The sequence below is a fragment of the Pelecanus crispus genome, chromosome 1 (genome assembly GCF_030463565.1).
Source record: "Pelecanus crispus isolate bPelCri1 chromosome 1, bPelCri1.pri, whole genome shotgun sequence".
Taxonomy (NCBI): domain Eukaryota; kingdom Metazoa; phylum Chordata; class Aves; order Pelecaniformes; family Pelecanidae; genus Pelecanus; species Pelecanus crispus.
Genome location: NC_134643.1, coordinates 63,706,080 through 63,778,168, shown reverse-complemented (window position 1 = coordinate 63,778,168; position 72,089 = coordinate 63,706,080). Strand labels below are relative to the sequence as shown.

The 72,089-nt window shown below is 41.3% G+C and overlaps 1 protein-coding gene across 1 annotated transcript; it reads right to left on the bottom strand.

Moving 5' to 3' along the window:
* Positions 1-36,290: 36,290 nt before the first annotated feature.
* LOC104027349 (tyrosine 3-monooxygenase) lies at positions 36,291-69,840 on the bottom strand. Its single transcript, XM_009478073.2, has 12 exons — positions 69,643-69,840; positions 68,553-68,727; positions 64,889-64,977; positions 62,026-62,093; positions 60,776-60,826; positions 56,937-57,082; positions 48,981-49,116; positions 48,264-48,333; positions 46,509-46,565; positions 43,282-43,377; positions 38,053-38,186; positions 36,291-36,450 (listed from the first exon to the last, which is right to left on the bottom strand). Exons 1-12 carry the CDS (start codon positions 69,838-69,840, stop codon positions 36,291-36,293), a joined length of 1,380 nt encoding a protein of 459 aa, XP_009476348.1.
* Positions 69,841-72,089: the final 2,249 nt, after the last annotated feature.

The following is a 72,089-nucleotide window of genomic DNA, read 5'->3' as shown; positions in this document are numbered from 1 at the left end:
TTTCTGTATTAAATTGTTATCGTGGATGCTGGCAACACTCTGACCCAGGTCAGATAGCACTCTCCTAGACAATTCCCAAGTATGGCTCGGGAGTTACTGCATGCCAAGGGCAGTTCCCAGTAGGCAGTTTGGATGCACTCGCCCCAGTTTGGCGGGTAAGGGAAGTGAATGGGATTGAGGCAGCCTGTTCTGTGCCAGATGTGCTGTGGGCCAGGGAACATTCCTTAGCACATTTAGTTTACTGGCATGGATGCAGCCAAAGAGTGCATTGTTTCCTCTCTTTGAAAGAGAGGATGCAGTTACTCCTTAGCTTAGAACAAGGTCAGCTTCCTTTAGATAGGAAAAGGTAGCATTAGAAAGCTGCTGGAGGAACAACCCGAGTCTCTGAAGGGGAAGAGGCAAGATACATACAGAACAGCAGAAGCACCTCCTGGCAATGGAAGAATGGGCAACTGTGAAATTAGAAGTGCCTGTATAAAACTTGGGAGGCAGGGAGTGGGGAACTAAACAGAAGACAGAGCTGTATCTGGATGTGCTGAAACCATTGCCTGCCATGCTGAAAAGTATTAGTTCTGCATTTGTACAGGTGATAACATATGGGGTCTTGTACGTGCCCATGCTCACAGGCACTAGGGTAGAATAGTATACATGGAAGTGGGCAGTGTTATTTATCATCATCTCTAATGGCTATAGTCACAAAAGTACATGTAGTGAATTGTGGTGCTGTAGGCAGGACATGCAGTCTAGAAGCAACATGAATCTAGTGTGAAATGTGCAAAAGCTGAACCTGCAAATTGGCAGATGATCTCATGGAAACACCTGGAGGTTAGGTACAACTAGACCTGGAAGTAAGCACACAGCTTTCAGGTCTCTCTTCACCTCCTGTTAGCATTAGTTAATGTCCATGTGTTGAAGATGAAATATGCTTTATAAACTTACAATTAATGCATTAAAAAAATTATTTTGTTTTACTGGCTTATGTCATTTATGCCTAGATCCAACCAGTCAGCTGAAATAAAATATTGAGTAAAAACAACTTTTAATGTGAATATTGTGTCAATGAATACCACAGAAATGTGCCAGAAGTGTAGCTCTGTGTTAGCAAGCGGAGTATAGAGGAACATTTTGCACTTATGCAGGACATTGGAGAGTTTAACAATGGAGCACAGTGCTGTGATCTTGTCAAATGAAATCCTCTGGACTTGTATTCTCCATCTGTTTCCATTCAGGTCAAGTGCACGTGCTTCTCATTTATTACTGTCTGTCACTTGCATGACAGGAACACCTAGAGGCCCCACCTGTGATCAGCTCCTGCCGATCCTAGATACTGCACAGAGACTTGTACTAAGACACAGCCTTTAACTCAGAGAGTTTATAGTCCAAATGGCTATGACAAAACAAGGATGAAGTAAAACAGCTTCAGGTGGAAGATCAAGAGCCACAATGCAAGCAGAATAAGACAAAATCCTGGCCTCATGTCAATGAGAGTTTTGTCATTCATTTCCATGTGACCTGGATTTCTTCCCTGGCTGACTTCTCCAAAACTACAGGGAAGTCTGCATCAGAGACAGGAATTGAACTCTGAGTCCCTGTCCAGTGACATCACCCTTCCTGCCAAAGGGTAGGATGATTTAGATGTGCTCCATGCACAGCACACTCAACAAAATTAATTGAAGTTGTGCACGTCGAGGGCCTATGGGCTTGGGCCATTTGTCCCTTGTACATCCTTTCCCTTCACATCTTGGTAGAACCTCCAAGTTCTGACTGTGAGAGATGAGTAAACTCAGCAGGTTCACAAAGAAGGCACATATGAACCTTCTGCAGCCTGAGTGTGAGCTTAAGGTTGGAAGGAATCCAAAACCTCAAAAGGAAATTCAGCTGAAATGACCAAGTTTTTGCCTGGTTTGGGGTCAAAACCTAGTGAAAACAACACTTCAGATGGTTTCTATATAAAAAAAAAAAAAAAAGAACATGAAGCCACCCAGGTTTATAGAAAACCACCTCAAATTTTCTTACTGTGCAGCCAGGTTCAGAAAGAAGGTATGGAAAATTGAGTAATACTGCTCAAGTTCCAGGCTGATGGCAAAGGTTCAAAATATTTTAAACCTGCACCACTCTAGGTTTATTTCACTTCTAAAGCTTGGCATAAATCCAGCAGCTACCTAAAATGGTACAGTACCAAGATACTTACCAGACATTTGTAGTCTCCTCTACCAAACTGTTTGCTAAGCTTTTTCTTTGGTTGTTTTTTTGGCATTTACATTTGAAACTCCTTCCTCGGGGACTCACATCGATCTTGTCAGATAACTCATGACTTCCAGTGTTCCTTGGAGTTTTATTCTCAAGAATTTTAATTCCAGCAAAGGAGATAAAATACTAAGGTCTAAATTAAATATAGTCCAAAAGTTCTCCTTAAGGACAGGCCACAGGCCGGTGCCTGTAAAAAGGCAAGGCTATAAAAATGCAGCAAACCAGTTATTCTGGTAGAGCTAGAGCTCATGAAGTCTTGTTCTTGCAACAGTTGACAGCTGTCAGCTTCAGCTTCGGTATTCTGTAAGGTCTTTATTTTCTTCGTGGAACATGAGACAATAATCCTTCCTATCAACTAAAAATGTGTTTGCTGATAAAGATCTGCAAACAATGATATATTGGCCATTTAAACACAGCAAGAGACCTGAAAAAGAACAAACTTACCTCTCAAGAGAAAAGGGTCCTGGTTCAAATCTCACTGAAAATATGTGCGCTACTTTCTTCATAGAATGCAAGTACTCTGCTTAAATCCAGGCTAGATAGTCACTAGCTTGTAATTAAGTCAAGTGAAAAAAATATCTATGATTTCTACAAAGTCTTTCTTCTTGGAAAACTCTACTAACGGTGACACTTCAATGAAGCATTCAAAAAAAATAAGAATTTGAATTCACTAAATATGACTGAAAGCTCTTTTCTGAATGAAAAGTTGTATGCACAGACATACTTGAAGAATTCTGGGTAGAATTTCTAGTACCTCTCATTCCTGTGTTGCCTGTTATCCACAATGAGCTAAGAAAAGCTACTCGTCATGGCATTTGAGCAATGTTCTTGTTACAAATGAGAATCAGGATAGCATCTTTAGTCCAGGAATAAAACACAAAAGCAGATAACACAGAGATGAAAAGTAACTTCTGCATAAGGCAAGACATTAGTTACTCTGTGTGTATTTTTAGTAGTTTTCTGGTTGTCTTTAATCTTCTCTGAACCAAGAACAAGGTTTTCCTAGGAAAATCAACAGTGTGTCTTCAGTTTTACTGAATTTAAAGCCTGTTAAAGTTAGCAGTAGCTGTTGCGTTATATGAATATCATTCCTTCAGCTAGTGTCTTTTATAGTGATGGGAAACAATATTAAGATGGAGGAGAAAGAAATAAGGAGGATATAAATTGCAAGTGAACTAGGTGACACATAAGTCATGAAAGAAGAGGGCCCATCTTAGATTGTTTTACTTACATTTGTATTGTGTTTGCTGTTAGATAATACAGTAGCTGGTAGGATACAGGTGACCTAGGGAATTACCTGCAATTAGATCCTACAAATATTACAAAGGAGGAATTTTGTCCAACCTAAGAGTGATAAGTGCTTTGATAAGAAAAACTTCTGATTTCATTTCAGTGCTACCATCTGGTGGGCAAAAGGCAGACAGCAAAAATCACATTGTTATAACACTGGAACATTCTGATACAGTTAGTTTTTGTTTTATTTTGTGAAGGAAACATAAGATATTATTAAAACAACTTGAACATCTGGTTTGGGGATAAAGTCATTTTGCAGTGTTGCTGCCAAGCCTCAGGGCCAAGCACAAAGAGAACAACCTTCCCTTCCAGCCTCTCCATAATGCATAACACCAAACTGTAAAATTTCAAGTCCAACACAAATGAAGAACAAAATATACTGGAGCTATAGCTGTACACATTTAGAGAAATTCACCTGATAGCTTGTAAGGCAGGGAACTGTATGAGACTAAAGCTGCAGAATTTTAATAGCCAACAGCAGGGAAGGGTAATCATGTTTATTTTAGTATGGGTAAGTTAAAGGCAAAGTTACATCAGGCTTTCTGAGGAAAAGAAGTGGAAAGGAAAATCACTAGGAAATCTTTATAATTAGTTATTGAAAGGGTCTGTTAAGATGCTGTAATGAAGAGCAGTGCTGTTTTCTTTGGTACACTTAGAACTTACAATGTGAAGGTGGAAACAAGGGTCAGATCTGTTCTTCTCCAACTACTGCCTCAACTTTTAGGATCTGGAAGAAAAGGGACTAATTGTTCCAATTTTGTATTACTTACTTTCAAATGAATCTGGCCCCAAACCTCAAACATTTATGCAAACTTCTTTCCTGTTAAAATGTACGTAACTGTTATAACCACATGACTTTAATTTTTACAAAACCTTGGGAGAGATTTTACTGAAAACACTTCTTCAGGGTTGAAGTTCTGGTGTCATTAACCTTAGTGTGGCTGAGATTTTACCCCTGGTATTTTTCATCTTTCCTATATTGTCATTTTCTCAGATGTAAATAAGATCTAGCCTCTGATGTTTCAAATGCTTCCAGTCCCTACTCGAATGCTCTCTTTGGCCATCTGCCTGCACCCAATAATGAACTGTCTTTTAAAATGTGATTGAAGTTGTATTATACCATCTGTGATCATTGTGACCTTTAACCTGGCATAAATTTATGAAAATGAAACCCAGCTTAGAAAAATTTAATCAATAATGGGTTTTTGTGGTTTTCTTTTTTTTTTTTTTTTGAGCAGGCGTGAATACACCATTACTGGTCTCCAAGACTGATACATTAAATCCTTTGATTTAATTCAGCAGACTTCATATAATAATCTTCTGTGTTTAAGTGCTGATATTGGTATTTTTTGAGTCTTGGGTAATGTAAATCTACTACTCCAGAAGGTCAGCCAGTAGGTGACTTAATGTCTCTAAGAACTTCCACTAATGAGTACAACAGTAATTCATGATAATTTCAACCTTGGTAATAAGGTTCACAGAGATCTGGTCAAGCATTCCAAAACTCCAGCTTCATTGGGAAATTTGTACTGCGGTTGAACGAGAATAAATAACCGTTTTCTGAGATTTGCCTCATATATTGCTCTTCTGAGTTCCTGCCAGCCTGTCGACTAGAACAAATATCCATTCTTCCAGTATAGATTAAAGTGACTTCTATTTTTCCTATTAGAGTCTTGGCCCTTGCCTTACAATTGATAGTGATCAGATGCAAGAAAGACCGAGATGAGTTACTGTGTTATATGTAAAGAAATTGAAACCATTTTTTGACTCTTGATAAAATATGTTCCTGAGGTTTCTAAGGTTTGAACCCCTCTACACATTTTATGTTGAAAATGTGAACAAATATTAGAAATTCTCAGATTTTAATGCCAGAAGAGCAGAAAGAACAATGGCTGCTCAATTAATCTGATTTTCTACAGCACATATTTTAAGGGCATATAGAAGTTTGGGGTGTGTTTTTGTTTGCTTTTTTTTTGGTTTTGTTTTTTTTGTTTTGTAATGCAATTATATTATCATTATTCGTGGAAAGATGGAAAGATCTCTTTTTGTAGTACCCCAGAAATTCAGCAATTGCTCCTGTTAAGACCTTCTATACATAGGAAATGACACATACTAGCTCAGAGGTGCTGCTTCTCCCATCTACAGTGTTCTGTATTTTTTGAGGGGCAATACTGATTGGAACAACTTTTGCCAAATGTTGAGCTTGACAGGACCTCAGCAACTACCTGAAAGTTTGATACTGTGTGCTTTGCCTGGGCTTAAATGGTTAACTAGACATCTCTTGTCAGAGACAGGCTACTGGGCTAGACAGAGCTTATCTGAGCCTGTACGGGTGTTCTTGTGTTTCTTAGCATGCTTATGTAAGACCCAGTTACCTAGGAGGCAATATTTTGCTTTCTTTTATGGCAAAATCACTTTAAAACCCTTGAGCCCAAAAGAGGAGCTGCTGCGACCCAGTATGGCATGGTTCTTCCACTTTGGGAAGCATGGCTTCCTGTGTCCCTGGACTGAGACCTCAGAGGAATCTGGGGCTGGGAGCAGCTGCCTCACACCAGAGGCCATGTCCTGACTCCGTGGTACTGGCTCTCGGTTCCAGCTGAATTCAAAGTTTACCATATGCCCTAACTTCCATATGGATGGAGTCTTCTCTGTGTGAGAGGCAAATGATTTTGGCTCCCCCTTATACTGAACTACACTGAATTCATATCTTTCCCCCTTCATTTCAAGCCCTTCCTGTATAACACCAGCCATAAATTATTCCCCAGGATTTTATTGAACGTATTTCTTCTTTTTGATTGCTATGGCATCTTTTAGAAGGAGATCTAGTTCTAATTTGAAGACTTGATCTGATAAATTTTTCTTCCCCTCCTCAACATTTAGTGACTCTACTACATATGTGTGTATGCAATTATTTATTCCTCGGGTTTGAGATAGGATAGTATGTGGCTAGGAAAAAGATGTAAATAACATGCCCAAAAGAAAAGGATGAAAAGGAAACTGTAAGGATTCCTTACTCAGGTTTTAGTGCCTTTTGAAGAAAAATTGGTTTTGACATTTTTCACAATTTTTGGCTTGCTCTTTGTGGTAGTTTACAATAACCATTTCGAGCTAAGTATTCCTTATAGAGCAGGACTGGAAACATCTCTGTGTCAGGATAAGGTGCTGGTAGTACTGTAGGAACAAGATTCCTTTGAGGTGATACAGGAGGTCTGCTAGGTTTTCCCTTCCATCATACCATTTTTTCTGATGACCCACACAGTTAGGTGCATGAAAGTTGTCTTGGGCTCTGGTCTTCCGTACACAGCATGATTATCACCATCGGAATGACCTGCTCCTTTATGAAGCTATTCTGACCTTCATAATTTTCTTCTTTGCAGACCACTGTAATATCAGTCTTGCTGCTAGTATCTGTGTCATTAAGCGTACTCACAGATATTCCAAAAATAAGCAGAGTCACTTGCTTCCTCTACAGGGGGTTCAAGTTGATTTTTAAACTGAGAGGAGCAAAGAAGGAGTCCTGCAAAGTCTGTATATTTTTTGATATGTCTAGCAATACTAGATTTGAGAGAGGCAATTTCCTGTATTTAATGTTTTAGCATGCTAAGTGGTGAAGTAATGACTATTTTCAATAACAGCAGTTTTTTCCAGTGGAAGCTCACTCCTTTTTCATACAGCAGCTGCTTCCTACAGGACAACTTTAAGACTGCACACATTACAAAGAGGTATTGAAAGCGACAATGGCTGGATGTGCTTCAAGTATGTCAGAAGAGAACCCTACTGGCCCTTAAAGTGGCTGGGATGGGTGGCATGGGATCAGAAGGTACAGAAAGGTACTCCTATTGGATCCAAAGCTGCAAAAGTCCATGTATCCTGGGCTTTTGTTATTAAGCTGTACATTAGCAATAATTTCACATATATTCAGCCAATTCCCTAGGCTGGTCTGGTTGTAGGGTTCCTTCAGCCAGATTTTTCAGCCTGTCTTCTGGAGCCCTTCTCTGGGAGATCACTCCCACCTCTTTTATGTCAGAATGGATATCAAGGCACTTACCTCAGTAAGCCAGCAGAGTTTATACAACATTTCCCAGCAGGCTTCACTTTGGATAACAAGGCAGGTTGTCTCTGTCAAGGACTACTGGCTTGTGATACAGTCCTTTTAAAAAAGCTATGGTAAAATAGGGTTTACAGTGATACTGGCTATTGAGAATTTTGTTTCTGTGGTGTTGTTAATAGAGGGGGTTTTTTCCTTCAACTTTTTATCTCTTAGCAATAGTATCCATTTACTTTATGAGCTTATGAATGCTCTTATGATCCTTTTGTGGCCAGCAGTGATGTCTGGCACTAGAATATTTGATTATGGCCAGCAGCAGAGAAAGTGAAAAGGTAACCTCCCTATAGAAATTGTAAAGATTTCAGGGGGGAAGATGTATTGACTATACAGATTACAGGAGAACTTCCTGTATAACTGGCTGGCTTCCCAGGCTTTTGCTGTTGGTGCAATATATAATAAATGGCACTGTATCACCATTTACCTTCTTTCTGATGATTGTTTTGAACAGTACCACAGCATAATGAGTGAAATTCTTGGATTCCTGCACTAGCTTTTTCAGGACCCAGTAGACTCTAGTGAAATTCCTTCTTTTTATTCTGTAGCATCAAACTATAGACACAAGCATTTCACCAGATCTATGGAACACATTCTAACAACTTTATTGACTTTTCCATTACACTTCAACTCTATAGATGAGGGGAAAAGGGGCATTTTTTGAAGTACTGTGTCCACTAATCCCAGTCTTGAGGCAAAACTGGTTACAACAGTTCACATTTTCAAATGTGGGGTTCCCCAGAGTCTAGGAGTTACTCCCTGCCCTGCTATCTGTGGTGAAGTGATGCAAACATGAGTTTAATGCTCATTTCATTAGAACATCATTCCCATGAGTCAGTGGTATACAGGATGAGTATATTCCGTGGAAGTAGATGATTATATTTGCATGTTGTCAGTAGGAACTAAACCATGGCATTTTACACACTTCTAGCTAGATCCTCTTTTACAGTAAGAGAAAAAGCTCAGGTCTTTGATTCATGGGAAAGGTAACAAATAGTCTGGGGCAAATCTTAAAAGAGTGCACTGAGATTAAGCTAATCCTGTGCTTTGGGAGACTTAAAATCTTATCTTCACTGATCAAATCTGTGTTTAAGGGGTGGCATGATAACAAATTTTCCCTGTACTACTTCCTGATAATGATCCCATCTTTTCTAACTTATTTAGAAGATGCAGATAATCTCATTGAAATCAGAGGGTCTCCTTGACTTCTTAACTGTGTATGCAGGAGCAGGGCCTTGTGCATTAAAATCCAGTTGAAACACAGAAGGATACATTATGTAAAGGACTAAAGAAGAGCAAATGATATCATGTCCAAAAAAAAAAAAAAAAGTTATTTTCACAGACCTCTCACAAAAAAAATTTCACTCAAGGATCCTGAGAGAGAACATTTGCATGTGTTGTATTTATACGGGCTTCTGTTAAGACTAATAATTACACAGAAGCCTCCTGGCACTACTTGCAATTACACATACCATTCCCTGTGCCTCTCTGTTTTGAAACTAGTTAAAGTCTGAATCTGGGACAGAACCATTGACTTTCTTTAAATGTCAACACAATGGTTTGATTATTCATTTTTACTAGTAGTAATTTATTCATAACAGCGGACATGTGATTTTTTCTTTGCAAGCTCCTAATCTGGAATAAAAAGAAGGAATTATGTAGTGTTACATATGATCTTGTATATTTGGCAGTTTTTCCTCAGTTGCAGCACCATTCTTTGCTCCATAGGTAGTGTCTGGCCTAAATGAAGCCTTCAAATCAGAGCGCCTACAGAAGATGAAATTCTGGTCTATTCTTCATGCTTCGGGCCAATCTCTTTTAGAAGGCTTAATTAAAAATAAATGGAGTCGGTAAAAGCTGCTTCTGACTTCACTGGACTTGGGATCAGGATGATGAGTATATAATATTTCCAGTGTAAATCCTGGTATATACCTATGTTTTAACCATGTTCGTAGATATAGTGTCTTCATTCGTAACATAGGAATACTCAACAAGTCACAGACATGTGTAACACAGACAGCAGACAAAACTACAAGCAAGCAACTAAACTAAAAAAAAAAAGAACCATAGACAATACATTTCCATAAAGGCAAGATAAAGTTCAAAGAGAAAGCTAGACTCAGACATTCAGTTATAAGAGAGATTTATGACTGTACTGGAGAAATATTTAAATATGACAGTTCCCATGTTTATGAGCAAAATAGCAAGTTCCCATGCAGATAAATAAAATGCATTTCAATATTCTTAAGCTAGTCTCTGTTTATATGAGTTTATGCCAGAATTCAAATGAATGATAAGGATTTGCTACTGCAAATAACTAAAGATTAATCCAGATGTTGGTGCTGGTTCTTAGAGGAGTAGAAAGCAGATGTATTGAGAGCAATGAAGCTGCTGCTGATGGTTTCTTATCTTTAGTATTACATTTTGTAATGTGTGGTAGGGATGAAAGCAGTGCACCAAATGGATGAATGATATTTCAGTAGTTGGTATGGAGCAGTTAGTAGGAAACAAATTTTCTACTGGATGGTGGATAATCTGAAAGCATCCAGCCTATCTTCAGTGCTTATGCAGAATTCTATGTCTTTATTAAAAATCTGATTCTCCTTATGTCTATTTTGTTGTTATAGGGGAAAACATAGTGGCTTTGCTCTTAAGACTTGCTTTTTTACCATATCTGCAAAAAAAAAAAGTGTTTTGTTTTGTGAACCTAAATGCTTTGTTACAGAATGGGATGGAATATGATCCTTTGACTCTACTACAGATTACAGGATAGTGTACGGCAAAAACTGCTCACTAGTAGTGCACAGAAGGACAGCTACTACTCATGGAGTGTCATTTCCTTGAAACCATGGAAGCTGGGAGCACCATTCAGTCCAATAACTAGTTTGTGCTGCTGGATCAGATTTGCATGGGAGAAATAGCAATAACAACTAGAGGACACCATGAAGGACAGAGAGTAGGGAATGCAGGGAGAGGAGCACCAAAGCTCCACTCATTCTTCCAAAAGTTTGAAACCTTCTAATTTCCAGCCTAAATTTAGTCCTAGCCAATTTACAACCAGTGACACTGTTATTGTATTTAGATTTTCCTATTTCTTCTCTCTGTCTACTTTTATACCTTCCCTTATGTCTGCCGAACTTAGAATCATTGGGACATCCAGCAGCCTTTGTTTTGCTAGGCTGAACAACCCATTGGTTTAGGTCCTCTTCTATGAGACAGGCTCCAATCAGCTGTGTGGCCATTCTTTGTACCTGCTTATTTTTCAATACATCTTTGTTGCACATGGGTGGTCAGAATTGTATTGTATTCATAATGGAGGCTTGCCAAAGCTTTTTGCAATGACGTTAATACTTCCCTTTCTTCAGCAAGACATGCTAGAGCCATAGCTGTCATCTTCTTTGTGGCTGCATCTCATTAACGACTAATCATCAATCCTTTCCTTCTTCTCCTGTCCTGTTAGAGCTGTCCTAAGAAAATCTGTAGCTGTGCACTGTAACTAATAAGACAGATTTTGTTGCAAGGCTATGCTTGGATATTGCCATAGAAGTTTCAAATGAGAATTTCCTTCTGTTTGCATTTTTCAGGCAAAATTCACTGCTCACTCTGACCTCAGTAGCCAAAAGATTATTTTAATAGGTGTGGTATTTATGGGTAAAGAGTCAAATAAGTGAGGTTGGTTTTGTGGTTTATTTTGCCCCATTTTTTGTCCTTTCCTGTGATTATGACAAAAGATCCAGTGAGTAAGATGAGCCTCTACTCATCAGCCTATGCCAGATGGTTCCACTTCCACTTGATCTGGAGAGCAGAAAGGATTCACCAGCTGAGTAGCAGGACCACATTATTTAGGTGGTTTACATTTTCCTCACAACTGCTTGACTCAGTAACCAGCAAACTACAGAATGCTCTGCTGGCAGGTGCTTACCTAGTGCCATGGTGCCACTTGGCAGCTGTGCACACAGTCACAGCTGGTGCCTGCTCAGCCGCACTTGCCTTCCCTTACACTTACCTGCAGGAGCTGCTTGGGCCAGCAGCATTATTTTTGAACAGGCATCAGTGCTGGTCTTAAGGAACACACAAAAACTCACAGGCATGGTGGAATAGAAAAACAGAACTGCAGTAGGGGTCTTCTCATTCTCTCATTAGCACACACCTTGATGTCCCCTGCTATCCCAAATCACCATTTGCTCCCTAATGTGTCTCAACATCCATCTCTCAAATTTACAGCTCCAGAATGCCTATGCAACTGCAGAGATGATAGAATCATAGTATGGCTTGGATTGGAAGGGACCTTTAAAGGTCATCTAGTCCAACTCCCCTGATGTGGACCACGTGTTGATTCATCTCATCTCTGGGAAACACTTTTAAATCACTCTGTGTTGTTCTGTATGTTGCAGTCATGATCATTTCATGATCATCACTGTAAGCCAGAGTTTGGGACATTTCAGTAATTGCTGCAAACTTTTACCAATAGTTCCATTAAGATGGTGGCACTGGTATCTGGTTCCTGGTTGATACCGTTTCCCTGTATTTTCAGGGAAGAACTGTCCATGTTACTTGCAAGGATTCTGGAGACACTGATCCTTCACAAGGAAACCAGAGTCTGTGGAGAGACAGACTGGATCTTTTGTTATTCTCTAAAGACACCCTCCTCTCTCCCTTAACCTCAGAACAACTGCAGGCATTTCTAGAGTGCATCCCAGTCTGCTTGTGTGTATTATTCTCCAATGAAAGTACAGGAAAGCAAGAGGAAACATTAGGCCAGAATATCTAACAGCACACTAAGCCAGCCCTGAGGGTAGCAGAGGACCAGCAACAACAGCACCTACTTCCCCCACCTTTGCCTAACTCTTCACTGGTTAGAGGATTTTAAGAAGCCTGGATAATCCTCTGCCCCTACTTCCAGTGTTAGGAGCTTAACGTCCAGACAAAATAAGCCATAGTTAATGTCCTCAGAATGGATTAGGTGGAATCCATTAGGATTCACTAGAACCCCATTAGGAATTCATTAAGAATAGTTTACCTCTTCAGAGCCTGTTGATATATTAATGCTGCTACTATTACTACTATAAACACCAATAATCATAAATATCACAGCTTATACAGTATCTGAAGGACACCTAAAGCTGATAACAAATATCATGTATATTTTGGATAACACTTAATTCAATATTTAAACTACTGCATGTCCACTTTCCTTGGGCATTTGTTGTTGATGTTGGTTATTTTGTCACTGTAACCCAAGTTAGTCTTTGAGGCATTATTCTCTGCCTTCCTCTTGTGATTAATTTGTTTTGCTTTCCAGCTTTTTTTCCTGTGGGTGGAAATTCAGCCATCAGCAACAACTGACTCTTTTGCATTTAAGACACAGGGCTCTCTTCTGTGGTAAGACCACTGTCTTTGTGCAAAAGTAGCTTTACTGCTCTGCTCAAACTCCCATGATCCTAGAACATTTGATCAAGTCCCTCAATGGTTTCTCTGCCACCAGAAGGTCCATGTATTACATTGCCCATAGCTCCCAAAGGGATGTTTCTCTAGCTGAGGAGCAGTAAGAGTATAAGGTCTTTCCAGTTACAATGTCGTTATCTCACTACCCTACCCAAGGCAGGGGGGTAAGAAGAGTGCTACAATATTCCCAAATTTCCATCCTCTATAGTAGAAAAATCCTCCCAGACCAAAGGCTGTGAAGCCAGGTGTGAGGCGTGTTTATGCCACTGGCCTGATGCACAGTAGTCTTGCCGGAGCTGACAAGCTGGCCTGGACTGTAAGTGTATTCTGAGAGGCAGGCAATTCAGAAACTCAGGAGCCACTTCTCTGTGTGCTGGCCACAATTCCTGCTTCCCCTGCCAATACGCTTATGGTTTGGCATTTGTAGACACACCGCAGCTGTCCAGTTGATAAACTGACACACTGGGTGGCCTTCATCTCTTGAGATTTTACCACTGCTGTTTGCTCTACCAGACATGAATTGAAGTCTTCCAAACTCTCCCACAGAGACTTTCCTGGTACTCTGGTGTGAAGTTTAGAACAAGAAACTGGAACAGACATTTTATTCCTAATAACACTTGTTTTCCTACACTGCTGCTCTCCTTCAGCTAACTGGTGCCTGTGATGAAGCCACACTTCTGTTCACTGGTTCATCCTGCTCAGCAGTAGTCAGGAGTTATTTACAGTACCCTCCAATCCAGTAGCCCTCTACCCTTGAAGGAAAAAGGACTGTGTATCCTCTAGGGTCAAACTCAGGATTACAGATTGAATGTACTGCTGTGCATGTACATTTATATGATCCTTGGGCCTCTTCCTGGTGTATTCTGCATGCTCGTTGTCCAGGTTAAAGAAACAGCTATCACCCACTTATGTACAGTAAAACAACACTGAAAAATGCAATGTCCCTAGCAGAGATTGTGAGAAATACAACTGCTGGGCTCTCTGCATTTAAGGTAAATTTTGTAGTAGCTTATAGTGATGGGTATGTGTCTTGGATCTCTCACGCAATTCTTGCTTTATTCACACATTACTCCTGGAATATGTAGCTATTTCATCTAGTAGAAAAGGAGAAAAACACCCATAGGATGTTTCAAGCACAAGGAACTGAAATAGTTTCAGTTTTTAGTGGCCACCATCAAAATCTTGTCAGTATTGTTCTTGTCCAGCTCCCACATTACGGCGTTCAGGTAACAGTGAAAATAGATTTACAGATAACTCACATTTCAAGCCAAATTGATACCATAGTAGAGCAACTGTTGGATTGCAGACACAAGGAGAGGTATTCATTTCCGTTTGCTTCTGCAGGAGATTCATTGAAATGTGTTAGCTCAGCTGTGTGCATATATGCTGATGTAATCAAGCCAGGTGCATGCACAGGATTTTCTAACAGGAGGTGGAGATGAGTCTGGATCATGTAAAGAGGAGATGGAGAGCTGTGCAGGATGCTTAAAGGTCACAAGGATGCTTAACATTTTGTACCAGACATGTGAGGAGGGAAAATAGCACAGGGGCACAGAGTTGTTAATACACTGAATGGCAAGAAGGGTACGAGTTAGGCATTTAAAGGTCAGGAGTTCCAGATCATGTATGGTGCAAGGGAGAGGGGAGGGGACTCTGCCCCTTTGTGAGTTTAGATAGAAAAGATTAGGGAACCTGGGCTACTTATAGGAAAGGCAGGGAGTGGAGTAAAGATTAGCTAGGGAACATTTTACTATGTCACTTGAACCTGACCAGACTTTGCAGTAGGCAAATGTTTGCTTCCAGCAAAACAGACCCAGAAGCAGCTCTCATATATGGGTTTTTTCAGTCATCCAAATACTGCATTCTAGTTCAGTCTGTTATTTTTCAAGGGAATGTGGTTTTCCCTTGCTTTCTCAGGAGCAGAGAGAGATATGGGACAAGGGTGTACAGGAGGACACACAGATAAACAAGGCTAAGCTTGCAGAGAAACTCTCCAGCTTGATTCTTGCCACCAGAGACTTGTATACCATTAAACTTCCTAGATAGCCTCTCAGATTGTATAAGTGAAAAAGACATTACATAAACTGCCAGCATTTTTCTCTTTTTCACTTGGAGAACCACCCTTGTGGGATAGTTATAAGAAATTTAGTAGGGTTGGCTCTAATAAGTTTCTGCAGATAGTACTCTAAAAATACAGACAGAAAAGGAAGCAATGCTCTTTTTTCTGGTTTTGTTTTTAAACTGTTATGGAATTCTACAAAAGGAATACAGTCCTTTTAAAAGTTATATAGGATACTGCAGGAAACCTTTCCATTTTCATTGCATTCTATTACACTTTCAGTACAGAGGAGGTGCCATCAGGTATTTTTAGTGGAAGTGGGTAGATGCTTTCAGGTCTCACCAAAAACTAGTTGGATTATGTGCTTAATCCCCAACCTTCCTGTGACCTGATAACTACAGGCTTGTAGTTTTTTGTATTCTTAATTTGTATTTGTACTATATTATATATATAAAATAGTATATATATAATATATATTATATTATTGTATTATATTATATTGTATTAATTTGTATTCTTAATAACAGTCCACAACTTTTACAGCGACTGTTATTTTATCCCTAAAAGAAATGACATATTGCTGCAGCTCCAGGAAACCTGCTTGTCCAACTACAAGTTCACTGATAGAGTAGTAGAACAAGGAATCAAATCATGTGCTTCCATGCTGGTCATCAAGAGTAGCCATCATAAATGAATATCACCTTTGACCAACCCAAGCAATAAGTCCCTATGTTCACCCTTTGTTCTAGATCACAACTGCAGTCTCTTAATATTGACATCTCATGAATGGCTTCAGTTTGGATCCCAATGGCAATAGTCTGGGATAGAAAAAATCCTTTTTTCTGGCATCAGTAAAAGTTTCATGATCCGTGAATACTTGCATGAAATCCAAATCCACTTAATTTAGTTTCCAGGTTATATGGAGGTCTGAGATCAGTTTCTCCCAAAGAAGTGGAGTTTGACATACCAAGTTATGGACATGAAAAGCACCACCCTCACTTGTTTTGACCCAGAAGCTGCCACACTAGTGCCTGCCACTGGCCTCCATGGAGGATGCAGGGCAATGCATGACCTCCCACAGAGCTCTGCCACCAGGTCATATAGGAAAGCCCCAGCTCTTACCTGTCCCGCATCAGCTCTCTCTTGTTCCCTCATGGGGTTGCTCAAAATCAACCGAATTATGCAATGAAATCTGACCGAGGTCTCTATTGGTAAATCCAGTATTACAGGCCTTTGCATAATATTTCCAGGACCAGTCTTTCTCTCCATCTTCCAAGAAATTTGATAGCTAAAGATTATGACACCTCTGCAGAGTGACTTTTCCAGATCAGTGACCATTCCCAATGAAGGTTTCATCCATCACCAAATGTTTACAGTAACTTCGGAAACAATTTCTTCTAACCCTTTTTACCTACACCAGTTTGGTATTACCAATGTTGCTTCCAAGGTCAAATCTATACCAACATTCATTTTCATGAGAATCACTAGTAACCTCTTAAACAAATGACCTCACAACTGACAATCTTTGTCAAAGGAGTTTGGAGGAGAATGGTACCACAGACGCATACACACACACGCTCTGCAGCTGAGAAAAAAAAAAAGACTTTTCTCGGCACTCTTCTTCAACTATATTTTTTGTAGCCAAAAACTAGAGTGGGAAAGGAAAAGATAACATCTGAGTTGGGATGACCAAAGTACATAGAGAGAACAATTTAGTCTCTTAAAACAATGCAAGAAGTTAGATTCCAGTAGTAATTCAAGTGAAGGCAGGGGGTTGGGCCACATCCAAATATCTATGCAGTCCCAGTGACCCAAGCTATCACATGCAATATACCTCACTTCTTTATTTGCTTGTTTATTCTGAATGACTACAAGGGCACTTGATGTGATAAAACATGGACAATGTCCTGAGTTCAGCTGGAGAGAGTTAGGATATTATCTTTCTGGAGCTTCTCCCTGCAGTAATGATGATACCCGTTTTGGGGTTAATTTTCTGTTGAATAAGCACGTCAGGTTTTAAGGCACTGGTCCAGACTGTAAACAAGTCAGTCTCTTTGGAGCCTGCTTTGGCTGCTCAGCTGAGGTTACTATTTGTATTAAAATATTTGCTAACCTATTCTTCATAAAGCCAGGTATGTTTCCATGAAAAGGAGAGGCAATGTTGACATCTGTCCTCTTGCCAGCAGCAGCAATCACGTTACCTTGTTATTGCAGCTAGCCCTTCCCCATGCTGATGCACTAAATAAGGGGCTGCTGAAATTCTGACCCAGGGCTGGTTACATTTCTGCTCCACACACAACTCTGAGTATCTGTGCAAAAGGCAGGAGCAGCTTGGTCCCATTGTTCCAGTGGCACTGAGATCAGAAGAAACCTTACTGCTGAGAGAAATCAGTGATAGAAAGCTCTGGAATGTAAATTTTACATGAGGTAGAGATTTTTCACATGTGGCTGACAAGCAATTTAAAGCACTAAGGAGAGTTCAAGAGGGAGTTAAGTGGTCCACGTAGATATAGAGATACTAGAATAATTTGGATGCATTTAGAATGCAGGATAGACAAAGAATTCATCTCATCCCCAAGCTGTTTGGAGCTGTGACTACATTTTGGTTCTCAGCTTGTACAGAGTTTTCTATAGTGAGACTAGCCCCCACTATAACAGATCTTTGTAATAGCTCTGTTCATATTACAAGGTTGGGGAGTGGAAAGCAAACAACCTAAACAATGTAAGACCACCACAATTACTTCAATTTTTTTTATAGGTTACCCATAAAATTGTGGGCACTTTTCAGGCATAGAAAAAGGCATAGACTTCGACTTAGAGCTCATAGCCCAAGGCTCTAGCCCAGTGCATGCTCCTTGCACTTCCAAAACTCCCATTGACTGCAGTAGTAGATCTAGGATAAAACACAGGAAGTTCAGGATTACTATTTATGCTCCAAGATTAAATGAGGTGTTTGCAAGAAGAAAAAGGACTAGTTTCCGGGGCACAGAAGGTTGCTGTCCCTTTTGTATGAATGTGCAATCTGAAGGCATAGGAGGTTTTATCTGGTTGGGTGGTTTTGTCTTTTGATCCTTCCATTTGTCATTGGGTAGAGTAGTTAGTGATAACTTTACTTTGCTTAGACTTCCTGTTCTCCATTTCTTTACATTTGATATACAGTTCAAAGTCTGATGAAGAAGTATTAGAAATAATCCATCTTGTACCCACAAACAAGGAGTTAAATCAGGCACTCTATTGTCTGATTTTTAAATGATGGGAGATTTACACCTGTAAGGTAGAGAATTCTTTCTTTGAAATAAGTAAGAATTTTCAAAGCACCTGGGACTGACCTCATCCTGCTCCCACCAAAGTTAAAGGTTAATGCTTCTACTCACTTCAAGAGGAGCAAAGGTAGATAAATGATGAGCACAGTTGGGAGCATTCCCTGTCAAGCACTTAGGACTAAGCATGCTGCTGGCCGGATCCTGAATGAAAATTGATATGCATTCACTTTACTCGGTGTAGCTGGATCAATTTATATCTGACCCTCTGTTCTGGGAATTCCTAGTGACAGTATTGATACAGCTAAGATGGGCTAAGTACACAGGCAAAATCAGCTTTGTGGGAAGAGATGATATGTTTGTTACTCCAGCTTATATTGTTGGAAAATCAGACAACCTTCAAGGCATATGAAACCGTTTTTCCATTTCATACCTGAAGGTTGGCCCATATTTCTGAAGGCATGCTTGTTTTTTTCTAATGGTATTAGTGGACAGATGGGAGATACTGTCTTTCTCTGCAAAGTTAGATATGGAGATTTCTTCAATATATGACTGTTGCAGCTCTTTCTCAGCACAAGGTAGCCTCTTTTTTTCACTCACTAGTCACTGCTGTTAATTTCTGCCCTCTTTCTTCTCTTCTTCCCACTTCTGCCCATTCCCATCCATTATGGTTCCTTCTTGTAATCACCATGCTGAACTCCTATTTAACTTTTTCCCTTATTTGGTGGTATGGATGGGCTTGCTCCACAAAGGACAAAGCACTCCGCAGTATCTTTATTATTGTGTTTTGACATTTTTTGATTCTCATGTAATTATAGGCTGAGTTACTTTGATATGGACCTGATCCAACATCTGAGTATTTTATTGGTTTGCATACTGTCAGCGTTAAAAATTACTTTTTCCTTTTAAAGTGACAGACTTCCCTTATTTTTTCCCATCTTGTTTTCATTAGCTTTTCTTGATGGTAGGTCAGGTTAGGTGCTTTGCCATCTCTGCTGCTTCTGTCATCTCCTAATGTTGAAACTGACTTTTACAGAGGCTGTTGTTCTTATCTTTGAGCTTTCAGAGCAATGTTTGTATGTGGGGTATATTTTTCTTCCTCTCTCTGTCTTCTTTGCTGTCTCTGCTTCTTGTCTTTTTGGTTTGTCTTTGGCTTTTGTCTTTGTGTTTTTTTGGCTCGGCTGTTCAGTAGCAGAGGCAAAGTTATTGTTAGCTCTGGCTGAGAGAAAATACAAGATGGAGAGATGCTTCTTTCTTCCACAGTTCAGTTTGATGCAAGATCTTCCATTATGAGTCTGATTTTGAATCCCACCGTGACTTTTTCAAGCTGAAATTAATCCACCTGAAATTGCACAGGCAAACTTCTATGTCAGATTACAATTTTGCAGGAATACTTGACCAATATTTGGCAAAACATTTGGGAGATAGGAAGGTATTTTTAAAAGTGGGGTGATCTCACTTTTTGGATAATTTCCTGATGTTTATTTTAAAGAAATGTCATGACTCAAAACTATCTTGACCGAGAAACTCCAAATTTGGGTTACTTTGTTGTCCCTGGCAAGGATAGGTGCTTTGGACTCAGTTTGGAAGGTATGGGGAGTGTTATAATTTAGATATTAGTAAAAAAAATGTCTGCATACACTAGAAACACATCAGTTTTCTGAATACCACATTCTGGCTTGTGCATTGTTTATAAACCACATACCAACAGCCTTTGTGCTCTTTAAGCAGTATGCAGTACTATACACTCTTTAGGAAACACATAGCCAAAGGCTACCAGATGCCAGAACAGTTGCTATTATATCCGTCAAGCAGGATGTAAGAAGCACTCAGTTTGAAGCATCTTCTGATCTCCACAGGAGTTTCTACAGAGTCTGTCAACTTCATGGGCATTCTCAGGATTGTGCTGGCTGAGAAGACCCCTCAGTGCCTCTCTGGGCATATCCCAAAAGTGAGGTCTCAATGCACGCTGCTCCTAGCCTACTGCTTGATTGTGAATAGCTCCCTGCATTATCTATGGCTTTAAGGGAAGCATTTACATGTTTCTTTTAAGCCCTAGAATGCTGAAACATGGAAGTTCCCTAATATAGAATAAAGTCCAAGGGAAAAACAGCAGTTAAAAGGGCAGGTGAGGATATGGAAGCACTTGTGGATAAAAGGGTAATCCTGAAACAATGTCATTACCTGAACTCCTCAGTTACTGGCAAATAAAAATACAGAAAGTATGGAATTAGGGTAAACTTCCCCTAAACATCTTGATAGAGGAAATTACTTCATTATGCCTGAATCTTAGTACATTCAAAGACAACTTGGTCTGCCATGTAAGCTCTGCACAGTCTCTAAATATTCTGGTCCATAATTCCTGGAGTCCCAAGTCTGTTTTTTGGGGGTGTTCTGCTCTTAATCAAAACTGATGTAGGTCAGGCAGGTACTTTATTAACTGGTATTACTATGGCACATACCAGGACATCTTAAGAGTGAGCTTTGAGTGAGCTTTGATTCCACCAAAACGTCAAGGGGGTAGACTTGGCCTGTGGCTGCAAATGAGTGCCAGCAGGAAGAGTCTGGTCATGGGAGTGGGGAATTCAGCAGAGGCTGCAAAACTCTCCCAAGATGGGCAAAGTAGCCCTTACTAAGCTCCTTGCTGGCACAGTGAGACAGCTACCAGTGCGCAAGCAATAAGTAAGTTTACATTACAAAACCATTCTTTCTGCCATGTAGAGATGTGCTGAAACAGTTTGAAATTCCTCTAATAGCAGTACCTTTATTCATAATGAGTCTGGGATATTGTACCAACTAGTAAAACCATAGTCCAGGCTTATTCAGTGTTTAAATACTCTCAGTAATTAAATCAAACTAGTGAAATCAAATCTACTTCCAAAAAAAAGGAGACCAACACACCTCCAAGATACCACTTGCAATGCTTCTCTTTTGAACACCCCAGTTGTCATGGGGAAAGTAGTGAAACTGGGTATGAAATGTTGTTTCTGAAATCCTCTGCAGAGCAGTGAACAGATGAGGCAGATAAGTCTTCTTGTTGTGAAATGCATGTATTTTGCTGTTTTGGACCCAAGACCTCTGTTCCACTCTGAAGGAATGAGAAAAAAATTTGTTAGACTAGCAAACTGGGCAATGGGTACCTCTTCAGTAGAGACCTTGTGCACTCCAGTGATTAGATCTGGGATAAATTGTCCAGGCAAGAGGTAAATGAAGTTAATAAATTTAAGTGTGTCTTCTGAGAAGCACTAACTACCTTTTACCTTTGGGAGGATGAATTTTTTCACAGGTTAGGATTTTCTAGAACACAGAATATATCCTTCCTCCAAAATCAGTCTCAACTGTTTCTGCTGTCTCTTTCAAGCAACATCAGAAACACTTTGGGGATAAAGGATCATTTTCTAGAGAATACTTTGGTAAAACGAGGGGTCTCTAGCCAAATATGACAATAGTCAACATAATTCCTTGTGTACTTCACTGTTAAGAAATCTTATTGAAAGTTCAAAGGATTGGATTAAATTCCTCTTGGATTTCCTGTGATAATCTCAGTTGGATCATCTGGTCTTGCATGTTAGAACTCAATAATGTCTGACTCTGTTAAGGAAAAATGACATTTATTAGACACAACTTTCCTTTACAAACCTTCCTCATCTGGCTGGGACAACACGTGCTATTTAAAGGGCTGTCTCGCAGCTAATGAGAATTTTCTGTAGAGAACCAAAACATAATATCAGATGGGAAAGAATGAACTGCATTAGCCCTTTACCTTAAAAAAAAAAAAAAAAAGGTGATTTTGGACTTGGCTTTCTCTCCATATGTTAGAGTCCATTTAATGTATACTGCTATCTGAGGTTTTGTTAGCAAAGGTTAAATTCATCCTGCTTTGCACTGCTGCAGGACCTGGTTTGAAACATTTGTACATTATCTAAATTCTTTACCAGCATGCTCAGGAGTAGTTGCACAGAATGATCATTTTCAACACCTGTGTGCCAGTCTGAAGGTCCAAAAGGAGGTTCATGACAAGTAATTTGGTGAACTCTGAAAGGGTCAGAGTCCTTGGATATAGGTTTGTATTTCAAGAAGTGCGGTTTGTGGGTATTGAAGGATAGAACATCAATTAAATGGGCCAATACTTCTTTTGGGCAGAAGAGTTATTCTTTGCATTTGCTCTTTGTATCTTTATTGACATCCCCCATTAGCTATTTTTTAAGGGCATCTATACTTTGGGAAGGCTGCTTATATCTTTGTTGTGTTAAAATTTTAGTAGACAAGCACTTAATATTGAGCTAATAGAGATCATCCTAGCCTCACTGATATTAAATTTACTCAGCTAAGCATCTGTTCTGGTCTATGTGAAATCATTGGAAGTTCTGCTGTTGGCTTTAGAGGACTAGATTTCACTCACTCTTTTAAATATTTAAACAACTATATTTAGGAATTGTGACCTTAGTGAGTGCTTTGAATACACCTGATAAAGGAAATAAGTTTTTGATGTGTTGTACCATGTGGTGAGAATGCATACATTGTTATTTTGTTTGGTTTAGCCTATTTTTATAGGGTACTTGAGGAGAAATCCATGAATTTGAGTAGTTTAGTCTACTAGTTAAGGAAGTGTAGTGGGCCAGAGCTGCTTGTTTCCTCTATTCTTAATGCAGAAGTTCTCTTGTAAAGATTTACCTATATGACTGAGGCAAGGTTGCTAACTCTGTCTATTAGCAGATGTGGATTTTGCTTGAGCAAGGTTAAGTGACTGATAGTGATCTATGTCATGACTCAAACACGAGAAAGTTTGTGCTGGCTTCCCTGAAAGAATGCCTTCGCTGATTTTTATAGGCTTCATCCAAAACCCAATAAGAGAACTCTTCAGTGCCATTAGAGAGGCAGAGGCATTTCCAAGAAAAAGGAAAATTTTAAAATCTGCATTTTCAGCAGTGACTAGTATTGGTTATTTCTCAGTTTCAAAATTCACAAGCAGAGAATTCAAAGGAAAATTTTGAAGGAAATCCAAATGAAAAGGGGCCCCTGTTTCAGGTTGTTGGTACTTTCTCCTTCTCGGACTCCTCTTTTGAAGTGTCTCCCGTCAGGCATCTGAATCACTAGTCATTTTAGAACTCTCAGTCTCATTCTTTTCTTTTTTCCTCATCTTTTTCTCTTTTCCTCTTCTCTTTTCTATTAAGGTCAAATCCTGCTTCTCCTGATGCCAATAATAAAAGTCCCATTGATTTCAACATGGGCAGGAAATATGCAGTTTGCTATTTACCACAACCACCACAATGAATCTCTGGGAAGAATTAATTTATATTCATTCCAACGATGCCATGAAAAATGGGTTCTTGCTATTTTATCACATCCAAACTGTTGCTCTAACTCTAACATCCTAGCTGTTGCTAACAAGTCAGTGATGATTTGTAAACCAACAATTTATGGTAACCACATTCCATCTCCATTATGATGTGTGGTTTGGAAATGGAAAAGTAATCAAGACCTCCTGTTAAGGGACTTTATTTCAGTTGAATGTTTCTGTAAATAAAAGCATTTTGAAAGGATCACTGCTATATGTTTCTAACTCCAAATTGTGAATTTGATCTAGGCCCCATCTATGCTCCAAATTCCTGCCAGGCTCTGTCTGTCAGGAGTGTGAGATCCCCAACAGTGGCATGAGCATACTGGCAAAACTGTTTCCATCAATATAAGTATTTTCACTCAACTGGATAGTTTCACTAGACTGGAACAGCAGTTCCATTTCTTGGAGACAGCTATGTCCATTCCTTGGAATACTTCATAATACTTTATCAGCACACTATAAGGGTACTCTGACATAAATAAAGGCCTCCTACTAAAGTTACAGTAACAGATGAAGAATTATAATCAGACCCATGGTATGTAGTAATGCCCTTGGGAAATAAGAGCCTGCGTAGTTTGTGCAACACTTTGTCTTGGTTGTAAGGATTGTGGGCAGTCACTATGACACTAAGGAGGACTTTCCAGCACTTTGATGGGAGACCACCTAGAATTACTGGTAAATAGACTCAAGCAAGGGAATTTTTTTCCAGTACTAGGTTCTGGTACCAACTAGGTTGAAAACCTTCTTTTGATCTCTTTGACACTAATATGCTCTGTCCTTTCATCCCTGTGTAAGAAGCCTAGCAGCCTGGATTTGAGGTTAGAACCACTTGGTTTGGTAACCTGCTAAAGGAGATATCAAATTAAGCAGTCTAGAGAGCTTCCTAGTTCATCGGCACTATGATGTGATCTGAAGATAGAGACCACACTAATTAGGACATAAAACTCTCTTCCTACCCCTTCCTCTGCAGCAAAAATCATTACTTGATTAGTTTACATATCCCAGGATTGAGCACAATTCACTGGGGGTAGGATGTCAGCTCAAAGGATTTATATGAATGCTCTGATTTTCTTTTGAACAGAAGACTGACTACTAAAAATCACTCTCAAACTGACTTCTATTTTGTGAGCTAAGAGTATTAAGAAGTTTTAAGCATGTGTGAATCCTCATGAGGTGTTCATTAACTTGGCTATATTGTAATAATGGTACGAAAAATTAACAAATATTTTGTTATTAAGTAACTTTCTAAGTAGTGTTCTCCATAACATTAATGTGAAATACTTATTTTAAAGGACATTTTACCTTATTTGGTACAACAGACTGAAAAATAAGACACAAATCCTGGCAAGAAAGCTCATTCACCACAGGGAACTACAGCCACAGGTCCATGATAAAAAGTGTTCATGGCTTTAACTTCAGCTTAATGTGTTCCTTCCCACTCCTGACCCTCTGCTGCAAGCACAATGCCTTCTCATTAGTGGCAGAACAACTGTTCATGAGCCTGTGTTGCAAACTAGACCTCTGAAATTTGGTTGAAAAAAAGCAGTATGCGTAAGGGAGAGAATAATAATGTTGAATTAGGTTTCTGATCTGTCATAGTCATACTGCCAGGTGTGGCAGGCAGCAATGAGCAGTGGAAAATGGGAGGAGGTTGAAGAAGGGACTGTCTGAAGCTGTCTGAAGCCAGTAGCAGTATTGCCAAGGGCAAAACTATAACCTAAACTAGCTTTAGAAAAGAGCCTAAATATTTCACTAAAGAGATGACCAACATATGGTCCTACAAGCTGCTAGATAGGGGTTCTGATGGGCCTTGAAAGGACAAGTTCTACCACACCGCATTCTACAGCCAGAGAGCCACTCAAGTGTGATGTTAGGGGCCACTGCAGCCCAGACAGTTTCATCCCCCTTGAGCAGCATTTGATAATATCTAGCCTCACCAGTTCTGGAAACAAGTAAAAAAATCAAAGCTGGGTTACACGATTTTATCCCTACCACTCATTCTTTCCCAATAGGCCTTTTGGGCATGGAATAGATTTCTGTGTCTCTTCTTTATTTTCACAAATACTTATTATCCCGGTGTATATGTCTTTGGCCTAATATATCACACTGTTCTTTAATTAGAAAGTTAACACAAAGAAGACTGGCAACATTTGTCCAGGAGCAGGAGTCTGTCAGGTAACTGGGGAAAAGATATGCGAGCCACCATGTTTACATTAATGCTAATACTGCGCTACCACCTTGTGGACAAAAGGTAAATAACACTGAGCTATGCGACCCGCAGGTACACTGCCCGTGTGAAAAAAGTACAGCACTGGCTGGGAAGGTGACTGTGGGCAGCCTAGCTGACAAGGCAAGTATAGTCTGAATCCTCCAGGTTGAGCCAGTTCAGGATCTGGGCAGCCAAGAAAAGCCAAACAGATTGTGAAAATCTGCTGGAGCTCTGAAATGTGATAGCAGGTGAAGAGTACCCCTCAAAGGGATACAACAGTCTGATTCTCCTCTAGGATATAGAAAGAAGCAAGTAGGAATGAAATCATGTTGCTATGATGCTAGAGTACCAATACCTTTACATAGGCAACTCCTCTGATCTGCCTGCTCTCAACTGTAATCCTCAGAGCTACTTGCAGCTTCCTTTACCATCTTCTACCTGCTAGCTGAACTGACAAGTCCTTTGGCAGTGTATAACCTTGGAGTCCCAACTCCTCCATGGTCTCCTCTCCACATGCTGGGATTACTGCATCTCTCTTGCATTTCAGTGCTGTGATTTGAAAAAGACATGTTACTCAGACATCTCAATTACATGCCAAAAAATGATTGGCATGGTCTGATTTGGGTCTTACATGGCTGAAGGCAAAAGCTTTTGGGGGACTGAGCCTCCTGTTAGTCAATAGGCTGGAGATCCAGATTTACACTGATGCCAAATCCTTTCTGTGTTCTGATGTGACACAAAATCAAACTGAGGCTTTCCACATCCAGAGAACATATCCAAACAACCCAGTTTATTTGATAGTACAGAACAAACCTTCCTCAGTTGCTCTTCTATTAGACTAGTTCTCTTAGTGTGATAAATTAAGTGTCCACTCGAGCAAGCACATGAACTTGGGTCTCTAACATAACTACAGATTGCCTTAATGGTAGGTATTAGAATTCTTTCTGCTTTCCTTCCATCTCACCTCTACATTTTCATAAGACAGTTTGAGCATTTTTCCAGGATCGCCTCTTCCAAGCTCAGGAATGGTCCATTCTGACATGCAGGAAGCCAAGGAAAGACGGCAGGAGGCCTGCATGGATGAAACAAGGATCACCAGACAAACCTCAAACATAAAAAAGAAACACACAAGAGGTGGGATTAGTTTCAGATTTCCCATAAGGAATACAGACACATTATATCATGCAGAGATGAGGTTAGGAAAACCAAAGCCCAGCTGGAGTTGTATCTGGTGAGGGATGTAAAGGGTAACAGGAAGTGCTCCTACAAGTATATCTGCAGCAAAAAACTGGGGGAAATGTAGGCATGCTGCTGAATGGCGTCATGGAAAAGGCTGAGGAACTCACTGACTTCTTGGGAGAAATGGGACAACAGGAATCTTAGGAAACTCAACGAAGTGCAAAATTCTGCACCTGAGGATGATTAGCCTCCTGCACCAGTGGAGGCTGGGGGGATCCACCAGCTGAAAAGCAGCTTGGAAGAAAAGGCCTGCTAGCTTGGGGGTACTGGTGGACAATATGTTGACTATAAGCCAAGAATCTGTCCTTGAGGCAAAGATGGCCAACAGCACCTTGGGCTGCATTAGGAAGACCATTGCAGGCAGACAGAGGAAGGTGATCCTTCCTTTCTGCTCATCACTGGTGAAACCACATCTGGAGCGCTGCAGCCAGTGCTGGGCTCCCCAGTACAAGCACATGGACATACTGGGGCAGGTCTAATGAAGGATCATGAAAATGATTTGGGGATTGGAGCATGTGACATACAGGGAGATGCTGAGAGATCTGGGACTGTTCAGCCTGGTAAAACGAAGGCACAGTGGGATCTTATAAATGTGTATAAAAAGCTGTTGGGGAGAGTAAAGAAGGTAGAGACAGACTCTTCTCAGCAGTATCCTGTGAAAGGACAAAAGGCAATGGGCGCAAATTCAAATACAAGAAATTCCATTTAAATGTAAAAACTTTTTTTAATGTGAGAGTGGTCAAACACTAGAACAGGCTGCCCACAGAGGTTGTGGAGCCTCTGTCCTTGGAGATTTTCAAAGCCTGACTGGACACAATACTGAGGAACCTGCTCTAGTTGACCCTTCTCTGAGTAGGGTGTTGGACTAGACAATCTCCAGAAGTCCTTTCCAGCCTCTGTGATTCTGCTCAGTAACGTTCATTATTCCAGACACAGTTCTGATAGGAGTGATGGTCCTGTGTACAACTTCTTGTTCCCTTTTTGGCAGAGAGAGGAAAAAACATTTCTATCTTCTGATTCTGCTTTCAGAATAACATTCAGCCCAGAGGTATTGTGGGACATGAGTGAGTCCTTGTGCTCTCTTCAGCACTTTTTCCTGCCCTGCTTCTCGTGTTGCCCAAAGAAACTTACTGAAGCATCACAGCTCCCTTCTGGCCCCAGCTGCTGTCTTACAAGGAAATGGGAAAGACCAAAGTATATATATTATTTTTTGGTGTGGCAGAAGCACAGAATAAGCTTAGGACATGAAGGGCAGTAAATGCACTGCAGGTGCTCTTCCACTCCAGCTCTGTGGAAGAGTGATCCTTTAATTCAGGATTAGATCCCTCACCCCTTGCTCTGCCTCAAGCACAGCAAAATTGCTACACAAGACTACCATGAATCTAGGACTTTCTCCCATTTGTGCTCACCTGCTGTCCTTTTGCTCCTCTCTTCCACTGGCTAATACGGTGAAACAGTAGAGGTGCCATGGAGAAATGGGCTGTGTACCAAAGACCTTAATCTTAAAGATGTGTTAATTTCATCTACCAAGATCTTGCTAGTGAAAGATTTTCATGTCATGCTGAAAATAATAACTTCTTTACTGAGGGTGGAAGTCTGGTAATGTGACAAATGCTGAATCTGTCTCTCTGGAGAGAAATTGCTAGCAGAAGACTCTGTGATGGTGTTGTAGGAGGAATTCAGAGCAAAACAGTTCTTGCTGGGTTTTGTTGGTGCCCTCAGCTATGGGAGTACATTATTCCTCACTTCTACAAGTTGGGTTCCTTATATAAAAAATTATTTCTCCTTGCTCCTTGTTTCCTAAATGACATAATTTATCTTACTCTGTCTTGCACGCAAATATAAACAGGATTCCATAATGTCAAAACTGATATATTAGAATGCAGAAAACCTGAACTTCCCTTCCTGAATTCTCAGGCAACACAGTGAGCCATGTAGCATAGCATAAGACAGCTCTTCTGAAACTGGTGGTGTAATAGTACTTTATGTCAGCTTAGGATACAGAACTAAGCCATCAGTGGGAATCATACTGGGCCCAACAGTCCTCTGTAATAACTTTAGTTTCTTCAGCTGTTAGTCAGCACATAAAGGCTTTAATAAACCATTGGAATGTGAAGAACAATTTGCAGAAATTAGTCATGAAAGTCTTTGTACAGCCCATCTTTGCCATTTAAGTAGTAAAGAGTGAGGTGTTCTCTAGTTTTCTGATAATTACATCATTGCTTCTTTGCTTCATGTTTTCAGTCTGGTTCCTGGACAAACAGAGATGTCAAGGCAATCGGAAAGTCAATTTTCTCTACTCAATTTTGGTTTTTTATCTATCTTTAACTCCATTCAACGAAGTAAAATAACAATGCAGAAACTAATGATGTATCACAAAGTACTGAGAAAATGTGCTTGAATGGTTTGCCCACAACCCAAACAGGCAATATCATCATAAAGCCATTACCACATTAACGATAGGGTGGAATTATTACCAAACTGTGCATGCACTTGATAGCACTATTGGATGACACATTTGTAATAGAAAGCCCATTCTGGTAACCTTTAACTTGTTTCCTGCCCAGGGATAAAGATTGGTAATTGGACGAACGTTACAAGCAAGAGTGACTAGCAAGTTTCATTTACAAAACTCCTTCCTCCTCAAGCTCCCTGCAGCGAACACAATGTTTCATAAAGGGGGGTAAAATTCAGATTTGGTTACAAAGCCTGCCTTTGTAGGACACTAGAGAGACAAGAATTGAGTGAAATCATTTTGTTTACTCAGATTTCAACCAAGAAATATGAACTAATGCAAGAGTCAGAACCAAATTGAAATGTCTGAAGTACAAGACTTAAACACTGTACAAAATTCATATCATCATCCAACACACATTCCATTTCTAACCCATCAGTTTTGGGATTCATTCAGGAAATACTTAAAAACAGGCCTTTTTTTCTTTTTTTTACGGGTTCTATTGAGAATGTTTCTAACACTTGTACAAAACATAATGATGATCATGTGTGTCATCTTGTGAGACATTCTTGAGAGACAGCATTTGTTAATTAACAAATTAATAGATATTTTCATACTACAAGTTCATTTTAATTGTCTATTTATGTCAGAGTGTTTAAAATGTGCCAGTCTACTACTTCAAGGAATATTTCTATAATACTGATAGTTGGGGTTTTTTTCTCTGTCAGTAAATATGAGAGGAAAGTACTAAATGCTGCACAGTGATATGTAATCCAAGTAAATGGATCCTTTATTTTTACTTCCACATTTTAGCTATTAGCAGCTCAACAGAAATTTTGCTGTTGATTCAAAGTCTGTAAGTGGGATCATTCAAACTGGCTTCACTAAAGTCAACAGCGTATCCTGTTTTATTGCAATCCATGCTTAAACTCTACAACTTCAGTGGCAGCTGAAATAGGCCACATAATTGTAAATGGTATCCAAAATCATAGAATCATAGAATCATAGAATGCTTTGGGTTGGAAGGGACCTTGAGAGATCATCTAGCCCAACCCCCCTGCAGTGAGCAGGGACAGCTTTAACCAGATCAGGTTGCTCAGAGCCCCGTCCAACCTGACCTTGAATGTTGCCAGGGATGGGGCCTCTACCACCTCTCTGGGCAACCTGTTCCAGTGCTTGACCACCATCATTGTAAAAAAAATTTATTTCTTATGTCTAGTCTAAATCTATTCTTCTTTAGTTTAAATCCATTATTCCTTGTCCTGTCACAACAGGCCTTGTTAAAAAGACTCTCCCCATCTTTCCTTTTGTTACAAAGCAGCCAGTTCAGATACTGAACTTCCAAACTGGAGGATTTTTCTAGTTACAGTACATGACAGGTGTTATGCGCTATGTTTTATATTCAGTAGTTTATGTTTAAATCTATCATGGGTAATTTTGTGAAAGACATAAGTTGAAGACTAACACTACTGATTGTGGATGGGAGTAGAGATTTGGTTTGATTACATCAGGTGGTAGCTGTCACCTCCTTTACCCAAATGTAACCTTTTTGCCAGGTCTTAACGGCCTTTGGCAAGGGCCAGGTTTAAGTTTAAGAGGGTCCATTTGTTGCTCAAGTTCCACCCAAAACCCTGGGAAAATAATATTGAACTTTCTCATGTTCAGTGAGTCATTTTACTCATTTGCAAACACAAGTCAAAGGGATCAATAAATAACATTTTAAATAAAGGGAAAAAAGAAAACTCTTGACAAAACAATTAAGCCGGGTAAAAGACAGCACCTAACATACAGCTGTAGCAATAACAACTTTACAGTCTTCTGCTGTAAGGGCAGTGCTTGGCCAGCTGCTCCCTTTTCCCTCCTAAGGTAGCCTTGACTCAAAATTTGGGACTCTTTTGTCTTGCAGGGCAGCAAGGCCTAGTTAGCTTCAGCTTTCTCACACACTTTGTAAAAAACTCTTTCCCAAAGACCCCTTTTCTACTTTCTAACCTTTGTACCCCATGCTGAAAGTAAATGCCTTAGGTAAGGCTAACACTCCTCAGGCACAGTTAAAAAGTCTTAACTGACCGTAACTCCTCTACACCCTTAGAGGTACAAACTTTCCTCCTTTATGCTAAAAAGCTCCCTTTCAAACAGAAATGTTTCTCAAATATAGTGAAATAGAATATGCAAAACAAACATGTTTTAGGCCTATCTACCAGTCCTTTCCATTCTTTGTCCCTTTGCTCTGCCAGTTGTCAGCCAGACTCCTTTTCTAGTCTGACTTTCTTTCGCCTGAGGAATTCTTGTGGCAAGAGAGAGTGCCAGAGTTTTGCTTTCACTTTGGGCCTCAGCCACCAGCGTTACCCAAAGTTAATGTATATTTAGTACAATACAGCCAGTAACCTTTTCTGCCAATCTCTGATCATGCATCAGCTGAAGAATGCTGCGAAGTAATGTCCTCTAACTAAATCTCAAAGCCCATGTATAAACTCCTGATTAGTGGTGGGTGAGATTACTAGGGAAGTATGTATATACCACTCTGTTTTGTTGCCAGCTGGAATTTCTCCATGCTGTAGGATATCTATGGAAGCAGGCTCCAGAGAACCTTCTGTTTTTGCAGTATGTGCATAACACAAAGCTACTGGAGGGTTTTTCCTGGTAGCTTCATTTCCTGCCTCAAGCAGTCATGTAACACTTCTGTGTGTGGTTAATTGATGGTCATGATTTACTGGGTAAGTTACAGAATTTCAGTGATGGGTGTAAGGTCATCTTCATGTATGTAGTTGTACATGAAATAATTTCACGGTTTAGGTTTTTTCAGGAATACACAATCATTTCCATGGAAGTTTGCTTTTTTTTGTTTGCTTCTTCCTTCATAGATCAGCAGAGGCAAGGAAGACTGAGTGTAATGAAGTTTCCTTTCTTGGAAGGTCCTTTTTTTTTTTTTTTCCCCCTCTGGTATTTCTTTAATTGGTTAAGTAAGGTTTATGTTCACCAGGTAGTATAAAGTTCAAAATATTAAGGGAACCAGAGGGAAGTGCTTGAGAAGGTCTTTGTGAAGATGACAGCTCTGCCTTGTAATACGATACTATTTCTCATGGGAGTGGGTGGGAGGCCTGCCTAAATTTCCTCTTCCTGTCCTGCCAAATTCCCCAAATTGCATAACTGTGTATTCTCCTTACACAGTGGTACCCTTGGCATCCCTAGTAAATCTGCAGGGAAGCAGTGAAGCAGCTGGAGGCTTGAAGGTGGACCAAAATTGGTAGAGGACAGACTTGGTTAGCCAAAAAACAAAACAAACCCAAACCCACAAACTGAATTTACTAACTCTCCCATGTATAACAGAACAACACAATACCGATTTAATAACATACACTATTTTGTTCTAAATGCACTCCATCTAGGAAAAATAAGTTTATCGGGATAAGCAAAGGACCCATGGGGAGTTCATCAGTTCAGTTTCAAGTCACAAGATGTGTTTTACTTGGCTTTGGAGCCTTCTTGTGCAAGATTAATGTGAAACTGCTGAAATGCAAACTGACAAAAAGACATATTTTTACTGGTTGGTGCTTTTTCCTCTGTGCCATTATTTTCAACAAGAGGCCCCATCACTGCCTTCCCCATCACCCCTGCCTTAGACTAACAGGAGTATGAAGTACTTTTTAGCTTCTGTGAGGAAATGAAAGAATGACTATTGGAAGAGCAGCATGACCAGTGTACCTCATATGGATGTAACCCTGAAGGTTTTTGCTTTGTCACCACACTGAATCAGAAGAGAAGAATTTGGACCTCTTTAGAGGGGAGTGTCAAACATGGCTATCCTGGGGTAGGTTTTGCCTGAGTAAGGAGGGAAAGATTTGTCTCTGTTGGAAAAATATTTATGCTTCTTAAAAGTTCAAGTAGCCAAATTCCTTACTTTTGAAGCTTTGCTAAGCTTCACTGGAGCCTACCCTAGCTATGTATGCCGGCTGACTGTCATTAAGACAATCAAAAAGCAAGTATACTCGCAGAAGTTTTGATAATCCTGCTCTTATTGTCTGTGTACAGCACCTCAAATAGGCTCAGTCGCTGGGATTGCTCGAGAGATTGGGTACTACTCAGCATGTGTAAGGGTGGGAGAATCTGGCTCCAAACAGTTTCTTTTTCTCTCCTTGCTACAGGAACTGGAAAAGACAAGGGTGTGTGGGCGGGCCTGGAGTCCCTCCAAGGAAAGTGTGAGGCCTTGGGCAAAACAAATCCATCAGGTCTCTCATTTCTTCCAAATATAGGTCTGTTCTGAGCAATAGCCAAACTCAAGTCTAAACTCCACATTCAACTGTTTCGGAGGGAATACATGAAAAAGACCCTATGGCCTACAGAGTCCATCTATAGAAAACATTTTGATAGCTCTTCCGCTCTGGCATTATCTTCCACTTAAAAAGAAAGAAAAAGAAAGCACACAAAACTGGAGCACATGGTTCAATTTTCACTCTAAAGCAACTGATTGATGAAAATAATACTTCTGAAAACAATCTGTTGTGAGCTATCAAGCATTTTTGCCTATGCACCAGTTGGCAGGAAGTAGACAGATAAATTATTACAATATGTAACATAACAAGTTGCTCTGAAAAGAAATGGTATTTGTGTGTGTGTGTGTGTATGAGCGGGATAAGTAGAATTAAATCCATGAAAGTATGCTGAGAGATCATCCTCCATCACAGCAGAAATATACTGGAAGCAAAGGAACTCACTTCAGCTCTGTCCCTGTCTGAATCTCTAGCAAAACAGGGTTTATGATATGCAAGTATCTGTTCTATAGAGTAGAATAGAAGAATCCTGGACTTAAATGAAAAAAAGAAAGAACTTGGGATGTTCCTGCTGTTGAGAAGAAGGGGTCTTATAACCATTTTTGCCAAGATACTTCCAAATTTTTCAGGCATCACCACTTTTTAATAAAATGGAGCAGTTGCAGCAGCTCCCCAGATCTTGAATACTCTATTACTGCCCATGGGAAAATTTTCTGAAGTGCTTATAGACATGAAGATTTAAGAGACAATATTCCATTAACTTTCAATAAGACATTTCTTTAGAGCCTGGCATGTGGACAAATTACAGCGAGATAAGCTCTATATGAAGTAACAGCATGTGAATTGCTCTGTTGTGACTGTCTGTGTGCATGCTGCTATCCCACAGAAACCAGTTAAGGCAGAGATGATGATTCCTTTTCCATCAAGAGCCAAACCACCTCACATTTACAGAGTTCAGACCATGTACACTGGCAGTTAATGAATAGCAGTGGACAAGCTTGCTGTCTGCCACATGCTAAATATATTTTGAAAAAATAAGCGGAGTGTCTAAGCTGCGCAGGATAACTCTACCTTGACATTTGTGGGTCACTGTCACCCAGCTTGAGTCATGAGATTCACATTGCTTATGCCATACCTGTAACCTGCATCGACCCTGTCTGTTTGCACTGCTGCTAAGAGGAAAGGGAATCCTTCTAAGCAGGGGCCTTGTCTTCTTTTTCTCAACTAGTCTCTACTTGTGGAGAGTAGAGGAAGGAAGGGGACACAAAGAACATGGAAGTCTGGAAAAGGCAGATTGATGGGATTAATTCTGGGAAATGTGACCTGCAGAGTGTAGATAAATTTCAGACACACCTCAGAGAGGAACTGGAGAGGGAGGCAAGGTGAGCTGGAGCACGTCTGATATTTTTTCCATAGCAAGGCTATACAGCTGCTAGTGGTTGATCTTAGGCTTTACACTAGATGTTCCATAGATTTGACCTTTTGGTTGTTACTACAATCATCATGACTTCAATAAGAAACAAAGATTTTTAAATGGCTCCAGGAGTATCCTAATCCCATGAAAAAACAGTGGGACGCTATTCCTTAAATTTTTCTTTGAAAATCCTTCCTTACACCCGAATTTCCTTCCCAGAATCCAAATTTCCCTTTCAAATTAAGCATCCTTGTATGTGACAGAGCAAGAGTATCATGGGCCTATTATTCTCTGCTTTGTTTTTTAGCCAAGGGACAAATATTCTGTGATCTCAGATATGGCAGGAAATTATTTTACCATATTCGAAGGCTACTGAATAAAATGAGTGTCTAAAAAATAAACAGTGAGTAGAAGTAAAGAGTTCCTTTTACAAACTCCTGCATTTGCACATTGTAAGGGAACCATTCATAGTTTGTGAGCACAATAGCTGATAGTAATTGCTAGCAGAAATGAGCTAGCTGCAAGGACTGCTAACTGTAGGCAGCTAGCCAACTTAAAAGATTGTGATCATGTCATTTAAGCAGCAAGTAAAAGACTGTGTGGCTGAAGAGTTACTGTGCTATTTTGTGACAGATAACTTGAAAAGGTGGCAGGTGAATAGAAAAAACCTGTAAGAGTCCCATAATAACAGATAAATACATTCCAAACAGCTGTAGCTCATATCACCTTCCAAAAATTGGAGTAATTTGGTCTTGTTTGTCATTGAAACATACTCAATAAGAACTCATTAATGTGGCTAAGTCAGCAGCCTGAATTACAGTGAAAAGATTAGCTTGACAGAGCTGTTTTGTGGGTTAATGATTTTCGCATGCCACTACAACTTCACCACTGAATCTTCAAGTGCTGGAACTACCTACAAGTATCTCAGTGCCAGGTGATATGTACTGCTGTAATTTTAAGACAGGTTTTCAAGGGCCAAGCAGAGGTTTTTCAGTTCCTCTTTCATTTGACGCAGTGCCCTCTTGCCTTTCTGAGGTGTGTTCATAACCTCTATGCTGCTGGTGAATGGGTCGTAGCACAGAGAAAAAGGCTTCTTGATCTTCATCACGTAGTTTCTGTGGGGGAAGAAGACAGAGCTGCTAGTTCAGAAGCCATTTCCCTACATGTAAAATCTGCAGGACCTAATTTCTCAGTATGTAAGCATGGACTTGTCAGGGAGCAGAGACTGCTGACACCTCCTCACTGTTACTCCTTAACATTGTCTGGTGTAGTACATCCTCCCCACAGCTGAACTACTTGCAGCCCAAAAGATCTGCAGTGCCTGCTTTTCAGCATGACTGGCTCAGACCCATCTGTGCTCTTACAGCTCTACGTTAACACAATTCAGAGTTATTACAACCACAAGCTGAGGAATGCAGGAACACAGCATGTCTGCCGCCTTCACTTCCAAGAAATAACCTGGAGTAGCTCTTTCTGCATAAAATTCTAAAAACCTGTTGATAGTAGACATCCTGGGCTATTTTGCTGTATCTATTAAAAGAAAAAAACATGATTTCTTGCCGTTTTTTACAATGTTTCCATTAAGTACACACTGGTAGGAACCCCTTGTACTGATGTTGCCTTATATTTTCCGTTCTGACAGATTCTTGTGCCTTTGGTTATTCTGAGCAGCTTTGGCTGCACAACTATGTTGAAAAAAATGTATGAAAAAGCTTCAAGTCTGAGAATGGTGTATTCCTTGTCCTTGTAAGTTCTTTTCAGGTTTGCCTGAGTCAAATGTCCTTGGAAGTCCTCTCTCTTCTGCCAGTGGGTTCTCAGCCACATTTTTACATAAATTAATAATTTAATGTGAACCTTCAGATTTAAGATGAGGGGCCTAATTTGCCATTGCTATAACCCTAGGAGACAGTGCTTCTGGGGAAGAAGTGGAGGGAGTGGGAAAGGAGTCTGGCCCAGGTTCTCTTCCTCTAATAAATTCCTCATTCCACTCCTATATGCTCCCCAGTAGCTCCACAACCAGCCTCCTGCCTCCAGCTAGAATTGGTCATGTTGTTCTAACTGTTGGAGATGAAGGTCAGAATTTAAACCCTGCTTACTTTCAAAAAAATTAAAAAAAAAAAAATCCTTCCTGCATAACATAATGCAGTCAAAGAAATGCATTTAGAAACACCTCAAGCTAATTTGAAATAATGTTATTTAGGTTGCAGTTAGCTATTTTGTAGAAATTAGATTGCCTGTGAATGCTGATTCTGCAGTCTTGTGCAGATATAATCAGAGGAGAAAGGCAGTCTTGTTTTTAAGCCCCCTGCTGATCCATGTTAATTCCTGAGTCTTGTATAAAATTTCCGTGTGACCTTGGGTAAATCAGTTCTTCATGAGCTGCTATTTGTAAGGACTAGCACATAAGCACCCCAACTGCGGGATTGTGCTCTACTCTCACTATTCAGTTACAGAAATTACTTCAGAAGTTGCTGAAATGAGGCATTGCTAAGATGAAGCATGGGACAGCGTAACAATATATAATTGTGTTTTTTTATTAAGCTTTTCTGAGATAAACAATCTCATGTTTAACTTTGGTGTAAAAAAGCCACTGTGCAGATGAAGTGCACAGGGAGACAGGCTGGCATGGCTATTGCAGTAGTGGTGGATGTATTTGAGATTAGGATTCAAGCTGGTGTGCACCCCTCAATGAAAATACCCACAAACACTTTACTTACTGAAGCTTAGCCTTGGCATCTTCCAAATTTTCTGCTATGAAATAGACAGGCTGGAAGGCTTGATCCTGATAGGGGTAAACTGCAGCCACTTCTGGATCAAAAGGCTTGTACTCTGGCTTGTTTGATAAAGCATACTTTGTAAGAGGAACAACACAGGTTAGAGCAGGTGAATGAACATAGCAAGAATTAGTGCCTACTGGGCTGTGAAATGCTCTTTGTGGAACAGTTAAAAGTAATATCAAGTACTGTTCTTTCACAGGTGAAAGCTGCTTTTCATAATTAGTAGTTAATAAACCAAATAATAAATAATTTTTAAAAAGAAGAAGAAAGAAAAAAAGAAGAAAGATATTTCCCCTCTTACAGTGATGCATGATTGGGTACCATAGCCACGTTCTCAGATAGGAAGGGGAAAGTCTATGTCACCCCACAAAATCTGAATATCTAGAAGAAAAAAATAATATCATGCTGCTTTTTTCAACTGGTATCATAGAAGATTCACAGGCCTGTGCAGCACTATTTCGAAGTCCCCAGCCCATGTCACAAATCTTACATTTCCTGCTGCACTGAAGAACAGACAGAATGCTCCTTGTATTTTCTGCACAGCTCCCATGCCAGTTAAGCAACCTAAAATCTTCCCTGAAACACAAGATATAAATATGCGCTATACTCTGTGTGTGTGTGCTTGTGTTTTAGGCCTGCAGAGGTTTTTCTATATGTTCTTCTCAGGTTCTTCTACATTGTCCCCTCAGATAGACAGGAGGATTATGGAAGACACTTATGTGCACACTACAGTCCATAGGCACATCTATCATTTGTTTACACATACTGGAGATACCTTTAAACCAGCCAGCAGCAGGGATGGTGACAGTGAGATTGCGTACGTATTGGTGTTGGTTGTTTAGTACCTGCACAGGGTCCTGGGAAGGCAGGGCAGCTCAGGCTTCAAGTGAGTTCCTGCACAGTTTGTCTGCCCCTAAAACCCAAGTGAGATAGTTTAAAGCTAGCTCAGCTCCAGTGACATTTGAACTGCACTGCAGATGTGCCTGAAAGCTGGTTTGGCCTCCAACTGGCCAGACTGGTGAGTGCCATGGCCACCTTGGTGAAGTGTCCTGGGTACAAACAAAAAGGAAAGAAGCAACTCATCCCAGTCAACGTTGAGACCTTTCTTTCAACCTTCAGCCTGGACAGCAGGCCCCATCCACCTAGGGACAGTCTTTTAGTATCCACTCCTTCTTTGAGATCTGGCTGTTTGTTTTTCTCTCTTCTTCCCCAGTCTTCAGAAGGCTCCCTTCACTATTTTATGATCCAATTCAAAACTCCCATGGTACTCGTAAATAGCTGGTAAGAGTGGGTGACACTGCACAAGACTTTCAGCTCAATCTGCTAACTGGAAAAATTCAGACAGTACCCTTAAGTGCATTTTTAGATACTTCACTGAACCGATCCTGAACTCTCCATCACTGGAGGCCTGCCTTAACCAGTAGGCCAACTTGCTGCAGCACTGGTGCAGAAATTAATACAGGGCACTTTTTTTTTTTTTTAAAAAAAAAAAGAACAAGAATATAAAATGCTAAAAGATGGTGTTTTTCCTATTCTTCATTTGCAGTGTGTAATTGAAGAATAAACCTTGGAGAGCACTCATACAATCTAAGATGGATGGTATACACAAACATAAGGCTGCTCTTATAATATTAGAAGCTCTGGGGACTAATGGAAAAAGATTTCAGAAACTCAAAACCTGACAGAGGTCCTGCTATGCTGTCAGTGTTGAAGCAGAACTGAAATCCCATTGATTTCAGTGGAAGTTCAGCTTGAAACCGGATGGCCTTAAAGGCCTCTACAAGTTAAGTACTTGTTGAGCTGCAAGAAAAGCATATGTAGCACTGAGTGCTGCCAGAAGTGTGGTATGAGCCATAAGATTTTACAGTATGGAGGACAGAGTCCAGCTGAGTGTTAACAGGAGAAGCATTTTGGATAATGTAGAACAGCTGACAGAATATAGTGAAATAAACAGCGCAATACCGAGAGCTGTTGGGGAGGGATTCTTACAGTTCAGAGGAGGCAAGGTTGGCCAGCAGTCAGACCCATTACAACTGTTCAGTTTAGACTTGGGTATGGTTATCCTGTCCCTTCTGATACCTAGCTGCTGTCACTAAATGATTTGTTATATAACATGGATTCAAGTGCAAGTCTTATGCAGAGGGCATCTAGCTCTACCTCTCATCCTCTGCCCTTCTCCCAAGTTATGCCCTAAGTTTGGGCAGTATCAGCTCATCCACAGAAAATAACTACCTGAAGCTGAGTTCAAAGTGGTCATAGTGGGTGCTGTGGAGAAGAGGAAAACATTTTGAAGATTTCATCATCAGGATGTCATTCCCTGGGTCACAGTCACACACCCACAGTCAGTCAGTCTAGGCTGCAGTTCAGGGATGTTCCAGGCTCCTTGCTGATGCTAAGTTCTCACATAACATTAGCTGGATGTACTGCTGCTCACCCTCTCCAGCTGGTTAGATGTTATCTTCTTGTAGCCAACCACCTAGCCTTAGTAACTCATGCCTTTATTGCCTCCTCAGTGACAAAATCATCCTGCTATTCCTTGTTCAGAAGCCTTCAGTGATGAGGAAACCCCTCATTTGTGCAGTTTGCTGTAGCATGTCTCCTCCATCACATGAGCTGCAGTGAGTCTGCCTGTGCCAAATATGCCGATCAGCCAAATGATATGAAATCTATTTTGGGGCCTCCATGCACAAGCCCACATCTGGACCGTGCATGAGAAGAATGGCCGATAATTATAGGGATGGACAATGGCTTTCTTCCAAGCAGTAGCAAAGCTTATCTAGAGTTTTCTCAAGAGTCAGTCGAAGATTGCAAAATGAGCTTTGCAAGAAACTGAAGGCTGTCATGAGCCTCACTGTCTTCCAGTCTTCATCTTCTCTAACAAAAGTGCCTAGCCACTGCTGTATTTCTAAAAAAATCCCTTCTATGAAAAAGGCACTGCACTACACATATTTCCTGCCTTCAGCTGTAAAAGAAACAGTTGGTATACATTTTCAAGTTGCTAGCAGGTGCTTAGGCATAGGACCTCAGTACTTTACTCACACTGTCTATACTGAAGTTAGAAATCAGATGCTTATGCAGACTAGAATGATTAAATGGAAACTTTTCTGTATTTTAGTTTTGTTCCAAATAAAAATCTGTGAGATTAATCAGTCAGCTGCAAAAGGAAACTTCAGCACTTAAGGCCATGGATATAATTTATTTGTGTACAGGAAGTTTCAGATGTGCAAGGTGAAGTGCACAGAACCCACTAAGCTGCTGTCCCAAAAGCTACACAGTGATGAACTTGTAGAGCTCACATAGGGATTGTACAGGGCACATAGCAGCATTGCTGGTGAACTACTTGCCCATCTTCAGACTGTCTTAGGTGTTTAATGCAAGATGGACACACTTTTGGAAGGAGGGTAATCCTTCATTACCTATTGAATATAAGCGCTATTACATCTGCATGTAATTTCAGTAATATGATGGATGAAGACCTAGGTGGACCCAGATGTCTCAAAAGTTTATCCAGCAGCATTACCCAACAACTACTGATGATAAATGACAAGAATCTGCCATTTGCAAACTCAAGGACAGTTACTACTTCCATCATCAACCTTAGAGGTAGGGCATTTGAGATGCAGTTATACTTTTGTGTTATATAGCACAGTTTTGTGAATAAGCAGTTCTTGCCTACTACTTTTATAAAGTATCCAGGCAGGCAGAGTAGAATAAATGTTGCCTTGAACTGTGCTTTGATATTGGACCTTTTTGTTTTACCAGGTAAATAAAAGGAAGCCTAGGCTTTCTGTTTGTTAGCTGTGAATACAGCAAGTCCTGAAGGATTCTCAGAAAAACAGTAGCTTCAGCCTTATCCTAGAACACATAGGCATGTAAACCAAATGCATTGTAGTAGAACCTAATTTGTAGGGGAACTACTTGATCTGTTGTTTCAAAACAATACATTTCACTGTTCTACAGATGAGTGCTGTGATAGTGCTAGCACACTTCTCATGTTTATGAGCAGTCAGGCACAAGATCAGGTTGCTTTGTAGAAAGGAAGTCATGTTTATTTTCTCTAGAGGGCTCATGAGCATGCAGATCTCTCAGCTTATCAAGAGAAAAAGGTTTGCAAATCATATACCACAGATTTTGCTCACAAAAGTCTCTAAATTGCAAGTATTGGGAGAAAAACAATGCTAAACTCAGCAGGTGGTAAAACGAAGGTTGACGTCTGGGAGGGTTCCCCTTTCTATATGCTAACTCTCAACTGACCCTCTGTTGGGACTCCTATTTTAAATGTCTTGACATACCTTAACTTGTTGTTTCTTCCTTCTGTCAATTGACTGGGAAGTGGCCTGACCTGCATAGCATTAAGAGAGTTTTGTAATATGTTTATTGTCATAACTATCCAACTATCTCCAGTTATGGGAGTCCAAGCTGTGCGAATCCATCCATGGTTCCACGTGAATGTATTATGTAGCTGGCTGTTAGGCTGTTATGTACATGTGTTAAGCTTAAAATATATCTCCCATGAAAAAAATTGATTTCTGGTTTATAAAAATGCTTGAAAAGATTGCACAGGCAATCTTGTCCAGGCAGGGCAGTATCAAACCTGTGTACATAGATTTTCCTCTACATAAGACTCGAGCTGGGATTAGTTTTGAAACGTATTTAGGAATGTAAAATACTAAAGCATTTTCTTTTTGTCAGTGTCCATGCTATTTACAGTTTCTTTGCACTTTAGTTGGTCCAGTCAGTGCCTTTCTGATGCATATGTGCATGAATGTCAATGGCATGGACGAAGTAGCAGAGTTCATAATAGGCATAATATTGCCCTCTAGTGAGTAATTCAGAAAGGTACATGAGTTTTATGTTAAAGTCAACTGTATTAGTACTGGCCAGGAGCAGTAAGAAGCAAATCTAATACTTTATAGAATGGTTGCTTTAGTTGCATTTCATCTCTTTAGGTGGAAGACAGGTACAATCCTGCCATAGTTTTTCCCCTACTCAATAGCTTCTGGGAAGGGAGAATGAATTTATTTGCGAAAGAAAAATCAGTATTTTAAATTGTATTGTTTTATGTAAGGAAACAATATTTTGCTTTTACCAGAGAATTCAGAAAACTGGATTATAGAAATCTTTAAATACCATAAAAAAATCTTTCAATACCGTATGTTTGACACATACCGTAAGCTCCCCATAAGACGAAAGCAGTCCTGCCCCGTAAGCTCTGATCGATCCGTTTTGCTTGCAGAGACCAAACTCCACAGTGAACCAATAAAGCTGGTAATAACAACAACTTGTGAAAAACAGTCTCAACAGGCAGTTCATTTTTAATCTTCCCATTTTTCCTTTAATTTTCTTTTATCCTTATTCCTTAATGTCTTTGTATCTTCAAATTTTATAGTTGTATATTTTAAAAAAATTATTTTTTCTCTCAACATATATAACACACATATTATAACACACAAATTATAACACATATTATTTCAAAACTTGCCATCCTTCCCATTCTCACTCCCCCCAAAAAAAGAAAAAAAAATGCTATTGATAATCACATGGGTAAATAAAGTCATAAAGTCCTATCCTCTTCTTTCTTTGGAAGATGTTACAAATTACCCTGCAACCTCTTAGCCCTGAGCTCCATTACAGTCAGTGGAAGCTGACAGATTTCAACGCTTAGTCCCCAGAAGGACAAGGAGAACCCCATAGAGGGTTCAAGACCCTAGGAAAGGTACTTGAAAGGACAGTTTCCCTCCTCCTTTGTCTATGTGATAGCACTGAGTAGAATTGAAGAATGACTTATCCCTTAGCAGCAATGTACCCTTTAAGGTTATGCCAATTACTTCTTTACGATGCTCCAGTAGAAAATAAAGATACATCTCTCTGGGATTTTCTTGCAAAAAAAGCATCCTTAGGACCATACATCCTTTGCCTGCTGGACAGTAGTGGGATAAAAGCAACTCTTGGCTCTGCCAACCTGTTAGCCCTTCCTTTATTATAGCATCTAAGGAAATGGAGAGTGCAGGACCAGTTCTGGGCACAGCCTGACCTCTGAGCAGCTGGATAGGTGTTGTGCAAAAGGAAAACCTGAGGCATTTCAAGAATATGGATTTATGTCACAGTTCTTCAAGGTTCCTTTAGGGACACATAGTTCTTTGCTGCCTCATACACAGGGCTGGACCTTGGCTTTGGTTTAGCCATAAGTATTGCATTTTCAGCACCGTTCTCAAAGAACTGCAGACAGTTTGTAAAATAATGTGAAACTCTATCTTATTCTGTCTATTCTGCTTCTTTCATTCTTTCTCTTTCTTTCTCCCACCTCTTTCACACGTCTTATGATTTTGATGACTTGGTTTTAGCCTGCAAATTTACCACTAAAGAAACAGCATGCCAGGATCTTTCTTTCTGCAGAACCCTAAGCTGCTTTCTCTACAGTTCAGCTAATAATCCTGCATTCTTATTGTGTTAATAATCTTGATTCTTGTTATTTCACAGTGAAAAGTCTTTCGAGTTTCTCCTTATTTTGCAGGTCTTTTTGACTGGAGAATGAGACACAGGAAGAGGAGGAATTATTTTTAGTGTTTCCTTAGATATCCTGTATTTGGCTTTTAGTTAGCGAGGTTCTTTCAGCTCTCACTGTTTTAACAGGGTACAAGACATGGTACTAGTGGTACTCTGTAGGCGACATGAACACTGGCAATTTCCCATCTCTTGTACATGGATCCACCTGCTTAGAGATGTCCAGAGACTGAATGAAATAATGGCATTTCAAATTTTGTCTTACAAGTGTTATAGACTACAGCAACAAGCAAAGTTCAGATTCTTTAAATAAACTTTTATTTAGCTTAAATGTTGTAGTATCATGTAAGCTAGTTACCTACATTCTTTTTATAATGAACAGAGAATGACAGGGACTTCCAGAGAGAAAAAAGAATTTATGTCAGACATCTATGTCAGGATAGTGAATATGCTACAGGTTCTTCTCTATCTTCACTTTCTAGTGAAGGAATCTGAATAATAATCCTGGATTAGATGTCTAATGTTTAAACAATTGAAGACTGAGGTGTTAATCCAGAATATGTTCACTGTTCAGAATACTTGAATGGTGCTTACAAAATTCTATTCTCACAGATCCTGAACTGCAGGTAGCCCTTTCAAAAAGGTGCCCTTATTCTACCTCCCCAAATCCTAGATGATACTGTGACAATTTCAGATATGAGACCCATCATTCTTCTAATCTTAACCCTATGTCTAATCGAGTCCTAGCCAGTCTAGGGTCAGGGAAGGGTGCTTGCAGAGGAATGCTACACAAGCCACTGCCCTTCACCCAGTCTCACCAAGACCTGGGTAATGATGAAAAAAGTCTCTCCAGGACCCATAATTCTTTTAACATTAGCAAAGGCATGGATTTTATTCTTACTCTAGCCTCTCTAGACCCAGAGAGGGGAAACTGCAGAGGAAATGTGGACATGTCGCTGCCTCTTCCCAAACAGTCCCCTCAAATCACCAGCCCAGGACTTGGATGATGCTACAAAGAATTCAACACTGGTTCCTTTTGCTCTTCAAACTCTAAAAATACTGCTAGTCTTACCTAGCCCTGATCCAAGGATGGATACTTGAAGAATGATTTTAGGTGAGCTATAATCTCCTTCACACAATTTCTCACTCCACTTCACCATGAGTGGGGCTGTCGACCAGTTGAGGAATTTCAAGAGTGACAGTCTCCTCCCATCCACCCCCTTTCCTGAATGAGCCTCACCCAGCTGGGTGAGGGTAAGGCTCCTCTCCTTCCCTGAAAAAATCATCAAGACTGGGAAATGGCTGCCATTACCAGAAAAAAAAAAATCATCTGGCCTCCAGCCCACTTTCAGGACAACTTAAGATGGCAGTAAGGGGTGCATGAGTTGTTTTGGCAGATGTATTACAGGCTAGTGACTGAGAACCGAATGACAGCACCTCTTCTCAAATTGCTTTTAAGTGCTCACCTATTTTGTGAGTTTAATGAATACAGGGTGAATCAAATTCTGATGGTTCCCTGCACCTTGTGTAGGAGAAAATGCAGGAATCACATTGGGTATCCAGTCTATTATGTGAATATGGAAAGTGAGTTGGGACCCTCCGGTGGCTGAAATTGTAGAAACTCAGCTTCAGCAATATATTCTTGTAGAAGCAAAAAGTATAAGCATTTCCTCAGGTGGAATCACATGCTTCTGGGCTCTGCCAGAGAGACTCCAGTCCCTGCTCCAGCACCTCCCTAGCCTGTGGATGAGGAGAAGAGACAATCCTGCTGGTGGTTCCCATTTTTTGTAGCTAATCTGAGACACTGGAGAAGAGTCTTCCCTGCACAGTAAGGGATACGCAGTGAATCGTTTGGGTTTTGCCTCTGATATTAAACTGCCATCTGTACTTACTGTGGCCAGTTTCTCAATCTCCGCTTCAGATGATCCAAGAGAAGCCAGTCCAATATCCTAAAGCAAGTAAGCAAGCAGGCAGTGTTACACTAGTGTGATTATTCAGCCCAAGGGAGAGAAAGAGGGGAGGGGGAGGACCACATCATTTCTAGCATGAATAGCATGAACTATTCATTGTTTTTGTCACCCAAAATGACCTTCCATGGCTTCCAGGATGCCTACCTCTCCCTGGCCCCCAGCTACATACCACTGGGAGCCACATTAGATGAGTGTTTAATCCTCAGCGTTCTCTGTGCGAAGTTAACCATCTCTTGGCTTAATGCTGGACTGTCCCTGGCAGAGATTTATAGGGATGCATGAAAAGGAAGTACAGCAAGGTGAGGTTTATCTTTGCTATTACCTTTCTGTCTCTCACTCTGTTTCTGACAGCCCTTATAAGCAGGTCAGACCCATGCAGGGAGGATTCTGTTTACTCTCATCTGTGCTTCCTGTTAATTGTTATTCTCACAATAGGGTTCTCTAGATGTCTTTTCTTAGCTATTCCGGGAACCATATCATGCAGCAAACAAACAAAATTAGGGCATTTTCACCATTCATAGTCTCATGTTGAATGGAATGAAAAAGAATTTTCATGGGGTGAATTTCAACTGTGAAAATACTTCATGGGGAAAAAAAAAAAAAAGTAAAATGTAAAAAATCATTTAATGTGATCCCATGTTGGATAGTCTGTGTTAGAGATGGGAAAAGAGGAAAGCTGAAAGTTTTGAAATTGCTATAATCTCTTATTTCTAACGTGTCTTCAGTTCTGGTATTGAACTGAACTGAAGAGGTTTCTTCCAGAATAAATTATAGACCACTAGGATATTTTAAGTACTACTCATCTGAATCTGATAATAACAAATATTTATGAGCAAAATTGAAACTGACATGTATCCAAGTCAATACAACTGGAAACCACATTATATGAGGTGCACTGGCTTTCTTTTTAAGATATTCTGACAGGCACCTACATCACGTAACTCCTCTGCTCTATTGCCAGTTTCCACACTGGCCACTGATTGAGAAGCCTAGAATATGAGTTATCTTCTTCCCTCTGCTATGGTTTTGAGGCACATTCATAGTTCTGAAGTCTTTAATTATATGAGGTCATTGAGTTCACTTGGGTCTGACACTGACTGTTGATACTAAATAGCCACTTATTGTACAAAGAAACCCTGTCTGCCTCTTGGAACTTCCTTACCAGTGTGAGCAATGCTGTGAGAATCTGGTGAGTTGTAAAAGGAGAAACAACTCGAATGACATGGTGATGGACACAATTAAAGTATCATGTGAGATAAAAATGTACATCCAGAGACAGAACCAGCCTGGGGGCTTGATGGCTATTGCTGGTTAGGTTCACATGGTGTAGGACAGGAAGCCAGGGGAACAGCGTAGTCAGTTACAACTCAAACACACAGCACCGCAGAGGCTACACTGGCATCCTTCTGCAGACTGACACAGCCCTCCCACAGAGAAGTCCCACAAGCACTGCCTGCCCTTCCTTTTACACGATGTCCATAGGGAGCAGTGCTACCACTCCCTTGGAGTAAATGTCTCCCAGGGGCACTGCTGTCCCACCACCCCTGGAGGTTGCGACTCAGGCACAATCAAGTCTTAAAATAGCGTTTCAAGCACAGTGAGCTGCATGCCTTTGAGGCACATCTAGCCTGCTATCCACAGCAGTTGGTGAAACAGCCCGCAGAACAACCTTCTTACCTGTGAGAACTGGGCAAACTCCTTGTCAGCTAGCATGGGAACATGACCCAACAACTCATGGCAGCAGTCTCTGGAAAACAAGTGGTCTGCATGTTTAATAAAGGTTCCTTTTCCCACTCTACATGAACTTCCCATTAAGGACTTTAGCTGATAGACCCCCAAAGGGAGCTAGTGTGATGCCTGATTCTGCAATAGCTGCCTTCATACCTGGCCTGGCAGGGAGCATGACAGAGCATTCCCTTCCGCCACGGGGAGCCAGCTGCCCCCCACTACCTTGGCTATTGTCTCACTTGGGATGGCACGGGCACTAGTCTTCTATGTCACAACATCTTTGAAAGGCCCCTGTTTTGTCCCAGCATACAACAAAAGCGTCTGTGCAAACTTGTAATTTCTCATGAAATGTAATTGCTGTTGTCTGGCCAGCACTTACTGGGAGAGTTTCACAGCAGGGAATCAAACCCCAACAGATGGTAACTGAAGGCAGGATGAAAAGATTAAACCAGATATTCTCCAGTCTTTTCCTTCCCCAGACAACTTTGCAAGACAGACAGAGATCCACACCCTCTCATGCATGACTTCCCCTTCTAACTCTCCAGCTACCAGTTTCTCAAATTGTTTCATTCTGTGGACTACTGGATAGAGCTCCAGAGCCATTCCCAAGAGAATCATCCCCAACACATTCAGAAAGATGGGATTGTGCCAGGGCATCAAACTTACGGTTCTGGGGAATGCATAGGAGAAGAGAAATGCCTTATATACTGTGTGCTCTGGAAGACACGAAATGCCAGGCTGGCAAGGAAATCACGAGCAGACAGCAGTCCTGCGGCTGGTCTCAGCTGGAAACCTGTTCTTTCTGCAAAGGGAAGCGAGACCAAATTTACGCATTTCTAGGGTTAACTACATGGCACTTACTTCAGGTAAGCAGTTTCAGAGGGCCTTTCTGCTCTGTTGCAGTAGCTCCCTCCACCTAAGCGTAATAGGAACATCCTGGCTTATCATTTTCTACGTGCCCCTGTACTGCTATGGGTCCAATTACTGCAACAAAAAATCACCTAGCCATCCATCCTACACGTATTCACACAGCAATGATATGAGGTATGGGAGTGCTGCCTACCCCAGTTTACATTTTTAACACATTTACACACATTTATCTACTATGTCCCACATGTCAGGGGTCGCATATGATCCTTATGATCAAGCAGGAGACAGAACCTGCATTTTCAGTCCTGGCTAGTCTTAATTCTTGTATTATCTCTCTCATTTCCTGTGTAGCATATGTAAAAGAAAAACAGGAGTTAGATAAGGGACACACCCCACCCCTACCTTTGTCTCAGAGCACGTGGCTCTTCCCTCATGCCAGGTTACTGTTTAGCCACCTCCTGCAGACTTTCTTATTCCCTGCACTGAAACCACTGGTACCTTGCACTGTTGAAGACAGAAGTAGGTGGACCAAGGGTCTGATCCAGTCTGGGCAATTCTTCTGTTCCTCAGTGAGCCTAGTTCAACATACCCCAGAGGTAGAATTGGAGCATACTATTCAACTTCATTTTCCTTTGTCAGTGCATGCTCCACATGTATAAAGTAGCTCAGCACTGGCAAAACTTGCCATCAATTTTATCTTTCTGCCTGGACTTTGTTAGAATGGGAACACGCAGGAGAAAGAGCAAACAGGTCCTCATCAGAGATAAGGCTGCTGGAATTTGGCCCTTAATCGTTTAACAGGGAAGCTGCCCGGTTGTGTAGGGAGGGGGTCAGGAAGGCCAAGGCACAGCAGGAGCTGAATTTGGGAAGGGATGTAAAGAATAACAAGAAGGGGTTCTGCAGGTACATCAACCAGAAAAGGAAGGTTAAAGAAAGCAAACCCCCAATGAACAAGAATGGCGACCTAGTATCAACAGGCGAGGAGACGAGGAGAAGGCTGAAGTACTCAACAACTTCTTTGCCTGAGTCTTCACCGGCAACCTCTCTCCTCATCCCTCCCGAGTCAAAGGACCACAAGATGGGGACCAGGGGGGTAAAGCCCCTCCCACTATAAAGGAAGATCTGGTTCGAGACCACCTGAGGAACCTCAATGTACACAAGTCTATGGGACTTGATGAGATGCATCCCAGAGTCCTGAGGGAACTGGCTGATGTAGTTGCCAAGCCACTCTCCATGATATTTGAAAAGTCATGGCAGTCAGGTGAAGTCCCTGGTGACTGGAAGAAGGGGAATGTTGTGCCCATTTTTAAAAAGGGAAGAAAGGAGGACCCTGGGAACTACTGACCTGTCAGCTCACCTCTGTGCCGGGGAAGATCATGGAACAGATCCTCCTAGAAGCTATGCTCAAGCACATGGAAGATGGAGAGGTGATTCGAAACAGCCAGCACAGATTCACCAAGGGCAAGTCCTGCCTGACCAACCTAGTGGCTTTCTATGAAGGAGTGACTGCATCAGTGGACAAGGGAAAAGAATGGATGTCATCTACTTGGACTTCTGTAAAGCCTTCGACAGTCCCCCACAACATCCTTCTCTCTAAATTGGGGAGATATGGATTTGATGGGTGGACTGTTCGGTGGATAAGGAATTGGTTGGGTGTTCGCATCCAGAGGGTAGTGGTCAGTGGCTTGATGTCCACATGGAGACTGGGGACAAGTGGAGTCCCTCAGGGGTCCGTAGTGGGACCAGTGCTGTTTAATATCTTCATCAATGACATAGACAGTGGGATCAAGTGCACCCTCAGCAAGTTTGCAGACGACACCAAGCTGAGGGGTGCGGTTGACACACCTGAAGGGCAAGACGTCATCCAAAGGGACCTGGACAAGCTGGAGAGGTGGGCCTGTGTGAACCTCATGAGGTTCAACAAGGCCAAGTGCAAGGTCCTGCACCTGGGATGGGGCAACCCCTGATATCAGTACAGGCTGGGGGATGAAGGGATTGAGAGCAGCCCTGCCGAGAAGGATTTGGGGGTACTGGTGGATGAAAAGCTGGACATGAGCCAACAATGTGTGCTTGCAGCCCAGAAAGCCAACCGTATCCTGGGCTGCATCAAAAGAAGCGTAGCCAGCAGGCTGACGGAGGTGATTCTGCCTCTCTACTCTGCTCTGGTGAGACCTCACCTGGAGTACTGCATCCAGCTCTGGGGCCCTCAGCACAAGAAGGACATGGACCTGTTGGAGTGGGTCCAGAAGAGGGACAAAAAAATGATCCGAGGGCTGGAGCACCTCTCCTATGAGGCCAGGCTGAGAGTTGGGGTTGTTCAGCCTGGAGAAGAGAAGGATGTGGGGGGACCTTCTTGCGGCCTTTCGGTACTTAAAGGGGGCCTATAGGAAAGATGGGGACAATCTTTTTAGCAAGGCCTGTTGTGACAGGACAAGGAGTAATGGTTTTAAACTAAAGGAGGGTAGATTTAGACTGGATATAAGGAAGACATTTTTTACAATGAGGGTGGTGAAGCACTGGAACGGGCTGCCCAGCGAGGTAGTGGAGGCCCCATCCCTGGCAACATTCAAGGTCAGGTTGGATGGGGCTCTGAGCAACCTGATCTGGTTAAAGATGTCCCTGCTCACTGCAGGGGGGTTGGGCTAGATGATCTCTCAAGGTCCCTTCCAACCCAAAGCATTCTATGATTCTATGAACATCAGTCTCCATCAGGGCTGTCAGCTATTTTTCCCCTCTGTTTTTTTTCACCATTGTATTTGTCTAGAACTACCTACACAGACTCTCAGTGATGTGATCATATGTGTTTTGCTTTGCATGTGTCCATAGGATAGGACAGAAGAATGCAAAACTTTTGCACTGTTATTTCAGTTTGTGCTATCAGTGTTACCCCAGGACACCCTGCACTACTACAAAAGGTCTGTGAGAGACAACTAACAAAATAACCAGTCCTATGGTCAGCAGAATACAAAATCTACATTTCCATGGGAAACATGTTGGTGGTCTGCAAAGCTAAGAAAATTGAAAATCACTGCTTTAAAAGAGAGCCAATGATAATCTTTTTGAAGTCCTATATTCAAAATCTGTGTTGCATTCCCAGCTCCCATAAATGACATTTCATCTTCTTTAAAGCATAAAACTACATTTTAAAAAAATTCAGAAATGGCTTTATTCTCTCTTCTCTATCCATATTCTATTGTGTCATGAAGTCTGGAACCTAATTTATTTTATGTAAACAAACAAAAAAATCCCACCCAGAAACCAAGCCATTTACAAGATTTGTTTTGGTTTGGTTTTTAATGTTTCTTCCAGCATTTCTTGTCTTGCTCTGTCTGGCTATTAGCACTTTTCTCATTTTAAAAAAAAAAAAAGAGAGAGAGAGAGAGAGAGAGAGAGAAGGGAAAAAAAAAGGCTTCACTGGAGGAATTAGAAGTGACAAAACAGCTGAAGCTATACAGGACAAAAAAAGATTGGGCAGCAAGGAATGTTTTACCTGACAACGTGAGGGGCTAGGTGGTTAGCATTTGCCACACTTACCTTCTATTGATCCACTGAATTCAAAGGTAATAGATACAGAACTGCCTCAAGGCTGAACAACAGCAAAAAATCACTGTGGAGATTATTTCTTTATCTTTGTCTATTTATCTTTGTCTATATGCTGAGCAAAGGCATCAGAGTTAACCAGGGAATCAGAAGTGGTTGTAAAGCAGTTTACTATTCTCCCCTCTCCCCAGTTAAGAAAGCAGCATGTTTGGGGGAATAGACAGACCATCAGCTATGTCTCCTTATGCACTGGCCAGGAGCTGGCACAAGAAAGGTACTCCCTTGCTGCTGATGCCATACTAAGCCAATCCAGAGGAATGTGAAAATCTCAGAATCTGGTCATCTTTGGGCTAAATTCTGAGTCTGAGTAAAGTGAAAACTGCACCAGTTGAAAAATATATCAGACAAGAACCAAGCCCTAAGTAATTCAGTTTTGAAAGGACTGTGAAAGAGTCTAGGGAAATTTATATTGCTTTAGCATCCATGTTGGAAGAGCAGGAGGGAAAATGAAAATTACAGCTTATGTTCCCTGAGATGCCCTTTTAAATATAGGCCACTGAATCAGACAGTCTGCTGATGGAACAGACTTGGCCAGTTGCCTTGAAAAGCCATAGGAAAAAGTTATCTGCTGAAGGTAATATCTGCAAAATCTGAACTACTATTTCATTACTGCACAATAAAACCAGCAATCAGTAGAGAATTGGGGGTGTGGCTGATTGGACCTGCTGCCTAAAGATCTCTGAAATCAAAATGAGTTGAAGAGAAGGTCTTGAGCAGTTGATCTAACGTGATCTGTAAGGCTTAATTCTTGGCCTAAAAACCTCACGTATACAGGCTTGTGCGTTGTAGTGTGAGCTTGCTTGAGTTCACTGGCTGTAATTTCTTCCAGCTGTGGAGGACAATGAATGTCTAAATCCAAATATATTTCCTAGAAAGAAAGATGTGCCTAGGTTCATCTAGTTAACCCTTTAGAAAAACACTTGCCATGTTAAATGGTCATATGGTTAACTATTTAAATTCCCTTTAAGTAATGAAATATTTATAATATGGAGTTCATTTCTGTTCAAACCAGCCTCACTAGCAGGCTAGGTAACACTAGACAGATCTTGTAGTTTAACTTGTATTGAAGTCAAAAGGAATTGCTTGCTTGAGTTCACAGATACTGCTGTGTAAAAGAGAAAATGGAAGTCTATCTGGCTGCATGGGCTGATTATAATGTGATCACTTTGTCTCCAAGATATCCCCTCCCTCTCTCTCTGCATCCCTATAGTTTATTATATTCAAAGCTGTGCCAGGGGAGGTTATTCAAAGCTGTGCCAGGGGAAGTTTAGACTGGACATTAGGAAGCATTTCTTTACCAAGACAGTCGTCAAGCAGTGGAACAGGCTTTCTAGAGAGGTGGCCGATGCCCCAAGCCTGTCAGTGTTTAAGAGGCATTTGGACAATGCCTTTAACAACATGCTTTAACTTTTGGTCAGCCCTGAACTGGTCAGGCAGTTGGACTAGATGATCATTGTAGGTCCTAGACCAGCTGGGTTAGCTCAGTTGGTTAGAACACGGTGCTAATAACGCCAAGTTCACAGGTTCAATCCCTGCTTACTGCAGGGGGGTTGGGCTCGATGATCTCTCAAGGTCCCTTCCAACCCAAAGCATTCTATGATTCTATGAAATGGTCTGGTCTGTTCTATTCTGTTCTATATAAAGTCTTATCATCACATATGCTAAAGAATGGTCCAGTCCTTAGAGGCAGTATTTAACAAAGAACCATGCTGGGATTTTCATCCTAAATTGGAGAGTGGGATAGTTCGGGTCTCACCCAAAGCTAACCAGTGACAGGAGGAACTGCACTATGCATCCCCACATCAGCAGTAGTTGAAATACATCCACTGTATGCCAAGGAATTTTGGGAGACACATCACAGCCAATAATTTGGTTAAGGTTTGGTTGGCATAGCACACCTATAACACAGGAAAGAGCCTAAGTACACAGTTTATTGATGAGTTGTAAGGAGCAACAATTCTGGCCTTGCTGAAGCTGGTGTTAAAAGCCACCCAAATTAGTAATAAATCAGAAGAACTCCTTATAAATCATACCCTTCACCCTGTGGCTGCTTGGCATGAGGCTGTTTTTAACACAGATTTTACACACCTTGCAGATACTTCTGACTCAAACTGAGTTTGTTACAAAGGGACCTTACAATAATGTCAATCTTCATGATACTCTAGAAAGTATTCTGCATAGTGAAATGACCTTATTAGGAATCACTGAAGGTAAGTAAGATATCAGTTCAAAGCCCCGTATAATGGGACTAAAATAACTTACTCATTCTTAATTGTGTCTAGCTGTAAACATAGGCCTTTTAAACAAACTTTGTTCCATGTATGAATAACCTTTTACAAAGCCTGTAGGCTAAACTAATCCAGGTTTTATCTACAGTTTAAGGAGGGTAGGATGAGTGCTCCCAAGGGTCACTCTTTCCATATTCCTTAGATACCCATTCCAGGATGAAATAAAATGCCTCTGAAGCCCTGATTGTCATTCCCAGTCAGAATAGTTTGGACAATTAGCTTACACTAGACACCCTGTGTTTGTAGTAGATGAGTTGAAACTCACTGTGAGCACCTTCCCAACTGTTCTTAGCAGAATTTTCAGAATTACTATTTCTACTACTGGTTTGTTTTTTTTTTTTTGCTTAGGACAATTTGTATGGCATAGAGAAAATTTAGAACCAGAGCCTACAAAAGTAAGCAGGCCCAGACTCCAGGCAATCAAATCCTGTCAAACAACATGAGCAATACAAACAGTATTATCACAGGGTATTCTTACATTATCCTAAATTCTCCCACTTTGAAAACACCTGATTCACTTAAAGAATATGAGTATCTGTGGTAATCAAGTCAGCATCACATGAGTTCTGGAGCTCCCTGCTGTCAGTTACTGTGTAAATGAGTTGAGATCAACTATTTCATGAGAAAAAATATTTATCAGCCCAGTTACCATAGGAGGTAAAGAAGATAGATAGTTGAATAGAAAGGAAAATACATAATGCATACACAGAAAAATTCCTGCAGCTGCATGTGATGGTGCTCATGAGAGATACTTTTCATATGCCAACCCTCCCTTCCCTTATGCTAAAGGTGCAATAAAAACTTTGTCATCAAACAGCTTAACCTTCCTTAAAAATGGCAGTGTTTCAGAAAACTCTTCAGCAACAGAAAGCTTTTTCAAGCTTACCAGCATCACCTACTGATACGTGGAGCAGGTCACTTGATTTCCTGAATATTGTAATTAAATTTAATTTATTTAGAGTTAAGCCATACTTTCTATTATTTACTTCATCATATCAATCAGCTGTCCTCTCTCTGGCACATCTCCTTGTCACTGAGGAGGAGCAAGGAGGCTTTAAAGACTGCCTTTCTTTAGTCATTCTTGATAATGGTAGGAAATCAGCTGGTTGACACAAAGCACCTGGCCTTGGGAATCTATGCAGCCTGTGGCCTCATAAAAATAATGCAGGCTCCCTTCCTCTCCTGCCCCTTGCTAATCAGCCCCCAGCTAACAGCAAGTAGGTCAGCCTAACAATCTTATGTGCCCTTTCATCTAAGGCCACTTCTTCATGCACTTACAGACTAACGCCACACCATTTCTACTATCCTGTCAGCCACGTGGTAGGTACCAAAAAGTTTAGTGTGGGTGGCACATGAGGCCATGGGGACAGAAAGAAGCAGTGTTGTTTCAAGGCAGTTGCTGACTGACTAGCAAGACGTCCTGGAAATCATTTCCTCTAGCACACATTGCCACCCTGTCTCATGCATCAGAAAAAAGTGGACTTGAGACATATGTACTTGTACTTGGGTCTTGCAAGCAGCATACCTATAGAAGCATAAAATACAGCCAAACCCATCGAAAACCTGTGTGTGGAAGTCACACTGAGTGGTGTGCTGCTGTGGCTGTACTGCCGCTAGTACTGGAATTAGCTGGTTAATGCTACACCAACTGCAGCCACTCACAGAGCAAACACAAACTTACATCTTGGTCCCTAGATATGTGTGGTATTAATGCCCTGTGCTACAGCTCATTTTGCATAAGGGAACTCTACAGCTAATCAGCTCTGCTCACCAGCTTGTGTCCTACGAGATGGTTTGTGTGTGTATGTGGCATACAAACATATCCAGGAAAACCTAGAATAAACTGTGGTTCATAATGACTGACCTTTTAAAAATCTGGATACATCCTGAAGCTGAGGTATGTTATCCTCTTGGTAGCCACAGTATTTCTCCAGCTGCTGGAAAGCATCCAGGTACTGCATACAGGCATGAGTAGGGTAAAGGCTGCTCAGCTTCCTGTAGACTTCTCTCCTGAAAAGCAAAAGCCATATAGCATGACCCACCTCAATAAAGCAGTACTTATCTGCCCTATCTACAGATCCACAGAGAGGCATAAACCCCCAGCATAGGCAATGCTCTAAAAATCTGAACTCAGGACACGTGGTGCGTGGAAGCTGATGGCCTGGGTGGATGTACCAAAGCACAATGGTTTTTTGTTTCACTTTTCCTTCAGAAGGTGGATTCTGTTGAGCAAATCTGTTTTATCCCTTCCTGCACCCTCCTCTAATGTGACTGGACTCTAATCCTTATTCAGAACTGTTTCTTGCTTAGGTATAAGGGTGCTGGAAGTACCAGAGAAATCCCAGGGAGAAAGCTGAGGCTGTGGCCCTCTCTGTGTTGTGTAGTTTAGGGATGGAATGAGTCAGGTATTCCCTCCCTCTCTGTGTTGGGGTACAACTTGAAACGCCAGTCCCTCCATCTCCGTGCTGAAGCCTAGCCTATATTTGACTCTTACAAACCTCCTCCTAAAAAAGCACATTTTCTGATACTGAAGAGTAACATCTGGACAGGCAAAGAGGTTCATACTTTTGCAGTTCAAAATGCCTGGCATGGGCTATGTATTTGAATGACATGCCAACTTCTTGAAGCATTTAGCCCATTATACAAAAAGACACCAGCAGAAGAAAAATATATATAACCAGATTTGGGCACAGGCTTCAAGCTTCTCCCAAACTTGATGGTGCTTGGATTTAGAGCTGTGGTTTGGAATACATTTAGCTGTTACAAAATAAACAAGTAGTAATAGGATGGCAAAGAACCTTATAGAAATGGTTATTTTTGTTCAGACACGGCCCTAGGGTGTTAACAATTTTATAAACATTGTTTTATGAAAATTGAGATCATTCTTGGAAATGCTGGCTACGGAAAATGACCTTTTGTTGTTTTTGTATTGTATTTTTTTTGTGATGCTATTGTTGCTATGGAGGTGATAGCCAGTCCCTGGTAATGGCTCTCTTCATTTGTACGAATGTCTTACACAGTGTGGGAGTAATGAACCAAAATGAAGGGGGGGAGGAAAACCTTAGGAGGAAAAAAAATTAAAAGAACAGAGGGAAACAGTGGCTGCTGTCACTATTGCAAAAGCCGCAGGAGACTGGGCCATTTCCATAGAAGAATTAGGAAAAAATGAGGAGGACTAGAGTTCAAGTGTTGCCTTGGCTTATTTCCCCATAGAATACTACTGACTTCAGTGGGATTGCATAGGATCTGAACCAGTACACAGTTCATCCCCAGACAGGAGGCTAGAGAGAGCAGGCTTGTTTACACTTCTGCACATATGGTCTCTTTTATCAAAGTATCATTCTACTGTGTGTCCAAACATTGACTACCACAGAAACATAGGCAGTCTCAGAGACCAGTGATGAATTATCCAAAGCTAAGTGTCCCTCCTTTCTAAGTATCTCCAAGGCAATCATCTAAATTCACTCCAAAGCCAATAGAGTAGCAGAAAACAATTTAGCTTGCCCTAATGTAGTGTCTCAAATAGGATCAGCCTCACGATATGGAGGTGCTACCACTCAAAGGACCATTAAGCTGCTACTTGGTTGTACTTCAGAGATGGAAAGAGAAACTGCTGAAAGCACAGTCTATGAAATACTCTAGAAAGGAGCCTCATAACGAAGGATGGAGCCAGCCACATGAAAGACTTTAAAGACAATGACTTTATTTTACATAAATTTCTTATTCTTTGAGAAAAAAGTGGCACTATTCAGCTTTATTATGAAGATGTGACAGGTGCCTCCCCATAATTTTGTCCTAGATTCTCCCTTTTTTCTTATATAGCTTTTACCCATAAGACGTTTTATGACTACTTAGTTTCAGGGCCTTCCAAGAAGCCTGCTTGAAAACAGAAACTCAGATCATCTGTACCCTCTGTTTTCTGAAAGTCATATTTCCTCACTTGATTAGTTTTCATTTTTATAACCATGTTGCTACAAACTGAAGGCATCCAACAACTCTTCAGAGTGAACACCAAGGGAATTTAGTCTGTGCTACAAATTTCCCATTTAATTGCACAGTGCTCAATTAAGTTCTGCTGTAATGCAGCTGACCTCAGGGCACAGCCCCAGGGGACTGTGATAACCATTGGGAGATCTAATTTTGGAAACAGCTTTATATAACAAGATAACCTGGGTTGCTGGGGCTGGCTGTTTGGGGAAATGGGCAGATACTCCTTTAAAGGTCTATTCCGTTACCGCAGTGGGACTAATTCTAGGTGGAGAAGGGCTGGAATGACGGAGGTTGGCAACAAAAGGGAAAAACAGGAAAGAACACAAAATTAAATTTTCTCAAATATGACATTCCCACACACCATCCCATGCCAAGATTGTTGGCTGGTGGTAGCAATCATGAGCATGACACTGACCATCAATCTTTGACAATTGAAAGATGCTATAAAAACCTATCTGAGCTTAATAAAACTGTGACCTCCTGGATGAGTTGGATGCAAGGTTTCTACATGATTGTGGGCAACACCCCTCAAGCTTCCTATGGCACAGTAGATTTTATTTAAAATAAAATAATCACTGAAAAAGATGGGATGGCCCTGTGGTTGAGGTTCTGGCATGAGACATCTAGTGTATGGATTTAATTCCTGGCATTGACATAAACTTTGTGTATAATTTTTGGCAAATCACTAAAGCTCTAGCTTTTTCAGTTCCACAGTTATAAAATGTGGTCATCATTCTTCTTCTTTTTTCCCACCTTTAGGCTGTCTTTCCATTTAAATTGTAAACTTTTCTGAACAAAGACTCTCTCTTATAAGACGCACATGTGGCACCTTGCACAATCCTGGCACTCTGCTCTTAGTTGGGACATTTGGACATATTTATGTTTATATTATCATACAAATGTGTAATTATTGCTGCTTACTGAGATTCGTTAAAGTTAGTGGGAGAAAGTGGAAACAGAGTTATATGAAATAAGAACTCTGATTTCTTTTAGACATTGCACATACTTCACATAAAGTCTCCAAACATACTTCTAATTGAATTAATTTTGTTTGGTTCATTGGTTTGTTTGGGGGTTTTTTTGAGTGGCAAATCTTCAGGAGAAACAAAGCCCTGGTGAAGAAATGCCGCACCCATGTAAAAGTAACTTGCCATCATTTCATATAACATCAAAGGCCTTTTTACAGTGTAAATAATGTATCCTGGAAGGGCACTCCAAAATTTCCTTTACCTTCAGTTTGAGAGAATGATGCCTATTCATGTTAACAGCAACACAGGAGAACAAGCAAGGCTGGTCTCTCCTATGAACATTGGATTAGCCACATCCTATGAGTAAACTTCCATCCTGCGAATGGGCATCTTCTCCTGGTAACAGGTTTGGAAAGGGTATTTTTGTCACAACCATAGCTATGGTTAATTAGAGATCAGTTTAGAAGAAGTTATACTATAGGCTCCAGGTGTTTTCTGGCTTCTGATATCTTGATGGGATTGGCAGGCAGGAAAATGGTCGGGAAAATGCATTTTGCTCTCGAAAGTGAATAGTTAAGACAAGCCCTGAGAATGACTTTCTGCAAAACAAATGACCTTAACCAAGGAGTAAAATTTGAGATGAGTAAGTATGGCTTTAAAATGTTATAACTGTCTCACATTGCCTGTCTCTCCTGGGACTTGCAGTGGAATTGCCCAGGAGTCGGAGTGTAAGTAACAAACTCACCAAGTTGCAGTCTCCTGCGCTGTGTACTCAATGCGAGGCAAAGGGTCTCCTCTGTAATGAAGAGAGGAAATAATGCATGTGTCTAAAGCGGGTTTCAAGCTCACTTTCCAAGTATTATTTTCTTTGCCTGCACTATGAATATTTGCTGTAATGCAGATAGAAACAGCAAAATACTACCTAAGTAACAACTTCTTTGTCTTGGTAGGCTCCAATGTATACATATTCTCCTCTCTTCCACTGTGGGGAGGAAACAGAGGGATATGGTAAGAAAGGGAGCCGTGTTCTGCTTTACAGAAGTAAAAAAGAGGCCTTCAGGCTTACCCTTACCTCTGCTGAAAGCAATCTAGCAATGAAAATGCAGTGTGTGCCTGGAGGGTCCATGCCTGGAGAATGTGATCGGGACCATATCATCACCCAGAAGCATTCATAAACTCATCAGCGGACAGCTGCCCAGGCATACACTGCGTGGTTATCACTAACTTCTCTGATGGTCAGTCTTCTCTCCTCTTCCTCACTGTTGCTTCTTCAGTAGCTCTGAGTCAGTTCAGTGTGTGCTTTTGTGCTGTTTTGTGCTGTGTTAGCTGTGATATGTGGTGGCGGTAAGAAAACTGTACTCAAATAGAAGTCTCTCAAGACTTGGGAGATTTCACCAGTTCTTGAACACATACGAGGCTGATAATCCACAACCAGTTCTACCTATACATCTGATTGACTCAGACAGCAGTGTGATTCTGGTGAAGTTTTACACATAAAGGCAGAAACATTTTCAATCACCCACATGAGACCTGAGAGGGTTTTGTGTTTTTAGGTAGCTAATGTAAATAGCTAGACACATTTTGTCAAACAAATAACAAAAATAGTAAATTGTTTTTCATTGTCAAAAATATGTTCCTAAACATTGTTATTTATAGTTCCTTGAAAAAGATTAGCCTCAGCTCAGGAGCTAGTCCTAAAAGGAACTGCAAAATTGAAATGAAAGAGTCATCTTGAGAATTCACCTCTGCTAAGACAAAATACAACACTGAAGGAGATGTGAATGCAATCCTAAGATTTTTGTCTTAAGGTATATTTGCTGTGTTGTGGGAAAAGTTTGTTTCATATGAAAGCTTCTGTGGCTGAATTCTGTTTTCTAAAAGATAGCCCTATGGATACATTGACAAATGATTAAGCCTCTGGTATTTCTTGCACACAAAAATGTCTGAAAGCGTATGTGGACCGCTGAAGTCTCTCTTCAGCAGCCTTGTACTTACGCTCTGTAATTAAAGGCAAGGTCAGCAAAGAATGCCCTCCGTTTCTTGTACTCCAGGTCGGTGTATCCCTGGGTTAGAAAATAATTCGAAAAAAGTTTTACATTAAGAGAGATTTGTGGGCATAAATAAATTTGCTAACAGAAGCATTCAGAAAACCTAGGCCTCAAATAGGTTGTTTTCTCTGAGGCAAAGAATCTTGAGCCTTATGAGCAGGGTAAGCCAAAGTCTGCAATCAGTTACATCGTGACGTTTTGATGAAAATCTGGGGCCTGTGACCTGAAAGGAAAGTAACATGGCTTGGTGGGAAGGTTCTGGAGTTGTTCATAAACACTGCACCACAGACCATTGCACTTACAGTCAAATTTAAATGCAAATCACATTAAAAGTGGAATTCAAATAGGGGGTGTCACTTCTGCTGGGGAAGAGCTGAATCTCTGAATCAGTTTTTCCTGTGCTAAAGCATGAATGTTGCGATATAAGGCTGTGATGGACGTGATGGTACCAAGCCTAGCACCACCTCACCAGAGAAAGAACACTGCGCCCGCACAATACCCTGCACTTTGGGTGAAGAAGGGAGCCTCACTGGCTAGAAATCATTAGAGCCACCACAGAATCTGTAGAAAGTACAGGCTTTCAGCTCAATCCCCCCTTGCCCATTTATTATCATGTTATGATAAAGACAGATTCAGTGGCATCTGTGTAAAGAGGCAGTATACTTATTAAATACCGGAGTTTTCTTTCTGCCCCCTCGGTGTTTACTAGAAATTGAGCTTCAAGCAGGCTTCTCCAGCTATTAAATATGAATAGAGATGTGGAATCAAATTCCTTTGAATTTTACATCATTCATAATAGGAATAAAGTCTGAAATCTGGCACTGTGTTTCTAATATAACTCATAAAGCAGCGTTGATCAGCATCACTGTACAAATATTTATTATTCTAAAATATTCAGAATTTACTGGAACCACTTTGCATACTACAAGCCAAATTTCTCCCTTAGGTTTATTCACATAATTTTCAGTGTAGCAATAATACCAGTAATACTGCAGTTAATGAGTATTGTGCGCGTGAATCTGAGGAAAGAACTGGATCCTGAGAGCGTGTTTATTTTTGTCATGTGTTATGGATAATATGTTCATTCAGATGCCAGCCTTGCTTGTCAGTAGCTGTAACAAGTCCACGCAAAACACGTGGAAAAGCCATTGGGCCAGAGTAGCGTTGATGCTGTGACTTCTCAGCTTTGTCCCTGCTATTCCCAGGGCTCTGTACCCGCCCTTGGCACAGCAGGAGCCTCCCTGGGCGACTGCTACAGCCAGTGTCAAGGTGACCTAGAGACTGCTGTCACAGTGTCATCTGGTTGTTTTTCTGGCCATTAAAGAGACAGTAAAGAACAAAGTGAAGCTGTTGAAATGGACAGCCTAAATTGCCTGTTTGGTAGTAAAGGTATATGCAAAATCTCTGCTGAGCTATCTGTACATCAGCATATTTGGTACTTTCCTCCAGCGTGTCCATTTTTGAGCCATGCTTAGCAGCACAGTAAATGGGCCCAGGCTGTGCTCCCTCCTGCCAAAGGCAAATGATTTTCAGTGCCTGAGCTAACTTGTTTCAAGGTAGTTTAGGTATTCCTACATTGCACTAAATTCTGCAGTGTAGATTTTTCCTTTTCATACATCACTTCTATGTGACATTTGACAGAACACTTCACAATTCTGTGACCTACCTTGTCAATCAGAAAATGGCCCTTTGGAGTCCCTTATTTGTCTGTACCTAACTCATATCTCATCTGTATTGAAGTTGGAAAACTTTGATGAGAAACGAGTGTTTGCTTGTTTGATCCCAGTACTTTGCCTTACTATTATCATCACTAGAGCAGGACTCTACAGTGCATTTTTCCTCTTCTTTCTCTTAGAGTTTCTGCTTATGGCAAGGCTAAGAGTACATACACAAAACTGTTATGAATAAAGCCCTTTTTGTGGCCCACTCATAACAAAGACCTACTGCCTGAATCCAAGGGGAAGCTCATCAAACATTCTAACAATATTTTGCAGAATAGTATCAATAAATACTGCCAAAATCCTGGCTCCAAAGACCTTGTAAAAAATCAGATGTAAATTAGGATTATAATCTTTCTAACTTGCTTCCTATTTAATCTTTAGATGCTTACCTCAACTGAAATCACTAGACCTTTTGAGCTTCTCCACTCATATTTAAATCTCTGTTCAGGTGTTATATCCATTAATCAGTGCTGCCATGTATTTATCTTATTTTCTGTCTAGACGATTTTTGCAAGTTTAAGCATAATACTCCTCTCTGTGGGATCTGAAGATCTGGTACTTATCAGTGGCTAGCTCTTTGCCTCTTTTCCTCATTACTGTCCTCTGTATATCTGCACTTCAATGAGATTCCTGGCCTATGCAAAATTAAAACTGCAGATATGGAATATCTGAAAGGTCAGAACATAGAAAATACAAAAGCAGAAGGCTGGGGAGCTTGACTGTTATGTGGACCAGCTAGTACAAAGTGTACATACTTCAAATGTATCAGGGGTGAAATAATGAACAAGAGGTATTTTTAAACTAAATAATGAAATGTAAACTCATGCTAAAGAATACATTGAGTAGAAATTACTTCAGCATGTGTCTGATGTTAATCATATGTACCTTGATGAATCAGGACCCATTAGCTTTTCTCATTAAGTTTTTCATTCTATACTCCCTAATTCCACTGAAGACCAGCCTTTATCTGATCCTTCGTTTTTTCTGCCCTTTCATGACTATTTCTTTATTTCTGAAATTTTCCTTACAAAAATTTCCATACAGAGAGTTTCTTTTTTAAAAATAAAATATCAGTGATGTCAAACTTACAGGGTGACCATGGTCCAAACTGGGATCATACTTAGTGATCAGATGGTGACATTTGTCCAGATCTTGGATTTTTGTGGGGAACCAGGGCACTGGAGAGAAAGCACCAAGAGTTAAATGAGATAGGATCAAATAATTTTTAAAAGACACAGGAAATAAAAATTGTGCTGAAGATGACAAGCTTTCTTTTCATCAATATCTAAGAATATTCATATCTACGTGTCACCATATGTCAGTAGTTGAATTGGTTTGCCGAAAAACAGGCAGACTGGATAAAAAATGATCCAAAACTAATTTACAATTATAATCTCTCAGTTTTAATTAGTAGAAACAATTTTTAAAGGCAAAATCATTTCCTTTTAGGTCAAATGAGATGTTCTGTTTGACATTTTCAGCAAAATTATTCCAGCATTAGCTGGATTGTCAAACAGTTTCCCTCCCCTGAAGTGGGGACCTTTTCTGGTGAAAGGAGGTTGTAGTGAGATGGGTGTTGGTCTCTTCTCTCAAGTATCAAGTGATAGGACAAGAGGAAATGACTTCAGGTTGCACCAGGGGAGGTTTAGATTGGGTATTAGGGAAAATTTCTTCATGGAAAGGGATGTCAAGCATTGGAACAGGCTGCCCAAGGAAGTGGTGGAGTCCCCATCCCTGGAGGTATCTAAAAGATGTGTAGATGTGGTGCTTAGGGACATGGTTTAGTGGTGGACTTGGCAGTGCTAGGTTAACAGTTGGACTTGATGACCTTAAAGGTCTTTTCCAACCTAAATTATTCTATGATTCTATGACTGAAATAAAAATAAAGTGTGCTTATTTTAAGTGCCAGCATTTATAACCAATGAATTAAAAAAAATACTGAACAAAGTTGATACTGCTTTCTGAGGTCAGACTGATGCTGTGATCAGACTTAGTGTGTTACAGCTCAGAAAAGGTCCGTTTGGGGTCACCTTAATCTCATACTTGGCAAGACACCAGGGATCCCTGTACTGAATAGCAAATTTAGCTTTAGCCATATTATATTATCTCCAGGCACAACCAGTTCACAAAGGTACAAGGCTACAAATACACACTGGAGTTGAATTCCAGTTCTTTCATGCAGTTATGGCCAATTCTGTGGTAAGAAGGAAGAAATACTAGTCTGAGAGGTGTCTTACATCACGGAAGAATATTTTTGCTGAGCCTTTGTCTTCAGCTGTACCAATAGTTGGTTCTGCATGCAATCTGCCTGTCCTGCCATCTATGGCCATATCTCCTCAAAACCTGTACCTGATCATAAGTCCTCCAGTGTACGCCTCCATACGCATCTTTCCTACCCCTTACTGAGTCCTGGGAGAGGGCAGACTAAATCAGAGGGGAGGAAGGACCATGGCAAAACCCTTGGCCTGGTCACAGAAATGGATGCAGCCAATAAAACGGAGATACTGCTGACAGATGCCAGTTTGGCTGCGTCTGTCTCTGCTTCATGCAGGCAGAGATAACTGCTTTTCTCAACTGAGTACCGAATTAATCTGGGAGAAAGCCACTATGGGCAGGGTATTGTCTCATCACTGTCCTTCAGCAAAGTGCCTGGGAAGGGCTGTCTGGCTCACCTAAAAACTCTGAAGAAAAGAATAAAAAGTCCATGGGGGGAAAAAATAGATTAATCTGGGAGCTGGAGCCTCAGGTAACAGAGGCAGTCAGAATGTACATATTTGTGCCTTCCCAGTAAAATAATTGCTGACCAGTTAGCATGTTTATACAACTTAGATATCTCCTAGTTACCCGTATGCTCTCACAGGCATCTGCAAACCCCACTAGAAAGCAAAGATGCAGCTAGCCTCTTTTAATAAGACGCGCTGTCACTTTCAATAAGATATACCAGTAAAATGGACCACTAGCCAACCTTAGACCTAGGGGCTGGCTGAGCTGAAAGTCCTCTGATACTTTAGCACCCCCAAATTCACCTCAATAGAACCAAAACCACGAAGAGCTTTAAGGCAAAAACCTCCAAATCCCCAGTTCTTGCTGGTACCTGCACATAAGGTGTCTCTGTGGGCCACAAATACCAACTCTCTGACCTTTTCATCTTGAAATCAAATGAATTGCTTAGGGCACTACTGAATTCTGGGGTCTGAAACACCCAGAAAAGAGTCTTTACAAACTAAGGAGTGCTGTGTCTAAGTCTGAGGTAACTTAGAAACAGAAAGACTCTAGCCATTTGCTTGCCAAGTATATTAATTCTAGCGTCATTACATCCAAAATAAACCTGATTACTTTTATGGTTGCTGTTCAAAACCATAAGAAAAAAGAAAATGTGAAGAAAATTATTTCCCTAATATTCCTCTGCTTTAACCATAAACACACCCTCTTTTAACAGTCCCTTATTTTTGTTGTAGATGCCAGTCCCAGCACACCTGAAACTAACTGCTACTTCTGAGCACAAACCTCTCAACTCCCAAGGAAATCCTAAAGAAATGCTTCTTCAGCTACAAAACCCTCTGTGGCTCTCCAGTTTCTCTGATGATATCCCTTTTGATATCCCAACAGTCCCTGAGAACAGCTTGGCATGGACTGTCTCTCATCACTAGCCTGAAGGTGAATTTCAAGCAATACCCAAAGGTGTCCAAAGGTATTAGCAAAAAGGGCCCTGGGGATTTCTGCCTGGTCTCATCAAAGGTGGGAAACCTCATGGCAATTCTGTATTCAGAGAACTCAACCTATGAGCTGGACCCTCAGCTTTCTCATCTCTCAGGGGCACCTCTGGCATCCTCAGGATTGTATTAAAGGTCTCTAACAGCTTGTTGTACTCACCAATCCCCTACCTGCCTGTAAACAGGAAAAATACCAGTCTAGATCTGGCAAATTCACTTTTCATCCCAATGACTGGTAGGGAAGGCGACTCACAGCACAGGCAGCGGAGTAGCCAACTGCAGCACTTTGCCAGGTGAAATACTGATCCTAAAGTGCAACCTTTGAAGCTGCGCAACCTCCAAACAAGCTTTTCAGGTGCCTGGGGAAATGCCTGATGTTCTGCTACTCCAGATTTGGCAGTGGGTCTGTTCTCTACAAAAAGCTCATCCCCTGGTTCTCCCAGCCTGCCCTGCAGGCTTTCTGCTGGCCCTCTCTTCCTCTTGCACTCTGGAAGCTTCTTCAAGCTGGTTGCATTTAGCTCTTTTCAGCGAAGGAGCAGTCTACCTACAGACAATAATACTGGACCCAGGTGGCAGTGGATACCATAAACAGACAGCTACTGCTTCTTTTAACAAAACCAACACAATACAGTACAAGCAAAAGAAACATTAGACCCTCTGCCATATCATTGCTTTCCTGTCAAGTGCCTGTGTTCACCTCAGAGCCATCAGCTCCCTGCACAGCTCTCAGCCCACAATCTTCCTGTCATTGAGGAGTTTCCAGTTTCTCCTCAGCTTCTTGTTTTGCTGCTCTGTCCTTCTCATCTCCTTTTTTGCTGGAACAATTTTCTCAGCTCAGTTCCACTGGCTATGACGAAGTGCCTCCCTTTCCACACCAATGGGAATCGTCCCAATTCAGGGAAAACAGTCATGCAGTGATGAAAACTGAATGCATACTCGCCTGCTTTCCAGACTAATTAAATTACTATTATGAAGCTAGTGCTAAAAAAGTTACTCCAAAAGGAAACAAAACAGCACTAACAGATGCATGCATTTCTTACCTTTGTCTTCTCTGCTAGTTTTCACATCCTCTGCTACTCTTTTTAAGGAGGTGATAAGGATACTAACATCAGCACTGTAAACTTCACATTCAACAAAAATGTCAAGATCATCAGCAGAGTTCTTGGGCTTTTTAGCTCGTCTGGTTTCAAAGTGATGGATCTGAGTTTCAAACATCTGCAAGAGCCAGATGTTTATATGATGAAGATTCTCCAAAGACTGAACATTCAGGTAAATCTAGATGCACTTCTACAATGTCTTTAAAAGGTGACTAAAAGAGTCTTAAGAAGTGCATGTTAAGCAATGAAGCCTAATAATGCCCAGTTCAGAAGGAGCTAAAATACAGACAGAGCTAAAGATTAAACACTGTAGAACTAGGTAGAGATAGATGGAGATGAAAGATGAGATACTGTTGACTGTAGCATTTCATCTGTGCAGAAATAACAAATGAGTAGCTGGGTAACTCTTAAGACCCTGGCAGAATGAAAGCAGATCTATTGATGTATAATAACACCGTAATCATTAAATAATTGCAAACAATTAAAAATAAGTAACAAATATAATACTTTTCTTTTGAGTAATTCATTTTCACAGATGAGAATGAGCACCTGGTAGGCATACTTCAAATGCCTAGAATATATAATGCCTGTATGGTTTACAGCTCTTGTATTCTCTGTATCTCCTGCCAAATATGGAGAGAAAATTCATTGACTTCCAACATCCCCACAATCTGAGTGCTTGAAATGCTGGCCTGTTGTTTAGTCGTGGCTGGCCACCACAACTGCTAGAAAGAAAGAATGGATTGGTATCGGCTCTAAACAGCCCTTGCATAAAATGATGATTCTTCTAAATGACTGTGTCCAGCTGCTTCCTCCCTCCAGACCACTCTCCTTCTTCACCTGGAGATGCCAGCCAAACTCTCTGAGCAGCTGTAGCAAAACAGGGACAATGAGAAAGGGGGAAGGCAGGTAGAGGCATAAGTCTGGCAGGGAGCAGAAGAGCAGGAGAGGGGGAGATGCAAAGTGGGAGAGGTGAAGGCAATAGGGACAGAAGAGAGGGCTCAACAGAGGAAGGGAATGGTGAGGTCTGTACCTCAAAGACTTTGACTGCCTTAGAGAGCTCAATCTTCCTCACATTGCAGAGGGTGAGGGTCAGGATGAGAGTGGCTCTACCATCCTCCCTGTTGGAGTCCAGGCTGCCTTGCCTGTTCAATGACTCTATACCACGCATCTCCTTCTCCTTGCTGGCCTCTTCCTTTTGGCCTGAGATCCCCACCAAGTCAGTCTTCATTGGGAGATGGGAGTGTATTGCAATTGCCAGATGTTGAGTGGAAACTGCCTGAGGATGTGAGTGCTTCTCCCAGGGCAAAGGCCAGGGGATGTGGTAGGACTGGAGATGCAATGCGTATATGTGGGTGGTGAGAACAGAGCTGCCAGACAGCAGCAAAGCAAGCTGGTTGCTACTGTGTTAGGTGTAGGGACATTTATGTTGGCCATGCCAGACACATCAAGGGAAACCGCCTGCGTAGGATATGCGCAAGAGCCCAAGATAACCCTCCTCCTCTGCGTAACTTCAAAGCGCGGCCCTCCTGCTCTGTTTGAAGGTGTCTGCAAGCTGTTCAATCCTGTAGATGGGTTCCTTTGTGGAGAGGCAATTAGCCTGAGCCCATTTACATCTCCAGTCTGGACTACCCTGCACAATGTCTGAGATTACTCTTCCTCCCCACCCTCTCTTACCTCGCTAGGACCCTCTCTGCATCGACCATGCCCCCAGGGAACAAAAGGGGCTCTTCCCCCAAACCCTAGCCCAATCCAGGTTGTGTCCCCCCTGCATAGGCACAATTGTGGAAGTGCCAGAGAGACCTGAGCCAGACCCAAAGTTCATTGCCTACTTCTGAGCCTTTCCAGCCCACAGGTTCTGACCTGTTCTACCCTAGCCCTACAAGAGCTGAGTGCTGCCTCCAGGCTAAGTTCCTCTGTTGGAACTTGTTTCTGTCATGATTTTATCTCCAGTGAAGTAGACTTTCAAAAAGCCCAGGGTCACATCTTTCTCGCAGCTGGCAGGGAAAGCTCAGGGGGAATTCAGCTCTGCTCCTGCCAGGGCATGGCATCCATTGACATCCAGAAACGTTGCTGGGTATGAGCACCCGTATCTTCATACCTTGAGTTACAGTGTGCTGGAACCCCTATGAAAGTAATCTTGCAGGCCCACAGAGAAGACCACCTCTCTGTCCTCCCTTTGCAGATGGAAACATTCCTAATGTGCCCCTTAGCTGATCCTGGCTGGGTCACACACCCCAGTGCTGTATTGCTCTTGCCTCCTCCCTGGCCAAGGAAGGCAAAAACAGTGCAACCAAATTTGGTTCTCCAGAGACCATGACAGCACCGTGTTTACCCTTGGCCCAAGACAGAGCACTGGGAAGGTCTCAGTTTCCCCATCTGTTGCCTGGCTGAGACAGAAAACCCAAGGTGAATTCTGGACCACCGTGCCAAGGAGGCAGTTCTTAGCATCCTGAGGAACATCGGCCCATCCAGACCTCAGGCACTGTGGGTTTTGCAGAGTGTGGTAAGTGCCAGCCCGGGAGGAGCTGTCCCCCCGGCTGTGCCCAGCCCGGGCCTGGGCCAGGGTGCTGCGGGACACACCGCTGCCCACGGGCAGGGCAGGGCAGGGACGGGCAGGGCAGGGACGGGCAGGGCAGGGCCAGGAAGGGCAGGGCAGGGCAGGGCATGCCGCTGTCCGCGGTGCTGAACCCGGCCCCGCTCCGGGCTGTGGCACCCTCCGCTCCGCGGGCTGCCCCGGGCCCCCCACACCCAGCCCGGCTCATGTACCTGGGGGCTCCGGGGCGGGAGGGGCAAGGGGGCACTTCAGAGGCGGCTGAATTGCAGCTGCGAACTGAACAGGGCAGTGGGAGAAGGAATGGGCTTTAAGGGGGAAAAAGGCTCTTCCCACTCCCAGGTTCCCCCAGCAGTGGTGGCAAGGCTGGGCACAGGGGAACAAGTTGAGCTGAGTCTGCCTATCTGAGTCCAAACTGGGCCTTTCCTATGAAGGGTGAGTGCATGCATCCCCACATCCAGACCACAGACACGGCACAAACAACAAATGGCACAAGGACTCCTACTCCAGCTACATGTAGACATGTAGATGAAAGCCCTAGGACTCAAGATGCATGTTTAAGGCACTGGTCACAAATATTGGCAGAGCAGGGTGTCCCGGTTTCAGGTGGGATAGAGTTAATTTTCTTCCTAGTAGCTGGTATAGTGCTGTGTTTTGGGTTTAGTATGAGAATAATTTTGATAACACACTGATGGTTTAGTTGTTGCTAAGTAGTGTTTATACTAGTTAAGGACTTTTTAGCTTCCCATGCTCTGCCAGGTGCACAAGAAGTTGGGAGGGACCACAGCCAGGAGAGCTGACCCAAACAGACCAAAGGGCTATTCCATACTGTATGATGTCATGCTCAGTATACAAACTGGGGACAGTTGGCCAGGGGGCAGCGATCGCTGCTTGGGGACTGGCTGGGCATCAGTCAGCGGGTGGTG

Excerpts from the sequence above, each read along its gene's own strand:
- LOC104027349 (XM_009478073.2), bottom strand. The coding sequence starts at position 69,840 with ATGAAGACTGACTTGGTGGGGATCTCAGGCCAAAAGGAAGAGGCCAGC. Across the intron at positions 48,334-48,980 it reads CCTATGCATTCCCCAGAACC|AGACTGCTGCCATGAGTTGT; the intron begins GTAAGTTTGATG and ends CTTGTTTTCCAG. Across the intron at positions 36,451-38,052 it reads GATGCCAAGGCTAAGCTTCA|AAACTACGTGATGAAGATCA; the intron begins GTAAGTAAAGTG and ends CTTCCCCCACAG.